General features: G+C 44.6%; 1 protein-coding gene across 1 annotated transcript; it reads left to right on the top strand.

Moving 5' to 3' along the window:
- The first annotated feature begins 17087 nt into the window (after window positions 1-17087).
- SUDS3 (SDS3 homolog, SIN3A corepressor complex component) lies at window positions 17088-53705 on the top strand. Its single transcript, XM_068989565.1, has 12 exons — window positions 17088-17354; window positions 19888-19957; window positions 22557-22612; window positions 24011-24082; window positions 27138-27157; window positions 28608-28764; window positions 35829-35924; window positions 36870-36931; window positions 37079-37100; window positions 38257-38362; window positions 47601-47685; window positions 50709-53705. Exons 1-12 carry the CDS (start codon window positions 17213-17215, stop codon window positions 50805-50807), a joined length of 987 nt encoding a protein of 328 aa, XP_068845666.1. The 5' UTR covers window positions 17088-17212; the 3' UTR covers window positions 50808-53705.
- Window positions 53706-71564: the final 17859 nt, after the last annotated feature.

Raw genomic sequence — 71564 nt, 5'->3', positions numbered from 1 at the left:
GTTAGAAAGACTAGTGTCCCCAAATCAGTAATATCCACTGCAATGCTTCTTGAATGAAAATGTATCCTATGCATCTGACTCATTGGAAAAGACCCTGATGCTGGGAAAGACTATAGACAAAAAGAGAAGAGGGCGCAGAGGATGAGATGGTTGGATGGCATCACTGAATCAATGAACATGGATGTGAGCAAACTCTGGGAGACAGTGGACAGGGAAGCGTGGCATGCTTTCAGTCGACAGGGTCACAAAGAGTTGGAAACGACTTAGCAACAGAACAGCAACAACAATCCTATGTACCATCATAAGACTTTACAGATAAAGACTTTACATAAAATATCAGGAGTTTAGAAGTCAGGGTTATACACATTTCATTTAAACCATGTTCCAAGAGTCTAGTAAATTTGGGAAAAACTGTTAAGGTAGCTTTCCCGGTTTATAAAATATTACGAATGACATACAAAATATGAGATATTAAAAAAGTATCCACTTGCCTACTTCATCTAATTTCATCTCTTGGACTGGAGTAGTCCCATAAATTATTACCTCCATGCCTAAGATATTTTATTTTTATACTTTAATAAGTAAACTACCCTTACTACTAAAGAAAAAAAATTACAAAACAAAGTAAATGTGATCAAATCTTCTGACTTTTCTGTCTCTAAATGTGATATTACATTAAAAAAAAAAAACTGCTTTGCTTTCTCTCCTTTTATCCCTTTCTGTGAAAGAATAAAAATGGGAAGTGGCTTGTTATTTTTTAAGCTCTCCAGGATAAACAAATGTGCTGTTTTAAGTAACCTAATTTTGAACTGTTGTCTTAGAGTAATAATATCATTCATTACCAAAAACTGCATCCATTTAATAAAAGTGGCCTTCAGTATATTTAAAATTTGTGTTTAAAAAACTCTTCTGACAAGATTTTGATGTTTTATTTGCAGCTTAATATTTACCTTACTTATCCAGGAGAAAGGAAAAAATAAAACACTTTGAAAATAATCCCCACTAATAGTTATGTGTAGAATATCAAACTACAAATTAAAATAAATAGAGCATATGAATCCAGTGAATTTTTAGGTTGATTACTCTCAGCTGGACTTTTGAGTTAAGGCCATAAATATTCACATGAAACTCAACAGTGTTTATTATCTATGTTTAGACACAAACTATATTTATAATAAAACATCACATTTAAAACAAAACACCAAGCTTACTCTAAGTAGATCTTCTCAAATGCATGTCCTACATTCCCCATTCGACATCCTAAAGACTTTAAAAATTCTTTACTTAGCTAAAACAGTCAGTAAGATTGCCCCAGAGATGGCTTTCTTTAAAAGGCAGCCTCTTATTCACTTAGGAAAGATAAAAATGAATTCCACTTAAGTTGTAAGAACAAGATCATGCTATCAGCACCTTCATCCCGAGAAAGGAAGTTATTATAGACACAGTTTTATAAATGAGGCTTTAAGAGAGTACTTCCTGGTCAGACAGTTAACGTCAACAGCATTTTATATAGCTTTACATTTCGACATTTTGGAAAGAATTTTCTGAAAACTTTTCCTGATTCTTTTTCTCCTGTCCCCACAACAGAGGAAAACCAGCTCAAGCTAAAAGAACCTTAAGGTAAAAACTACAAAATCCTACCAATGCCTACCGTTATGGTATCATGTAAATATCAGAACTGGTTGTTATTGTTGATAACATCAGCTTAAGTTTTAGTTATTGTACATTTACGCACCCTCTGTCTAATCCCCTCTGTGCGCTGGAGTGAGGTTTCAGGGTACACAACATTAGAAGGAAAAGAAACGTTAGAAGGAAAAGAAAGGAAAAGACAACTCACCAGTTCCTTGATAATGAAGATGATGCCAGTCAGCATTCACAGTTCAATTTTCAAATTTAAAGTTGTTCTCTTTTAAACTTATATATATATATATATATATATATATACACATATACAAACAAGCAAAAAAACCCAACTCCACGAAACCTTGTACAATCCGAATAAGGAACTGCAGATAAAAGCGGCGTGACCTGGGCGCTGCTCATGACTATCTGTATTGCAAGCTCAAGTATTTCCTGTTACGACGCCCATTGGTTCCCACAGGTGCAAGTGCCTATGGGTGTTGCCGATTTACCCTTCCTTTGGTAAGTGAACCGCTAAAGGAGATTTCAGGTTGGCACAATCAATGCTGGGAACTATTGGGGCAGAACTCCCCTGGGCTAATACCAAGAGCCTCCCGAACTAGATTGATTGTGAATTGATGATTACCTAATTCAAAACGGCTGGAGAAAATTTATTTTAGTAGACGTTCATGATTTTTCTAAGACGCACTGTTATTAAAGAATATTTGTGACTTTACTCAACAAATATGTATTAATTGCTTTCTCTGTGGAAAGCTCTATTTAGGCACTAGGAATATAGTAGTGAACAAAACAAAATCCCTGTGGTCATTCATACACTGTCTGGTAGACTTTTGACTATTTCATATATAATGAGAAAACTTCCCTAAAGGCAGAGACAAAAGAAATTTGTATGGAAATTTGGAGAGTCAATTGTAGTGCTTTTTATACAAAGCTAAAATGCACTGTAATTAAGGCCATGCCACCTTAAACCTTAAAGAACTTTTCTAGAACCTAGTACAGAAAAACAAGATTCTTTATGTTTGCAGTGTTTCAAAAAGGCCAGGTTGGCAGCAATGGCGTATGTTCCAGCAGGGAAAAGGAAAAACTTCTCACCATGAGTCACCAGTGACTAAGTTCTTTTAATTCAGGCTTAAAACACATTTCAAACCCAATTACTTGTACATGCAGAAAACTGATAACCCCAAATTAACATCAGGAGCTTGATTTGACCAATTTTCAGGGTTAATATCAGCAGCTAAGAAAAATAAATGAAGTGCTCTTAATGGGATAATGCCCCTGTACTGAATTTTGTTATCATTTTGGTCTTATAAGTCTTTACTGCCTCAGGGCCATGTTAGAAGCTTCCATTAGATTTTATTAGAAGGAATGTTGTTTTCTAAGATTGTAGCCAGACTGGGACACAATTATCTTGGATGTATGATGTCATGGTAGGAATGGCTTTTATTTGTATTCAGTAAAACAAAAATACAATAAATTCAGGGCTGCTCAAAAAAATGTAAAGCCCAGAAAATAAAATATATGGATAAACTCTACTCTTCCCAGCTATGCTTCATTTCCTTAGGATTTTATTTTTTATGTTTCAAATAACAAAACCTTCTTTTTAGACACCAAATGGGAGAAATTCCAAGAGCCAAATTCATCCATTTAGTGAGTCAATAAATCTTTATTGAGCAACTACTACATGTTTCCCTGATGCCTCAGTCACTAAAGAATACTCCTGCAATGCAGGAGACAGGGGTTTGATCCCTGGGTCGGGAAGATACCCTGGAGAAGGAAAGATCAACTCACTCCAGTATTCGTGTCTGGGAGATCCCATGGACAAAGGAACCTGGCAGGCAGTTCTTGGGGTTATAAAGGGCAGACACAACTTAGTGGCTACACTACCACCACTACATGCTAGGTAGGCACTGTTTCATGAGTCGGGAGAAAGCAATGAATAAGAAAATCTCTGCTTTCATGGAGTCTAAATTCTAGTGGAGGGATATAAGACAAACAAAAACATAAATAAAATATCTGGTGTGTCAGAATGGTGTCCTCTCCAGTATAGAGAAGAATGCAATATGAAAGATAAGGATAAAATTAAGAAAATGTACAAAGTAAGCACTTAAGGAATTTAGAGGAGAGAGTAGCAAGAAGATGATCAGAGAAGGACTCAGGAAAGATGGCATTAAAATTAGATCTGCGGGAATTCCCTGGTAGTCCCAGTGGTTAGGACTCAGCACTTTGACTGCTGGGGACCCGAGTTTGATCACTGCTTGGGGAAACTAAGATCCCACAAACTGAACTCTGAAATATGAGGAATAGAAAAGGCATTCCAGGGAAAAGAAACAGCAGGAACAAAGGCATGAAGGTGGAATCAGTAAGTGCTTGGCTATAAGCAGGCTGTTCTGGGGCACAGGAGATATAGGTATATACAGATAGAGATATAGATGGATTATGGGGCTACAGGAACGCTAAACAGGTTGATAAATCTGTACTGAATTTAGTAGGCCACGGGGTATTAAAAGTTTTGAACACAGAAGTGACAAAATCAGAGCTGTATTTTAGGGGGAATAAGAGAGCAATAGTGTATACAGGAAGAACAAAAAAGAAGGGACTGGAAACTTGTCACAGTAGACCTCTCTAAGCACATATTTTGGGCTTTCATTAGCTTTGTCTTGGACCTTTAAGAAATATAAAGTAAAACATGTATTGAGTTGAAAAACCAGATCTAGGTTACAGTGGTCAAGTTTGCCACTGTTGGTATGGCCGTCGCCCAGTCGTGTCTGACTCTTTGTAACCCCATGGACTGCAGCACACCAGGCGTCCCTGTCCCTCACCGTCTCCAGGAGTTTGCCCAAGTTCATGTTCATTGCATCGGTGATGCCATCCAGCCATCTCATCCTCTGACGTCCTCTTCTCCTTCTGCCCTCAATCTTTCCCAGCATCAGGGACTTTTCCAATGAGTCATCTGTTCACATCAGATAACCAAAATACTGGAGCTTCAGCTTCAGCATCAGTCCTTCTAGTGAGTATTTAGGGTTGATCTCCCTTAAGATTGACTGGTTTGTTCTCCTTGTAGTCCAAGGGACTTTCAGGAGTCTTTTCTAGCACCACAGTTCGAAGGCATCAATTTTTTGGTGTTCTGCCTTCTTTGCGGTCCAGCTCTCACAATAATACATGACCGCTGGGAAGACCATTGCCTTGATTATACAGACCTTTGTTGGCAGAGTAATGTCTCTCCTTTTCAGCACACTGTCTAGGTTTGTCATCACTTTCCTGCCATGAAGCAATGGTCTTCTGATTTCATGGCTGCAGCCACCATCTGCAGTGATTTTAGAGCCAAAGAAGAGGAAATCTGTCACTACTTCCACCTTTTCCCCTTCTACTTGCCATGCAGTAATGGGGCTAGATGCCAAGATCTTAGTATTTTTAAGTCTTAAGTTGGCTCTTTCACTCTCCCCCTTCACCTTCATCAAGAGGCTCTTTAGTTCCTCTTCATTTACTGCCATTCAGAGAAGGTGATGGCACCCCACTCCAGTACTCTTGCCTGGAAAATCCCATGGATGGAGGAGCCTGGAAGGCTGCAGTCCATGGGGTCGCTGAGGGTCAGACACCACTGAGCGACTTCACTTTCACTTTTCACTTTCATGCATTGGAGAAGGAAATGGCAACCCACTCCAGTGTTCTAGCCTGGAGAATCCCAGGGATGGGGGAGCCTGGTGGGATGCCGTCTATGGGGTCACACAGAGTCGGACATGACTGAAGTGACTTAGCAGCAGCAGCAGCACTTACTGCCATTAGGGTGGTAACATCTGCATATCTGAGGTTGTTGACTTGATTCCAGTTTGTCACTCATCTAGCCCGGCAATTCTTGTGATGTGCTCAGCATATAGGTTAAACAAACAGGATGACAGCAGACAGCCCTGTCGTACTCCTTTCTTGATTTTGAACCAATCAGTTGTCTCATATAAGATTCTAACTGTTGTTTTATGACCTGCATACAGGTTTCTCAGGAGATAGGTAAGATAGTCTGGTATTCCCATCTCTTTAACAGCTTTCCATAGATTGTCATGATCCACATAGTCAAAGGCTTTAGCACAGTCTATGACACAGAAATAGATGTTTTTCTGAAATTTCCTTGCTTTCTCTGTAATCCAGAAAATGTTGGCAATTTGATCTCTAGTTCCTCTTCCTTTTCTAAACCCAGCTTGGACATGTGGAAGTTCTTTGTTCACATAATGCTGAAGCCTAGCATGCAAGATTTTAAGCATGATCTTACTAGCATGGGAGATGAGTGCAACCGTCCAATGGTTAGTATATTCTTTGGTACTACCCTTCTTAGGGAGTGGGGTGAGAATTGATTTTTTCCAGTCCTGTGACCACTGCTGGGTCTTCCAGATCTGCTGACATAACGAATGCAAAACCTTGCTGGCATCATCCTTTAAGGATTTGAATCAAATTGATTACATTCTTTGAGGCTGAAGATGGAGAAGCTGTATACAGTCAGCAAAAACAAGACCTGGAGCTGACTGTGGCTCAGATCATCAGTTTCTCAAAGCAAAATTCAGGCTTAAACTAAAGAAAACAGGGAAAAATAATAGGCCAGCAGGTATGACTTAAATCAATTCCCGTATGAATTTGCAGTAGAGGTAATGAATAGATTCAAAGGATTAGATCTAGTTAACAGGGATCCTGAAGAACTAGGGACAGAGGTCTGTAATATTGTACAGAAGGAGGCGAACAAAACCATCCCAAAGAAAAAGAAAAGTAAGAGGGCAAAGTGGTTATCTGAGGAGGCTTTACAAATAGTGGAAGAATGAAGAGAAGCAAAAACCAAGGGAGACAGGGAAAGGTACATCCATTTAAATGCAGAGTTCCAAAAAATAGTTAGAAGAGAAAAGAAGACCTTTTTCAAAGAACAATGCTTAACAACAGAACAACAAAAGGGGAAAGACTGGAGAGCTCTTCAGGAAAACTGGAAACATCAAGGGAGCATTCTGCCCAAAGACGGATACAATAAAGGATAAAAATGGCAAAGACCTAGTAGACGATGAAGAAATCAAGAAGAGATGTAAAGAAAACACAGAAGAACTGTATAAAAAAGATCTTAATGAAGTGGATTACTACAATGGTATGGTTAGTCACCCAGAGCCAGACATTCTAGAGTGCAAAGTCAAGTGGGTCTTAAGAAGTACGCTGTTAATAAAGCTAGTGGATGCAATGAAATTCCAGGAAGTCACTCATACTGTCTCAATTTCCCTACGTGTGACCTATTAGTTATTCTTTTTGGAGCCAGGAGCCACGGGATACAGCAAGTGATTAGATACTGAGGATAGAGCAAAAACAGCACTGAAAAATGGTTTTCAAGTGATTAAAATAATAAGCAGCTATCACTTGTTAAACACCTCCTATGCATTTATCACTGTACTTGGTGCTTTATATAAACTGCATCATTTATTCCTTATAAGCCATAAGGGCTCAGCTGGTAAAGAATCCATCTGCAATGTGTGAGACCTGGGTTCGATTCCTGGGTTGGGAAGATCCCCTGGAGAAGGGAAAGGCAACCTACTCCAGTATTCTGGCCTGGAGAATTCCACGGACTGAATGGTCCATGGCGTCGCAAACAGTCAGACACGACTGAGCGACCATCACTTCACTATTCCTTATAAGAATCTTGTGAGGCCCATATTTTTGTTTTACAGATGAGAGAACTGAGAGCTTTAAACACTTAAGTAACTTAACCAGGATAAGCCAGCTGGCATAGTGATAAAGCCAAAATAGGTGCCTGGGTCTGAGTCTCAGGCCCTTTCTCCTTTCAATGTATCATGCTGTTTCCTACATGGCAGATAAATAATGCTAACATTTGTTCTTGGGTTCCAACAAAATCATTCTTTTAACACTCTTTTGATGCACTAAAAGCCCTCAGTGAAAATATGAAACTAAATGTGAACATAAATATAATCTAATAATTTGCCTATCATTAATTCACTCACATTCATTCAACTGACATCTAGTGAGCACCCTTCATACTCTGTGCTTGTTATTAAATCTTGATCTAGAAGAGTTAAAAACTATTTATGTGGTTTGGGGAAATATTTGTGTATTTACACAGAACATCTTCAAGAAGTAAAGGCAAATATTCACAAAAGAATGAAAAACTGGCCATGAACTCCAATTCTGTTTTGTATGCCTACTGCCAAGACCAATTAGGTTATTAGTGTATTTAAGAAAGCATTCTGTCTTGATTAGTGCCATCTATTGTAATGGGTAAATAAAATGTATTTGAATTGTCGTAAGCCTTGATTGCTATGGACAAAAGCCAGTGTCATTAGACAGAAAATGAAACATATAAAAATAAATACTGCACAGAGTCCTAGTTTGATTTGGAAATAAAAGGTTATCCCCCTGTCCGTCAAAAATAGTGTGAGGAAGTAAAACTGAAATCTTCTAATGAGTACTTTGATAAGTGACTAAAATAGTAAGCATAACAAATATGGGGTTGATTTTGCTATCCATCATTTTTACTGAGGCCAGGGGTTAGGTGAAAGGTTCCCAAACACTAGGCTACAATGTATCAGTTCCAATGTTAGGAGCTAAACTGACATGAGCCACCTGTGAGTAGGTTTTGCTAGGTATAAAATGTTTATTACCCCTCTTCTCACTCTAGGGATGATAAATGTGTATCTGTGAGAAAGGGGATAATAGTTAGGAGTTGATCTGCGTATCATGAAACTGACCCCTATGCCATTCTGATGTAAAATAGAAATAATTTACCAAGACTTTAAATATACTCATTTCTAACAAATCTCAGGTCAGACAGAAAAAAAATGCATTAGGTTGATTTATAAAGTATTTAGGTAACTTTAAAAACATGTAGCTGGAATGATAATTTAATTCCTACTATCATAAAATTTCTGAATACTTGTTATTTTAAATTTGTTGTCCATAGCCTGTAAGTGAGGTACATCATATTTTGGTCCGTTAATTCAATGCATCTAATCCATCATTAGACATAAGTAAATTTTTTTTTTTACTACAATGAGTTCGAGTTTGAAAATAGTAACAAATTTTTAACATATCCTTACAAATGACAAAGTAACCAATTAAATGAATGTTAAAGCTAAATAATCATAAACTACACTTTCCATGAAGAAATGCAATTGTACAATATCCCATAACTCAAAACTACTAATTCAAAACTACAGTGGGACTCTCATTGAAGACTGAAAAGAAGTCTTCTTTTAGAACAGTCACAAAACACTGTTTGATGAAAGCTTTCCCTCTGTCCATCTGCTTTCTTTTTAGGGGGAGGGAAAAAACAGACTGAAGGAAAAGATTATAAAGGAAAGATGATTTTAATGTCTATAAAATAAACTCTAAAAAGACCCTAAAGTCAAAGTACCAATAGTTACTTTTCATTCATTTTCCCATATCACTGAAACCAACAAGTATGAACAGTGGCAAGTAAGAGACCTTTTTTCAGGTTGGCTTAAAAATTAAGCCAAATTAGATATCAAGGTAGACTCTGAGATTACAATGATTTGACTGTATATGACTCAAGTGCTAAAGAAAGTATAAAATGGGTTATTGTATTTACTAGGCAGTACTTGCATCCTGCTAAACTAAGAATTATTTAAGAACTCTAAACTAAAAACAGCATGTATTCTCTGGTGGTTCTAACCATTCATATGGAAAGATGAGGCTCCTTCTTAATCTCTGCTTTTGATTATATTTTTTTCAATCAAAAATTAACACATAAAATGAGCACAGGTTTCACTAATTTACATATTAATAGCTTCTCAAAGTGTAGTTTTATTTTGTGAAACAAATGAAAATAAATTCCCACAAAACTGCTACCCTTCTAAACAACCTCCCCTACCTCCACCCCATGTCCCCAGGAATAAAAAGTTATTATGGGCCCTGCCTATCATTAAAAATTCTATTACAAGGGTTCTCTTGTCATCGTCTCTGGGTCAATACCATAGCATAACATGGTTTAAATGACTGGTTTAGTAATCACTCAGGGGAGTACCAGAATATTTTCTTTTCTTAGAAGGAACTAAAATTTCATCTTGAGAGACCACCATTTGTACCAGACAGAAACAAGCTAACAAGGTTGATGGAAGAGCTTATCTGCTCAAACATTTCTATTACTTTGCAGGATTATTGTTACTAAGATTCTCAATCCCTCTACAGACTATTTCATACATTACATGCATTACATAATGAATACATGCCCCTTATAAACCTAGGCTTTCCAGGTGGTTCTGTGGTAAAGAATCTGCCTGCCAATGCAGAAGATATGAGTTTGATCCCTGGGTCAGGAAGATGCTTTAGAAAAGGAAATGGCAACCCACACCAGCATTCCTGCCTGGAGAATACCATGGACAGAGGACCATGGTGGGCTACAGTCCAGGTGGTCGCAAAGAGTCAGAGTCAACTAAGCACTCATGCCCCTTGTAAATAACCCTCTGGAGTTAACTAACCCTCCTTTTACTTATACCTAGGGTTCTGGAAAAATAAATTTAATGTAAAAATGTTACACTTTTTACATCTTAAACATAGTCTCTCATATTATAAATTTGTTTCTGTGTATCTACTATTTGTATTTGTGTATTTGTTCCTCTCATCACCATAACTTCTGTTTCTGAGGACTTCTCAGAAAGAAAAGTCCTTTCTCTTTCTTGTGGAATTTTCATAACCACACCAAACTCCACACTCTCTGAAACCATTGTGCCTGATACAAAACAGTTCTGTATCAGGTAATATCAAATGAAAATCCTCAAATGATACATTACCTCTACTTATTACCACCCTAATATAAGACATCTTCAGTAATTTTTGTCTTGGATTTAAACATGCAGTTATCTGTAAGCCTTCTACATTATGTCTTTGAGAAATAATACAGTATTTCTTTCTTCTTCTTAGCTGCCCATTACTGAACACAGGCAAAGGCTTCTAGTAAGACATTATTTTCAACCTGAAATAAAGACGATATCTAAATAACTGCAAAATGATAGGGTAATTATGTGAGATAAGTGTGAGATAAGTCACTTCAGTCCTGTTGGACTCTTTGGGACTCTATGGATTATAGCTTTTCTGTTCATGGGATTCTCTAGGCAAGAATATTGGAGGGGATCATTCCCCAGTATCTCCCCCAAGTCATCATTTTCTAAGTCTACTTCTATGAAAAAGAAACCTGTCGCAAGATAAGGGGTGAGGAGAAGCAACACACAGAAGAAAAGAGGTTAAAAAATTCAAATGTAAAACCCCTGGGAACAATCATAACAAAGCATGTGCATTCAAGAGAACACTGGAAAGGTATTCAGGACAGTATTAACATATCCCAAGTATTCTGAACAACCAGCCTGGTCATTAATTTTCACATCTGTCAAAGTAGGAGGCTGCCCCCCATTTCCCACCCTCTATGGCTTTCCACTATTTGTTTTAGCATTTTAGTAGACATACACTTGCTTTCCACCAGCGCATGCTAGGCTAAGTCACTTCAGTCGTGTCCAATTCTGTGCGACCCCATAGACGGTAGCCCACCAGGCTACCCCATCCCTGGGATTCTCCAGGCAAGAATACTGGAGTGGGGTGCCATTGCCCTCTCCAATGCATGAAAGTGAAAAGTGAAAGTGAAGTTGCTCAGTGGTGTCCGACCCTCAGCGACCCCATGGACGGCAGCCTTCCAGGCTCCTCCATCCATGGGATTTTCCAGGCAAGAGTACTGGAGTGGGGTGCCATTGCCTTCTCCGTCCACCAGCGCATAGTGTCTGGTTTAAATAGGCTTCTCTCTCTCCTTAGCTTGTCCTGGAATTATGCCTAAAGTTCAGTCCTGGTAGCTTTTAGGACAAGAATTCTAACTGGAAAGTGCTGTTAGTTCAGTGGCTCCAATATCTCTTTTCAAAATTTAGTTTGACTTTCCAACTATCTTTCCAACACATCAAAGATAAACAGTCAAACTTACTATATTCGTTCCTTTAAGTCTGCCTTGTAAACACTGATATACTGGTATGCTGCCGAACCTTTAAGAATTTCTGAGCTCCTCGCTGAGCCGAAGTGAAAAAAGAAGTAGGGTCTATCAAAATTTAAACAGCCTAATGAATCAAAAACCTGCATCTCCAAGAGGAGCCCTTCCCTTTCCACTTGTTTGTGGGAGTTAAAGCAGCCCGCTTCAACTTTTCACGCTCTGAGGAAGCTACTGAAGTCAGGAAGCCCCTCACTTTCAAGGTATCCACGCCCAACTCGGAGAAACAGATGGGAAACGAGGCGGCCAGTGAGCAGAGGTCCCTAGCCCCTCGCCCCTGCCCTTTCCCGGATCCCCGCACTTCACCCAGACCCTCCAGTCCGTGTGTTCTCCCTGAAGATGTTCATTACATAATCCCCGTTCCTCAGAGTCACCCACGGAGTCCTGGGGGCTCCCGCGGTCCCCTGTCTCCCACTCGGTCCTAAGAAAGCTCAGCTGACTGCACCCGGGGAGCGGCGGCCGGCTGTGGCGATTCGCCTAGCGCCGCGACCCGGACCCAGACCCCTTTTTCTCGCCCACGCGGGGCGGGGCCACACCTCCGCCGCAGCCCCTGGGGACCCCCTCAGACTCAGGTCCTCAGCCCCCAAGGGGTCCCCCGTCACAGCCGCTGTCCCAGCTCCTCTCGGTGTCCCCCAACACACCTGCTGTCCCAAGCCTCTCGGAGTCCCCTTTGCCGCTCAGACCCTCTGTCCTGGTCCGTTTCTGGGTCTCCTCCTTTGAAACCCCCTTTCCCAGCCGCTCTCGGGGTCTTCCCTCAGACCCACTGTCCCAGCTCCTTTCAGGGTCTCGCCCCCCTCAGATCCACCGTCCCAACTCCTCTCAGGGTTTCCCCCCCACCTCAGATCCCCTATCCCAGCTCCTCAGGGTTCCCTCCTTACACCCGATGTTCCAGCTCCTCTGGGGGCCCCCTCCCGTCACACCCGCTGTCCCAAGCCCTCTCGGGGTTTCCCTCTCAGGCCCGCGGGGCCGGCCCCTCTGAGGGGTCTCCTCTCCACGGAGCGGACTGTCAAAACCACTCCCGGAACTCCTCTCCCTCGAGTACTCGCCGACCCCACTCCGCCCTGGGTCCCCTAGTCTCGACTCACTCTGTCAACTCCTCGCGCCCCGGTGCTCTCACCTCAGACCTGCTGTCACCACCCCGGGCCCCGCGTCGCCGCCGCCGCCGCTTCCTCTCTCACACTTGCTCCTGAGTCGCTCTTCTGCCGCTTGTTCCCCGGTGAATACCTGGGTCCAGTCACTGAATGCCCGGTCCAGCAGCGCAGAGCGTCCGCCCGCGGTCTCCGCGTCGGGTCCCACTCTCGCGCGCAGGACCCCAATGCCGCCGTCGCCACCGGGCGCCTCACGGACCCTCCCGCGGCAGCCGCTGCTGCTGTCCGAGGTGCGGCTCCTGCCAGGGGTGGCCAATCGCACCCGACTGCGCCGAGCGCGCTCCGCCCCATCGTCCCAGTCTGCCCGCCCCCTGCCCCCGGTCACGCCCCTAGTCAGGCTCCGATAGGCTCTCTACTGACCTTCCCTGATCGTGGGACACAGACCCGTGGCCGGATATAGGTACTTGATTGGAAGCGCCTGGGAAGCCGAGCGGTCGATGGCTCCCGAGGATTGGCGGAGTTGAATGTGGGCGGGATAGGGAGGGGCGGGGTTTCCTCAGACGCGGAAGACCTTGCAACTTCAGATACCCGCTGGCCCGCCTGGGGTGGGGTCTGGCTTGTTTGTGCTGCGTTGGGGTCAAGGTTCATGGCACTCCTTTCTGAGTTTTCTTGGGAGACTCCCAAAGGCTGAGGCCCTTGTTAAGAGTCTTTGGGGTCCCCATTCCCCCGTCATACCTGGCACAGGTTTCTAAGTGATTCTGTCATAAATTGATAATGGCATTTACTCACTAAGGACTTGTAACTGTTTCCTGAATTTAAACTCTAATATCTTTGTCTAGGGAGTTGCCCTTCCTTGCATTGCGTTCTACAGACGTCAGTTTGATGCTACTTGGGAGAAGACAGTCTATATACTACATGCATACTCTGCACAACTAGGCAGTCAACACTGACGGGGCACATTTTGATAGGTACAAAGACAAAGCTTAAGAAAGACTTAGTTTGTGGGTTATGATAATCATTTTGACAAGTAGGAACAGGAACTGTATGCTAGGGGAACCCTTGCTAGCTTTAGCAAGGCTTCAACCTACTCTTTTTCAGGGCAACATGAAATGATTTTAATGATTTGGTGGGAATTAATGGCCAAAGTATAATGAACTTTGACCCCAAAGCAACCCGTGATAACCAGAGAGACCCATCTTGACCCAAGCGTTAAGAGGATACTTGCCAGGGGTGAAAGTGCATCCTATTAACTCAGAGTCATTCTTTATATTTTTGTGAAACTGGCTATGTTGATTAAGTCAATGAAACCTAAAACTGCTACCGTCACCCCTAAACCTTCAAGTTTATGGACTTTGACAATTCAGCCTTTTGTGAAGACATTGTTTCATTTTAGGAACACAGTTTGTTCCTAAACCTTGTCAGATGTATACAGGACTTTGCTCTTACAAAAGTCTCCATCATTAACTCTTTTTAAACTCCTGCTAACAAAAATTTTCTAAACAATATTCAGGTTTTTCCTAACATTTTAAAATCATTGTTGTGTGTTGTGTTAGTCGCTCAGTCATGTCCGACTCTTTGCAACCCCATGGAGGTCCTCTGTAGCCCACCATGGTCCTCAGTCCACGGAATTCTCTAGGCAAGAATACTGGAATGGGTTGCCATTTCCTTCTCCAGGGTATCTTCCCGACCCAGGGATCAAACCTGCATCTCTTGAGTCTCCTGGATTGGCAGGTGGATTCTTTACCACTGTGCCAGCGGGGAAGGATGGCACAGTATGATTTAAAATCATTATTTAAAGTAATGCTCATTCCAATTAAGATCATACTGATCTAAGATCATACTGTAGATAGCACCTGAGCCATGTGACTGAGTGCCTTTTCGGGAAGGGATGCAGAGATTTCAAGGTGGTAAAACTTGGGTTTAAGGGAACTTGATTTTTAGAGGCCTAGGGAAAGACTGTCCAAAATAATATTAGACAACTATACATGTTGGCTAAGACTAAAGTCATGAGGGAATTTTTTTGACTAGGTCCTCTTTCTTTATAAAGTATTTATTAGTTAAGAGCTCATCCTGAAAATGTGAAAGTGTTAGTTGCTCAGTTGTGTCTGACTCCTTGCAACCCCCGTGACTGTAGCAACCCCCCTGCCAGCTCCTCTGTCCAAGGGATTCTCCAGGCAAGAATACTGGAGTGGATAGCCATTCCCTTCTCCAGGGGATCTTTCTGACCCAGGGATTGAACCCAGGTCTCCTGCATTGCAGGCAGATTCTTTACCAAGTAAGCCACCAGAGAAGCCCAAGAGCTCATCCTACTAATTGCAATATGGATAGGAAAAAATGGGGTAAGTACACCATGCAAGTGTTCAGTTCTGTCTAGTTACATAAAAAAGAAATGCCTGATCATTAACAGATGCTATTTTCAATTAAGTAGACAAAAGTAAGCAACATACACATGCCAGTGTCTTGAAAGGAAACGATTAGCAATGATATCAACTCTTTTTTAAAAAATCATTGTTATCAATGAACTCTGATTTCTAAAATGTTGGTGCTTTGTTTGGTGTTACTGCTACTGATGGAAACTCTAGTTGCTCAATATAGTTGATTACAAATAACTTAGACGTGACCCAACAGCATAAAAAAAGAAAATGACTTCATCCTTTGGACAAGAGACAGTTTTGAAGTTTTAGTTTTAAAATAGATGGTGGACCTATAGCTAGCCATGCGAATGCCTCTTATTTAGGAGCTTCAGAAGATCTCTGAATTTCTGGGAAGACATTACAGCATTCCATTCTGAAAATTTTTGAGTTTTGTTGGGAGGAAGAATCTGTCAGAAGTAGAGCCAAGATATTATTTACAACAAAGCATAAAATAAGAAATGTTAAATGGGATGAGAAATAAATTTTTCTTTTTGAAAAGTCCCTATGGGGACCAATTTAGAGATAAATTTGGTCACAAAGGATCTGATATTGGGTTCTATCCTGGCGTTTACATCTGTGTTCAACTTTACTGCTCGTACATTATTATTTCTTATGGAGACTTGTTTAGTTGCTCAGTTGTATCTGACTGATTTGAGACTCCCTGGACTGTAGCCTGCCAGGCTCCTCTGACCATGTGATTTCCTAGGCAAGAATATTGGAGTGGACTGCCATATCCTTCACCAGGAAATCTTCCTGACCCAAGGGTCTAACTCGAGTCTCCTGCACTGGCAGATGGTTTCTTTACTACTGAGCCACCAAGGAAGCCCTATGATTTGGGTGCAACATGAAGAATAGTGTTACTCTGGACAAACCGTTAAATATCTCTGGGCCCTTTTACCCCTTTTCTTACTACACACACCTGGATGAGGGACATCCTCAATTTGTTCATTAAGCAAAGCTTATAATACCATGTCCCCTTCTACTCAGAGTAATCACACAAATGAATTCATACAGATATTAAACTCTCTTTTTTCCAAGTTACCAGCTAGCACCTTCCTTACCTGTGTCTAATTAATTTTCTGCAGGCACGTTCCACTTGCTCAGTTGAGAGTTGGTTAGCAAGTTACTGGATTGGGAAAAACAACCTTTTAAAAAATTTATATTCTGAGAAATACAAGGCAGCTGTACTGGAGAGGACCTAGGGGTGACAATCTAAACAAAGCAGGCTGGCCGTTACTTTTTTTTTTTTTTTTTTTTTAAGGAAACTGACAGCTCTTTTATCTGTAAAATCGAGATAATACCGTACTGAGCAAACCTACACAAGCGGAAAGTCCTCCCACCGACTGGGAAAATACAGTTTTGCTGGCTCCAGCATGGAATATTAGCATCTTCGTTTTCATTTTAGTTCTTCAAAAGCTCTAAGCAGTCAGACGAGGAGCTGGGCTCCTTTTCTTCCGGATGATCACTCAAACTCTAAATGTCTAGGTTTCCCGACCTATAAACAGGATGGTTCATGCCATTCACCTGTTTAAGTTAGAGACCCACCTCCACCTACGTAGGAGAGCCCTGGGAACCCTTTGCCTCCCAAGTCCCTAAAAAAGCATCTCTGGTTTTGGCTCCAGGCGCCGCCTGGTGGCTGTTTCCGTAGGTGCCTCTGAGCGTTAGGGTCCTAGCCGCGGTCCGGCCTGCCCAAGAATTTGCCTAACTCGAGAGCCTGTCTGTGCCCCTCCCCTCTACCCGTCGAGGATTTTAAAGACGGCGATGAAGGAGATGGCGTTAAGAAGAAGAGGGCGACTGGCGGCCTCGCCACTCCCTCTAGGATGGCGGAGTCAGGCGGTCGTCAGGCAGCTCGCGACCCGGAAGTTACCGCAGGCGCGAGGCCCCCGTTGCCGAGAGCGGGCGCGCGGGGCGGAGCTTGGCGAAGACGGGGAAGGGGTCGCCGGCGCTCCGGCTCTCGGAGTCGGCGGCTCCCTCAGGCGCTGCGACGCGGACGTAGAGCCTGGAGGGCGGGTGGCTGTGGTTCCCGGGGGGCACGCTCAGCTTCGGGCGGAGGCGACATGAGTGCTGCGGGGCTTTTGGCGCCTGCTCCGGCCCCGGCTGGAGCGCCGCCGGCCCCGGAGTACTACCCGGAGGAGGACGAAGAACTGGAGAGCGCCGAGGATGACGAGCGCAGCTGCCGGGGCCGCGAGTCGGACGAAGGTCCGTCTTCCCGCCGGCTGGGCAGCCCTGTGCCGGGGTGGGACGGCTGCGGGAAGGGGTGGGGCTGTCTGGGGGCGGGGCGGGGCGGGGGCAACTTCTGGGCCTTGGGGGTCGGCTGGAGGGGCCGCCCGGAGGAGCGCGGCTCCCGGAAGTTCCCCCGACCTGTGTTGGGGAAGGGGGAACCTCTGAGGACTTGGTTGCCGACAGTTAACGCGGAGAAGGGTTTTAAGGAGCTGTTATCAGAGCTTGTAGGTCCCTTTAAGGTTCTGCTCGTCTCCTCCCAGCTGTCTCTGTTTGAACTTCAGCTTTTCACCGGTTGGAGTGAAAGCCGCCTTTCATTGGGTCTATTGAGCACTCCTCGCCTTTTAGTTCCTGAGAGGATCTGAGCAAAAGCCCACATTAGCTTCCTAGTTACCAAAGTGTCCCCACGCGGCCCCTGCCGCCCCGGGAAATGCTTAAGTCAGCCCCGCTCACAGGTTGGTTAAAAGGAGACCTGAGATCGACCAGATCGAATTAGATCTAAATTTGGCTCAATGAACCCAGCTTAATGATATCAGGCAATTTACTTAAGCTTGTGAGTCTCAGTTTCTCTAACAGCAGTGGGGCTCGCAGTAGTACCTGCTTCCTAGCGTAGGTGCCAGGATTAAATGAGCTTCAGGCCTAAAGCAGATCTTCCCTAGTGGCTCAGTTGTAAAGAATCCCCCTGTCAATACAGAAGGAGACACGGGTTCGATCCCTGGGTGGGGATAATCCCCTGAAGAAGGAAATGGCAACCGCTCCATTTTGCTTGCCTGGGAAATCCCATGGACAGAGGAGCCCGGTGGACTACAGTCCATGGGGTCGCAAAAAGAGCCAGCGAGGACTTAGCAACTAAGCACACACACTGGCTTAAAGGATGTGAACTGGTCCTTGATAAAAATACTCAGTGTTTACCATTGGGGAAACACGCTCAGGGAGCAGAAGGTACGGATTTGCTTAATGATGCTCAGGTGTTGGAGAAGGCAATGGCAACCCACTCCAGTACTCTTGCCTGGAGAATCCCATGGACGCAGGAGCCTGGTAGGCTGCAGGCCGTGGGGTCGCTAAGAGTCGGACACGACTGAGTGATTTCACTTTCACTTTTCACTCTCATGCATTGGAGAAGGAAATGGCAACCCATGGCGGAGCCTGGTGGGCTCTGTGGGATTGCACAGAGTCGGACACGACTGAACCGACTTAGCAGCAGCAGCAGCAGCAGCAGCTCAGGTGTTATTTTTTCAGTTCCACAGTCTATATTATCATTACTGAAGTTTGGCAAGTGTGAGGAACACTTTTTGAGGAACTGAGGAAGGAGCTGGCCGCAGGAGGTGAAAGGTGAAGAAGTTTTGAAAGGACAAGAGAGAAGAAAGAAGAGAGATAAAGAGAAACATTTGGGTGGACTGGTCTGGCTCAAAATAGCACGGTGGAGCAAAAGCTAGAGCAGCTGTCTGGAATCAGGATTATGTTTTATTAATCATTTCACTGTGAGTGGCAGACAGGTACTACTCAGGGTAGGCTCCTTCATTGAAGGAGGGAGGAAAGGTGGGATGGAGGATTGGATCTGCAGCAGGCTTTAAAAAGGCAGCTGTGTGTGCAGTTACAAAGTTGAAGGAACTTGCTACAATTCTGGTTGAAGGCAAGGCTTAACCAGAGAATTTGAAGGTGAATCCCTTGTATTGCTTTTAATGCCCACAAGGGGGAGCAGTGAAGCAAAAATTGATTTTCGTTTCCCCCTCAAATAGGACTGTTGAAATTAGGTAGACACTCCAGCCATTTGCTTACTCTAAAAACTGTTTAGTCTTCTGGAACAGTTTCTGTTTAATATTCTTGTCCCCTTCCTTCTCCCTTTGAAAATATTTCTGTAGTTAGAGTTCCTTTAGTTGGTTTGGATTCTCCTTTGTATATGTGCTTGCTCAGTTCTGTCTGATTCTTTACAGCCCCATGGACTGTAGTCCACCAGACTCCTCTGTCCATGGGATTTCCCAGGTAACAATACTGGAGTGGATTCTCCAGGGGATCTTCCTGACCAGGGATCGAACCTCCATCTCTTGAGTCTCCTGCATTGGCAGGCAGATTCTTTACCACTGTGCCCCCTGGAATATATGATGTAAAATCTCATAGGGATTCAAATTGGGCATATACCAAAAGAGGATGCATGTATTAGGTTGTTTGGAGTAGGAGCAAAGCTTGCTGCTTGTAGTTTTCCAGTCTTACACCCACATCTCCTTTTCCTGAACTGCCAGTGTTGTTTCTGCCAGTTACAGCCTTGACTGTGACCAGTTGTGTCTGATGCATCCTGTTCTCTGGCTGCAGTTCAGATAAAGGCAAGCTCTTTTTATAAGTCTGGCTGTATACAAGTTGGAAATGGCGCTTTCTTGTTTCTTTGATGGCTTCATGCAGGTCTGCATTGAGTAGAAATTCATTTTTCAGAAGTCTGTCAAGTGTCACTATATCAAGTGATACCAACTCTGTGAATTATGATTTTAACAAACCCTTATCCCCTAATTTTGCTCAGACACTGAGGATGCTAGTGAAACTGACCTGGCAAAGCATGATGAAGAAGACTATGTAGAAATGAAGGAACAGTGAGTATGATTTTTTACGTTTTTTCTTTGGAATACAGAATTGACAAGGGCATCTTTAATGGTGGCCTGGTGTAACAATGGTTTTCACATAGTGCTTCCGAAGACCATGCATGTGGGTGCAATTTCCCCCCTTTAAATTTGTCACATTTAACTAGTCTTCCTGTGATAAGAATCTTTTGAGGGTTAGGCTAGAAAGAACCTGGAGGAAGCTGTCCCAGAGGAAGAAGACCATGGAGGAGGGAAGGGGGGACGCATTGGTCCCTCCCCCCACCCCCTTTTCTAAGTGAAACCTTTGCTTGGAGAGGGGAAATGGTGTTTTGCAGCCCCTTGGTTCTCAGGTGGGTGTGACTGCACTGAGCACTGACCAAGGCAGGGCTGCGTGTAGATGCCAGGAGAGCTCGGGAGACCAGGCTTGGAGAGCAAGGCCGGGCCCCTGACTCCTGCTCTAGTGCCCTTTCTGCTCACCCTGCGCCCACACCCAAGCCTCAGTGGAGCCACAGCTCAGAGCAACTGAAAGCACTCCCTCTTATCCAACACTCAAGAGAGCATAACACAGATCTGATAAATATTTGTGGAATGTATTTTGAGAATCTAGCCTTGGCTTTTCAAATTCTTTGAGGTGAAGTGAAAGTTGCTCAGTTGTCTTTTTGACTCTTTGTGACCCCGTAGACTAAATAGTCCATGGAATTCTCCAGGCCAGAGTGCTGGAGTGGGTAGTCTTTTCCTTGTCCAGGGGATCTTCCCAACCCACGGATCAAACCCAGGTCTCCTGCATTGCAGGCAGATTCTTTACCAGCTGAGCCACCAGGGAAGCCCAAGAATACTGGAATATATAGGCTATCCCTTCTCCAGGGGATCTTCCTGACCCAGGAATCAAACTGGAATCTCCTAAACTGCAGACAGATTCTTTACCAACTGAGCTATCAGCTGCTGCTGAGTCGCTTCAGTCGTGTCCGACTCTGTGCGACCCCATAGACGGCAGCCCACCAGGCTCCCCCGTCCCTGGGATTCTCCAGGCAAGAACACTGGAGTGGGTTGCCATTTCCTTCTCCAGGGAAGCCCTCAAATTCTTTACCTTTAAACTAGATGATCTACATTCTTTTCCTTAGGGAATGTTTTCGTATGCAAATATTTTGTGATCATCCTCTGCTTTCTGTTACCCTTTCAAGCTTTGGAATATAAAGGGGAAACTCAGCTAAATCTGTCCAGGGTCGAATGGAGAACGGCGTTAATAACTGATGTGATTTTTCTCACAACTTTAGCTGTGAAACTGTGCTGCTGGCTTTTTTTTTTTTCTTTCACTTGCCCTCTCTCCAGGCTTGTTACTGACTTACCTGGACCCATTTGAGATGTATTTTTCCACACCTGTTTTCTTCCCTAATCTGAATTTTCTTATTATTTACTTCTTGAATCTATTAATATTCTCTTTTAAAGGCAGACTAAGGATTCAAAGGCGTCGTCTGTCACACTCTGTGGTGGACAATTTAAAACACTGGGTTCCAAATACTGGCTTTTTGTGTGCAGTTTACCTATCTCTTCCCTCTTCTATTCTTAGCATGTTTAAGTGAATATACCCCCTAATATTTGATGATGGTGAAAGTAATTTTAATTAAATTTAAAGCACTGAAAGTACATCAGAGTTCTCCCTAAAAGAATCTGGGCTTCCCTGTCATTCTCAGATTCTTATTCTTCCTCAGCCTATAGACAGATGGATTGTATTTACATTGCTTATTTGAGCAGTCATAAGGCTGTCCTTCCTGTTACCTGTTGGACGGTGTTCTTTTGGGTTGCAAGTCTATTTTGTTCTCGTGAAATTGAGTGTGTTTTTCAGGTAGAAGCAAAAATATGGCTGAAATGTAATTTATGTGTGGCATTCACAGTTTGAGCAGATTTACCAGGATGCACAGTTGCCTATGATCCATTCAGTGCGAGGGGGGAGAAGTAACATGCCAAGTTCTTTTGCTTCCAGTGTGCTGTGTTCTTACCCTTCTGGGGCTGCAAATCTGCGTTTTTACTTTTGTCACTGCATTGCTGTTATTTCTCGGATCATAAAAGAGTAGTGTTTTTAAAAACGACATGAGTGTTTATTAACTTAGTGCTTACACAGCTGTGCTATCTATACAGAAAAATGTGGTTGGAAGCATAATCTTACTCCTTTTAGTTTATAATCTAATTTCAGAGTTGATATAAGAGCCGTGTTTAATGCTTTTTATGTTTTTGTGTGTATGTTACCCTTCTGAATCTTGAAGAAAATGGCATTACACTTTCAATTTTTCTTTATATTCTTGCTTAACACATTATTATTATTTTTATTAAAATTTGTGTGTCTTCATATGTGGATTTTAGACTGATTCTCTAAAAATGAGAGAACACAGGAGTACCTGCCTTTCAAGAACACAGAAGCCTTATCTCTTTCTGTTCCCTTTAGCTGTGGGCATATTTTAAAACACCAGCAGGCTTTCATTTTCTCTCTCACTAAAGGACATTAATGACATTCCCATAAAAACCCAGGCAGTTTCTGTGTGCAGATTATTGTGGACTTGGGTATTGGTTGTTTTTGTCTCTGAGTGTGGCTTTTTTTTTCTTTTCTTTTAAACAGGATGTATCAGGATAAACTGGCTTCTCTCAAGAGACAGTTGCAACAACTGCAGGAAGGTTGGTGTGGGATTTCATCCTTTTCTAAACATCCTTCCTAATATTACACACCTTTGAAATCTGTGTATTTCACTTCTCAGCGGGTGTGATTTAAAATTTGGTTTGGTTGATCTTAGCTGTCATTAAAGTGGCCATTTTCAGACTTTTTTGAAATCTCACTGAAGGCCTGCAGAGCAAGTACTGAAAACCACCATGCCAAAAGCTGGCTGATTTTAGGAGAGATGCTTTTACCAAGAATGAATATAATTGTACTGTCCTTTCTAAACTAGATGCTAATGAGCTGTGGGTCATCCCCTGTTTGCTCTCTTTGTGTCGTAAATGACAGGTGGGATGCGCCTTCTTGAAGGCTGTTTGCTGCTAGAGGCAGTTTAGCACGGGGGAAGAGCACAGGCTCTCAAGTCCTGTCATGAGTTTGAATCCCACCTTCACTTCTTTCTAGAAACTTGACCTTGGGCACATCACTGTCTCCTCCTTAATTTATCTTCTGTTCTGTGAAATGAAGAAAATGGAGGCAAGTGAGATTGTGTGTGAGGAGCAACCAGCTCATCCGGGTGCCCTGTGACAGCTCAGGGCCAGTGGTTGCAAACCTTGATTTCCCCTGCAGAGTGAAACACACTCCTGTGACTTGCGATCGCATGTCTCTGTTTTAGTTTTCCTTCCTGTGGGAAAGGAGGTGTTGCCAGAGAAAGAAATACAGCCCCCTCTAGCAGGTCTGTAAGGTGTGCTTGGCAGGGTTGAGTGAGGAATTGTGAAAAAGGTGCCATTAACGTATCCCACTGAAGCAGTCATCAGAAGGCAACTTCCCACACGAATTGGGACCCTCCTCATTAGCTGTTTCTGGGAAGAGCCACTTGATCAGGCTCTGTGCTGGAGTGTCTGTCACTAGCCATGTGTGGCTGCCTACATTTGACTAGATAAAATTAATAATTCAGCTCTTTGCTGGTACTAGCCCCATGTTCAACTGCCGTATGTGACTAGTGGCCCCATGTTCAACTGCCCCATGTGACTAGTGGTTCCATATAGCCTGTTTCCGCCGTTGCACAGTAAGTTCTACTGGATGGCCTTGACCTAGACCTTACTGTGGGGGAAGGAGCTTCTTCAGTAGAGGGAGGCCCATGGACCAAAGCTGCAGCATCGAATGATGAGGGTCCCTGGTGGGTGGCTGCTCCTTTCTTCGACTCCTCACTTGCTCGAGAGTCTTAAAACCACGGTTGGGGTGATTTCTGCTGTGCGCCTTGCCCAGGAACCGAGATGGTTCTGTTCGTGGGTGCCTATTCACAGTGTGTTTTCCTCTAATGTTATTTAAAACATTCACTGTCGATGCTAAAAAATAATTTTAGGAACCAAAGTGTAGAGCAGTCTTATCTTCACAGTAACTATTTTATGAATCTCTCTCAGGTACATTACAAGAATATCAGAAGAGGATGAAGAAGTTAGATCAGCAGTACAAAGAGAGGATACGAAATGCAGGTGAGGCTCTCTAAACTGGAAGTAAACCCAGTTAATCCAGATTTTCAGCAATTTGGACATACTGTGGCCAGAAGAGCCATTCTCCAAAATGTGTCTCAGACATCCCATTGTGGGGCGAGTTTTGGGAGACTCCAAAGCTGCACTTCCGTAGAACTGTTCTTCTTTGCCAGCGCGTGGCCTGTAGTCAAGGTTGTTTTCGGAGGTACCTTGCGGTCAGGCTCCCTCCGTGATGCCCCCAGAGTGGTCGTGTGTGGTTTTTCATACATCTGTGTAGTTGGCTTAGCAGATGACAGAGGAGCTGATGTGGAAAAGGGTTGTTGGCCCCTTCACTCCATTTTTAAGTTTGCTGCTTCTGGTCTTTTCTTCCAAGAAGACAGGGTGCCCTCATGTCATTCCCCTCAAGTATGGTATCAGAAGCATTTAGAGGGAAAGGCTGTGTTTTGGTCTGTTGTGCATAGGAACTGTGTTCCTTCAACACATGTGTTGAGCCTGTGCTCCATCCCTGCTCTTTGAGGACATACAGCCATGAAATGCCTTGTCCTTGACTTTAGGAAACTCACCATTTCTTTGGTAGAAGATCTTAAAAAACATATCCAGGTTAAGGAACATTGTGACTCAGAGTCACACGAAAAGTAAGATGGGATCAATGTTGAAATAGCGTGTAAACACAGATCCCTGCGCTTCTGGGAAATCTTCTATAAGTGGTGACTCTTGAAGCTCCTTGGCCGGCATTTTCTGGGCCAGTATGGTGCGTGTTCCTGCAGAGGTGAAACTCACGCCTGGTTCCAAAAGGAGGTCTGGACCCCGCTCCTCGAGTTGCCGTTCTCTTGCTGTCTGAGCCATTGACTTTCCAGCTTCCTATGGATGGAGGCCTTCTTTCCTTCAGTGAGCAGGTGTCCATGTGCACCAAGGCACAGCAAAGGAGCTGCGGGGTGTGGGGGATGCAGGAAAAGTGGGGGATGAGCCTCCGTGGTGACCCAGCTCCGCTCCCACTCCACTGCCACCCCCTCATTCTAAATTCCTGAGGTGTCTCCTCAGGGCATTTTTCCTGGAGCTTTCTTCCTGGAGTCCCTTTTTAGCAGGGAAAGGAGGTAGCACGTCAGAGGCCGAGGTTCCAGGTTGAGGGCTTCCTCCCAGCCCTTAAGGGTCTAAACCTCTAAGCGACTGTTTACCCTTGGAGCCTCCGTTTCCCCATCTAGAGAGAGGAATACTAACGTCTCATGGAATTGGTTTGAGATGCAAGGAGGGAAAGAAAATTGATGTGAGCCTCTTCTCTTAAGTGAGGACTCTAGGTTGAGTGTTGATTTCTCTCTTTTTTTTTTAGGTTACTCATTTAAAATTTTTAATTTATTTATATTTTTATCTCTCTTTTCTTTGGCTGCACTGGGTCTTGTTGCCTTGCTCGGGCTTTTTGCAGTTGCTGTGATTCAGAGCTACTCTTCAGTGTGGTGCTCGGGCTTCTCACTGTGGGGGCTTCTCTTGTAGTTTAGCTCAGGCTCTAAGGTGCATGGGCTTCAGTAGTTGCAGCACCCAGGCTCGCTAGTTGTGGCGCATGGGCTGAGTTGCTCCATGGCATGTGGAATCTTCCTGGACCAGGGACTGAACCCGTGTCCCCTGCCTTGGCAGACATGTTGTTATTCACTGCCACCAAGGAAGTTTTACTTAACTCTACTCTCAATCTTCTGGGTTTTCATCAGCACCCCCTACCCCCACACCCATCCCCAGGTGAAAATGTAGAAGAGCTCCTGAATCAGTCGCATCTTGAGCTTTAAAAAGCACATTTCCTGCAGTGCTAATCCACCTGTTTTTGTTGCGTCTGGTGTCTGGCTGCTTTGAAACATCCACCACCAGCTCTGAGTGCTAATTGTCACTTGACTTGTTGGTGCAGGTGTGATGTCTCAGAATGGCGCAGACCTCACACGTCTGGCCCGTTCACACGGTGCGAATGCAGCAATCATAGGAGTGAGTATGTGGGGCTGGGTGCACTGGGGCTCATGTGCGCCATGCTTCCTGGTGCTGCCGGGATGGCAGCTTCTAAGGGTTAGAAAATTGCGATTGGCTTGTCTGTTTCCTCAGTTAATTTTCTCATTCAGCAATTGTTGGTTGACGTTGGAGTCTTCATCCCAAGTTACTGAAGCTGTCAGTTTTGTGTGACTGTGCATATGTGCTCCTCTGTGGGTGGATGAATCGGTGGGACTGGTTGGGGTTGCACAGGAGACCCTGTCAGATGGGATCAGCTTCCCCTGGAGGTGTTACTCCCCCAACAGTCTTTGTGGACCTTCGCAGCAGCTCTGCTGTCACCCAGAAAAGATGAGAAGCCACGGACTTACTTTGTTCTAGCTGCTGGGTTCGCAGAGGCCTTGTAGTCTAGGGGTGGGGGAGCTGCTGGGTTAACAGCCACGACTCTCCTGGCACACAGTGGGTGCTAAATAGTTAGTTGGTGATCCTGTGAGTGGACGCTCTGAGAGGGCCTTGGCGGGTGGCGGGGCCTCGGGAAAGGCCCTGCTGAGGAGGCTGCAGCAGATCTAGAACTTGGAGTTGTGGTTAGAGCCTGGAGGGTGTTGTGGGTGGAGGCCTGGGTGTGACCAGAGGCTGGGTGGCCTGTGACCAGAGCCCCAGGAGGCCTGGGGGCCTCTGCCCTCTGTCTGCTCAGGGAATGTCCTTCCTCACCACAGAGAGCCCTGTGCACGAGGCTTTAAAAACATCCACATTGCCTCTGCTTCTGGACTAACTGAGTTGTTTCTTCTGTCCCTTAGGACTGTTGAGGGTGTGTGCTCAGTGAAAGAAGGGCTAACTTTACTTTCGCTTTGCCAGGGTAGCTTGGTTGCTGCTGCCCCCTTTTGCCCTTGGGCAGAGCTGCCAGAGCGGATTCTGTTCAGGGCCAGATTTTAACTAGTCCTGCCTCTTCACGTAGCCACACTTTACTGATGGAAACATGTGCTCTGTGTAACGGTGCTCTCAGAAAGCAATTACTGCTTCTAAATGAATCCTAACGTCACTCTCTAGAAAGGTGGTACAGCTTTGCGAATCTAATTGCATGTTTTCTCTCTTTCAGAGCTCTTCCTCCAGCTGGAAGTAAGTACCACGGGTCTTCTGGGCTTGCAGGATCTTTGTCAGGGTGGGACCTTGCTCTCCCAACCCAGTGGCCTTTCCTTCATCGCCGCATAGACATAGGGAATCCCCGCTGGAAGCCTCGACTAGGGTTCTGTTTGACTAAAGGACATTTGGTCTCAGCTCAGAAATTCTGTTTGTTGGTCGGGCAGCCTGTGCTTATCCCAGGGGCTTGACAGATGGATACTCACCCCTCACTGCTTTCTTGTTGACTCTCATCTCACATTACAGCCATTTGGGGGTACATGGTAAAAAACTCACTTGCCAGTGCAAAGACATATAAGAGATGCACATTTGATCCCTGGGTCAGGAAGATCCCCTGGAGGAGGGCATGGCAACCCACTTTAGTATTCTTGCCTGGAGAATCCCATGGACAGAGAAGCCTGCTGGGCTGTGGTCCATGGGGTCATAAAGAGTCGGACCTGGCTGAAGCAAATTAGCACACATGCACGCACTGAATTATAATGGCCTAATAGTTGGTTATATTGGTCCTCAAAGCAGCCAGGTCTCTGAATCAGCTCAGTTTCATCCTTTTGAAACTCTGGATGGGAGGGAAAGACTGATTAAGATCTTTGAGCAGATGCCTGAGTGCTGGTTCCATGTGAGGTGCAGAGCTACAGGCAGTGACGAGGGCCAAATCGTGGGTGGTGTGCTGGCTCCTAAGGGGCCAGTGTGTGTGTGGCGAAGCGAGAGGGTGGGGGAGTGGTCATGGTTTCTCACAGCTACGTTATTGGAGACTGAAGTCAGCACAAACACGCATAGTCATGGCCCAGAGGGTCACACGACCCACAGCCATACCCACCAGGAGTCCCCTTGTTCTTCACTTCAGGATATGATGAGATTTGGGAAATGGATGCTTATGCATTTTTTTTTTACTTAGTATAATTTCACTGTTTGAGTGTCTCTCGGGGTTCAGGCACCTAATAAGTGATCTTGTCCTCTTGTTGGTCTTTATCTTACTGCTGGATCTAACCTTACTGTACGCATCAAAAAATAGGGCAACCCAGGCTGTCTTGGTATCTTATAACTCATCTTGAATATAGGTATTTCATCTGGAATATACTATTTTCCTTCGAAGTTGTGCCTTCAAAAGGGTTTATTTACTGTTTTTGAGAAACTTAGGTTTTGTTTCCACATACAAGCCACAAAGTATAAGATGTGGAAGAGAGGAAAATACCTGATTACAAGTGAGGGATTCACATAAAAACCAGAAGTTATGTGGTTCAGTTTCATGCATGCATCGGGAAGCTTGCTCCTAGACACCCTGTTACTGCTCGTTGGTGTGTGACTGCTGCTGTCTCTCTTATTTCTAGAAAAGGTATTTTCTTGGTGCTTACGCACAGAACAAGGCTTTGTGTTCAGACCCTGGCTCCCAGGGTTATATAGCCGCAATCTATGTTTCTCTTTTGCTTAGACGGAACAAGTGGAAAGAAATTACATCAAAGAAAAGAAGGCGGCAGTGAAAGAATTTGAAGACAAGAAGGTTGAGTTGAAAGAGAACTTAATTGCTGAGCTAGAGGAAAAGAAGAAAATGATTGAAAATGAAAAGCTAACGATGGAACTGACTGGAGGTACGAAAGCACCACAGAACAGGATCCAGGGAAATTTGAGGGGGTCTTTGAGGGAGGAAGGCACTCCAGTGCTGACTCCTGTCAGTTCCTCATCATCAGAGCAGAGTGAGCTGAAAGAGGGGTGGGGGGACAGTCTTTGACATGGCAGGTCATAGTTATAGCTCTGTTTTGTATTGGCTGTGTGACTTTAGTCAAGCCACTTAACCTCTCTGAGCCTATTTTCCCCTCTGTAAAATGAGGCTGATCATACCTTATTCCACAAAACTGATTAGAAATATGAGTGCCTAGTACAGGGCCCTGTACATAACAGGTGTTGGGTAAATTAAATGGTAGACCTTTAACAGTGACTGCAGCATCGGGCTTCTGCTTTATTTAACAAAATTCCTGGGTCAGCTGTCATTCCAGTCTTGCTTATCTTCACGAATTACTTGCCCAAGTTCCGCTCTGCTGGTGGAAATCCCTCTTTTTTTTTTTTTTGGTTGGGGGGAGGTCTACCTTTGTTATGGAAAAAGCATTGTCTTAACTTTGACCTGACTGTCAGAACAGCGGCTTTGGCTGTATCATCTGTGCTGTTGCTTCACCCCAGGTGTTACTGTGAACATTTCAGCAGGGGTAGCTAAACTGAGTTGTTCTCCCGTGAAGCTAGTAAAGTTACATTAGACTTGGAGCCAGTCGCTCCCTGGCCTTCTAGGATTCAGTCGTCTGCATATGGGAACTCGGCAGGTTTGAGGGAGAAGCAATATGGGCTGCTTTTTCTGTTGCCATATGTAGACCAATGACTCTGAGAAGGATACAGGATGGGAATTGGCTTGAACTAGCTGTTTTGGAACTTGGCAAAATTTCCATCAGCAACTACTGAAGGCACGTCAGTGGTGAGTTTTTCACTTGGATTTGTAAATGGCATGCCTTCTGCGCAGCCCCAGATTTCCTCTTATAATCATGTTCAGAAGGTCCTGGGGCTCTGGCATGTCTCATTTTTGTTGAATGCTCCAGAAAGACCTTGTTTTATGGAAGTCCTCGGGGCTGACTTTGAAGCTAGGAGTAACAGTTTAGAGCTTTATTTCCCCTTTGGTATTTCTGGTGCTGTTAGCCAACCTGGCCCTCCCCCTGACGTGGACTTCTAGCGCCGGTCCCCACAACACACCAGTGATATGTGGCTGTGTCTAAAGTAGGGGTCTGGCTCTTGAAAAATCTCTCTTCTGATACCTTCCTTTTTGAAAGACTTGGCAAAAGGAATGAATTCCTTGAAGACCACTGACTGCAACTCAGAAATATGTCCTGGTGAGAATGGATGCTATATAAAACAGCATCTTCAGAACAGCACCGTCTTGTTCTTGTTGAGGCGCTTTTTTGATTAAACTGAGAGCACAGTGGTGCCTTGTCCGGTCCCAGTCTGCATGGCTGTATTCTGACCTGCACACCCTCTTCTCCAATGTGGCTCCGGCGGCATTGATGCCTCATCGATCCCCACTAGAGCCACCAGATGCTCGGAGCCTTCATTAGGCGAGTGGGAAACATTGTCAGTTTACAGCCTCTCCCTTTCCATCTGTGGGGAAGGCTGTCAGCCCCTCACCTGTGATTTGGCATCCTAAATATTGACAGGCAATAGTCATTGTTGAGCCAGGCTGTTTTACAGCCGGAATTTTAACAGGGACAGGAGACATCCTCAGTGACTTAAGAGGCCGAGCCTGCCAGGGTAGAAAAGACAAATAAATGCAGGGAAATCATTTGTGACGCAGTAAAATAGACGACAGGAGTGCCTACAGCCTGCCATGGGCATTAAAGGTACTGACGTCCTTCCTCAAGCTGTTTGGTACCCTTGGCGTGGAAAGCGCTGCCAAGGTAATGATGGACTGTCTGAAGGGAAGGCACTGGAGCTAGAAGGGTAACGAGCGTTTCCACAGATGGTGCTGCCATGGTGTCGGCTTAAAGGCCCGCTGCCTTCCTCTTGCTGAGTGACTGATTTTACCTCTGTGGATTGATGCCCAGTATCAGTGCTGCCTAGCTCTGCCCAGTAAAGATGCTTCTTAAAATTTCCTTTTCTGGTTCAACATGAAGATCTCTTGAAAAACAAAATGGAGTGTGGGTCCGATGAGAAACTCAAACCAAATAACCCGTTGGGAAACAGGCGTTCCTGGTGAAGTGCTCTATCTGAGCAGGACTTCAGCCTTTACAGCCCTCTGTGGGAAATGGTGGGACATTCTCTAGGCTGTGTGAACCACTGGTGGAGACCTCGGGACAGCTGGGTTGTTCAGGCAGGAAGGCGTACTATCGTAAAGAAACTGGTATGTGAGCCGCGATTCCCTCACCTTGAGTGTGGATGTGAGTCACCTGTGGTCTTGGTAAAATGCAGATTCTGGTTCGAGGGTTCTGCGGTGGAGCCAGTGATCTGCATTTCTGACCACCTCTTCAGGGCCTATGATGCTGCTGGTCAGGCCACACTTGGAGGAGTGAGATTATAGATAGAGTCACTCAAGTGTGAGTTTTCTCTGCAGTTGAGACCAAAGTTATAAGTAACCGTGATAATTAATGAGACCTTCATGAGCTTGAAAACGTGTGGGGGCTTTATCTTTCTTCGTTTCTGTGTCCCCTTCCTACCTTAGGCCAGCCATCTTTTCTCCTGCCTGCTGACAGCCCACTAACCACCACTTCATCTTCTTTTTTAAGTGCGTGGCGCACCAGGGGCGTCTTCCAACCAACCTGCAGGCCCCTGTGGAAGATATTCATGACCTCAGTAAAGCCTGTGAGGTTCCTTAGAAGATACTGGATTCATGGCGAGAGCCATGAATGATGATAACATCAAATAGGAGCTCTGAGTACTTAACTCGAGCTAGGTGTTACATGAAAATATGAGAGCTGCCACTGAAGGCTGACAGGAGTGGATGAACCCCAGCTCTGCCTTGAACTTGCATCTGTGGTGGGGTTTTGTTGTTTGGGAGGGAGCTGATAGAACCCGCTGTGGAGGTCTGATGTGAAGATGGTGCGATGTGCCCCTGGGAGGCTGGCACACAGAGCAGGCACTGAGGGCCGGTGAAACTGGAACCTCATTCAGGCCCTGCGACTCCTTCAGCTTGCCTTAGGAGGGCAGGTGTGTGGGAATGGAGCCCTTTGCTCCAAGCGTCCCAGTGAGATGATTCTCCGACTCCAGGCATGTTCTGTTAACCACCACGTGATGCTGACTCCAGAAGCCCTCCAAACTCCTGTGGCACTGGGTGCGTCACAGAATGAGCTGCCCGGAAGGCCTGTGTCCTCAAGGAGCCCGTGTTCTCATAGTTACAGGATTGACGTGGTTCCGTGCCTTCCTCAGTGTGAGGTGGTTCTGACAGAGGAGTGTCCTAAATGAAGATAAAGATGTGTCAGGCTGGTTTCTAGTGGCAAGGAAACTTTACAAAACACGTGTGGTTGTAGTGATGCAGGAGGGGGTTCATACCACACAGACCAGATGCCGGTGAGCAGGGACCCTTGGAAGTCAGAAGAGGCTCCAAACAAATGGCATGGGGGAGAGGATGGAAGAGGGAACCTGGATTTGGGGTGGGGCAGGCTCGTCCCCCATCGTTCTTTTTTGATGCTGCCATTGTGGAATCCAAGCATTGTGGGGGCCTGATGGGTTCACCCTTGAAGTGCGACCTCTGTATTGTGGGCTGCTGGCCTAACGGGAATCAGTCCCCTTGTTCCTACCCAGTTTGGCTACGAAAGACCTGACCTTGATTTTCATCCCCCCGCCCGTCTCTTACAGGCACCCATTTATAGTCACCGTGCAGCCTTGGTTTGTGACGTTGCCAGTAGAAAGGGGTGCCTGGGGTTTGCCCCGGGCCTGCAGTCTGGCCCCTGGGTTGGGGGTAACTGCCCACCTGCCACAGTGTTGACCCTGCTGTGGCTTTTCTGTCGGAGACGATGCTGTTTCCTGCTCGAGTGTCTTCTCCAGGGTGGCCACACTCTTGAAGTCTGAGTTTCAGTCCCAGAAGTTTGTCTTTTGTCAGAGCATTTGGGACCCCTGGTTAAACCCAGGAGACTGATGTAAACCCAGCCTGTTGATTCTGGTGAGAACTATAATTTCCAGATCAGCTCAGACCCAGGTGGCCAGCACCTCTCATCTTTCTATGAAAGGTCGTCTGTGGAAGCCAACCATGCAAACCTTGCTGGGACTGGGGCAAAGTGAGTTAAGTAAACAGTCTTAACTGTGTTGCCCTTCCCCTTGAATTACATCCTCCACCTGGACCCTGGGTCAGGACAACTTCCTGCTCACTCACTCTCGTAGACAGTGGTGGGGACATGCTAATTAATTTCAGAGATTTCCTCAGAGCACCTTCCTTATGCTGAAGTAGTCTTTTGGGTAAATTCATTAGGCTAATGCCATGACTAGGCCAGTGAAATGGATTGATTTTTACCATTGCAGAGGAGAATTCGATTATGTTTTCTTATCTGTGAGTGATTGGGTGCAGTTATTTTTTCCTGAGTTGTTTGGCTTTGAATGGACCAGCTTATTCCCAGATCTTCTCAGCTCTCCTGCTCCGTGCTTGTTTCCGTCATGTATCTCCTACCCCTGGAGGGCAGGGCACACTTGGCTGGAGTCTTGGTGCCTTATCTCTGGTGTGCTTTCATCTTCCAGATTAGGTCTAAATGTTGTAAAGCCTCATGGTTGACAGCAGTTGGCTTCAAGTTTGTAACTTCTATTGCAGCTGTTTGTGCCATGACTTCTCAGAAAGATCTTTGTATGGTTTTTATCCTGGCTGAGAGCTCAATGATAAAAACTGGCATTGACTGAACTCAGGTTATGCCAGGCACCATGTTGAGGGTTATACCTGTCATCATGTAATCTTCACAGCACCCTGTGAGGGAAGTGTTACCGGTATGTACATTTTATAGATGAGGAAACTTGAGATGCAAGAGTATTTATTTACTCAGCCTGCCTGACACGTCACACACTGCCACGGGGATTCCCACCCACCCAACCAGTAAGAAACTGGGAGGGTGGCGTCTCAGCACAGGGTAAGAGAGGTCTTTTAGGGAGACGGCCTCTCACTCTCCCCCGTTATATCCTCTCGGGCCTTGTGCGTTGCCGTGGTGGACAGGCCATGTTGAATTCTGTCAGGCTGTCCTGTCAGCTGTTCATGTAGGTGACAGTCACAAATGAACTGGCCCTCAGCCTCAGACTTGACTTCATCTAGTTGTTCTGTGGGAAATCCTGTGCAGCCAGCCCCTGCTGTGTGCGGAAGTGTGCTTGGCCTTGGGGTGGAGTTCGTGTGTCTGCTGGGGGAGCGACCAGGAGCTTGGTGGAGGGGCTCGTACAGATGCTCTGGTTGCTGGGAAGAAGGCAGGACTTCTCAGAAGCCGTAACAGCAGGGGGAGTGTTGAGCCGGCTCTCGGAGGTTGCTGTGTGTAGGAGTTTCCTGGCAGAAAAGAGGTGGCTGGGCAAGGGACGGCCCGCAGCGGCTGAAGGCATAAACAGGGCGGTGCCTGTGGGTGACGGAAGAGTTGAAAAGCTCGCGCAGAGACTCTGTGCAGGGAGGAGAAGGGACGGAGACCAGAAGGGAGAAGTGAGTGAAGTCACTCAGTCATGTCCGACTCTTTGTGACCCTGTGGACTGTAGCCTACCAGGCTCCTCAGTCCGTGGAGTGTTTCAGGCAAGAGTACTGGAGTGGGTTGCCATTTCCTTCTCCAGGGGATCTTTCCGACCCAGGGATTGAGCCCTGGTCTCTTGCATTGCAGACAGACGCTTTACCATCTGAGCCACCAGGGAAGCCGGCATGGCCTTTATTCTGTAGCTAAAGCAAGGCATTGATATGTTTCCTGAGAAGAGTGATGTGATGAATGATCTGATTTGTGTCTGAGGAAGAGCCCTTTGACAGAGGTGAGGGTATGATGGGAGGATGGAGTTGAGAGGTAGTGAAAAGGCAGCATGTGTGAGTGCTAAGTTGCTTTAGTTGTGTCCGACTCTTTGCAACCCCACGGACAGTAGCCCGCCAGGCTCCTCTGTCCATGGGATTCTCCAAGCAAGAATAGTGGAGTGGGTTGCCACGCCCTCTTCCAGGGGATCTTCCCAACCTAGGGATCGAACCCGCATCACTTAAGTCTCCTGCATTGGCAGGTGGATTCTTTACCACTAGTGCCCTTTGAGAAGTCCAGTGAAAGGGCAGAACTGCCATTATCTGAGGGATCTGATGTGTAGGTGAAGAAAGTCACAGATGACAGTTGGCTCTGACTAGGGAGGGTGGGTGGTGGAGGAGATGGTCTTGGCGGTAAATCACAGGGAAGAAGTGGTTCACTCGGAACCTGGAGAAGAATGTGTGGCGGTGTAGGGTGCTGTGCGGCAGGGTGGGTGGAGCTGGAGCGAGAACTGACAAGACCTCAGAGCTCACTTGCATCTAAGGAGCAGGCCAGCAAAATGGAGGCCAAGGATGGAAACCAGGAGAGAAGAAGGGACCTTGGGGAGAGGTTGTGTATGAGGGCAGGTGGCCACAGTGACAGCCAGTCGAGAGAAGTCAAGGAGGAGGAAACTAGACCTTTACCAGGAGCCTTTAGGGTATATCAGTCTGGATAGTCGAGTAGTTAGAAAAGGTGGTAAAATAAAATAATAAGAGTTCAGGTTTGTAAATCTCATGTAAAAATGTTGAGACTGAGGCTAGAGGCCTCTCAAGAGCCTATTACACCACTGGGCTTTGGTTCACTCACTGTCTGTGGGAAGGGCAGGAATTAATGGAAACAACCCAGAAATTCCTTCCAATCCTAAGGGCCTACTGCTCTGTGGCCTCTTGATTGGAGAGAGGCGGAAGAGGGAAAACACCTAGTTTCCAGGGAGTCAGAGCAGAGCCGCAGCAGCTGCAGTGGGAAGCTGCAGGGGGCTGCCGTTTCCGAGGGGTGTGTGTGCTTGGGTCAGCCTTCAGAGTCTCCTGAGCACAGGCCCTTCAGAAGTCATCCGGCGTCTGACTCAGGTCACACGTGGACTGGACATCCCCCATAAAGCAACCCTGATGGGGTGGCTCTGGGGCTGATAGTCCTACTGTGGATTCTTGCTGACTTCAGGTGGCAGTTGGATAGCTTTACCCGTTCCATTCTTGCCACAGACTCCATGGAAGTGAAGCCCATCATGACCAGAAAGTTGCGGAGGCGACCGAATGATCCTGTTCCCATCCCAGACAAGAGGAGGAAACCTGCTCCTGATATCCACTCACATCAAGCCTTCATCACGCCTTTTCCTTTAGACCACTGAATCCTTTGCTTTTCCTTTTGATAGACTGAACATGGCCATTGTCCTACAGGAATTGTCATATTAGGTTGGAAAGCACATATATTCGTCCGTGAGATAGAGGGTGGCCATTTATGATTGGAGTCCTCAGTCGTTTCTCCTTTGAGTGGGAGGGAGTTGCAGAGAGCAGTCATTTGGAAAGGGACTCTGGGCTCCTTTTACACTCACTTGGAGATTCGGGACAGCTGAAAATTTCATGTGCCCTTGATTTTTCCACATAGCAAATGAGAATATTAACTGCCTCTTGTACTTCAGTCAGCTATATCCCCCAAACAGTGGATTGCAAACTGCTGTTCAATTGAAACAAAAAAGTTTAGTTAGACGTCAAGAAACCCCTCTCATCATAAGAATGGAAAGGGGATACGTGGTGGGCGGGAGGGCAGGGGGCTGTATTTATCCTCTTGAGGAGATAATAGCCATTTATACAGAATGGCTTTCTTATTTATCTGCCAGGAGGACAGGGCATGACTTCAGGTCCCTTCATCTTCCCAACCGAGAATTGAAGCTGCTAGGCAAGATTATGTATGTGTGTGGAAGTCTCAGATCTTCGGGACAAAGCACTTCACAAGTGGCAGGTGACGTTTTTTCCTGCGTCCTGGGCTCTCACTGTTACTGTAGTTACCTGTGGAGTTTCACCTTCTTAACCATCGACATTTGTAAGATGGGGGAATGTGGATTCTTTTACATACCTGACTCCACCACGTTGAGTAGGAGGATCAGAAAGTTCTGAGAGGCAAACTGTAGGAACATGGTGGAACTTCCTCTCACTTGGTAGATTCTCAAACTCTGGCACCATCTTGTTGAATTCTGTTTGCTTAGAAACTGTCCTTTTTAGACACATTCCTTTAACTCTCAACACCGCAGCTCAACTATTTGTTAACAGATGAGCAGATCATGGAGGATCTGAGAACGTTAAATAAGGTACAGTGTGATTTTTTTAATGTTTGTTTGAAAGCTCGGGCTTTATTTTGTTCACATGTTGCTTGTGAAATCACTGTGATACCTTTGATACCTTAAGTTGCATCTGAAATTATTTTCTCTAAGATTTTTTTGTTGTTCTTCCTACAGCTGAAGTCACCCAAGAGACCAGGTAAGTGCACAACGTTACAGGCGTTTGGGCCGCCTTTTATTGTATCGGTGGAAAAGCATGTGAATGCCTGACAAGGAGTTGTCATGGTTTTCAAAAATAAAACATTCATCATTTACCTAAGAGCAGTCATCATGAAAACCAAACGGGACCTTTAAGTTCATCCTCCCCTGATTTTTATTTTTAACCCTGCTATGTTAAAAGTACCTTTGTTTTTTCCTTAGGATTTATTGTAAAAAAGACATGATTTTTTCCTTTCCTTTGTATGCATTAGGCATAAGATGTCAGCACAGATCCATTTCTGAAAATGAAATCAGAGGATATTTCAGTGTTAGTCGCTTGGCAGAGTTCAGCACGACGCGTGCTTATCCAGTGGCTTTTCACAGGCTGGTTCTCCTAAGGGCCTTTCAGGCTACTCCCAGTCCCAACTTACAGAAGAGACAGGCCCAGTGTTTAGGGTGCTTCATTCAGAGCAGCACTCAACGGTCTTTGCTAGGCTGCAAAATAGAACTCTGAACTGGCAAGGCATTTTTGTTGTTGTTGTTTTTAAACATGGCAATTACTTGCACATCCGTCCATGAGGTGAGTCTTGTGAAAGGAAACAAGATTCTTGCCACTCTAAATAATTCCCTCCTGAAAGCCACTATGGTCCGAAGAGAAGTTCTGAGTGTCTGAAGGCCTGGTGGGGCGGGTTGTGAATTTAGATGATTTGGTCCCATTTTAGTTACCAGCGCTATTAGCTTTACTTGATACATAACCCAATAACCTGCTCTGTCTCTTAATAAATATTTCTAGACATTTAATTTTTATAAATTCAAAGAGATTTTTCCAGTTCTTGCCCACTGGAGCTTCTTATTGTCAGTGGTGTTTTAGTCCTACCCCCAGTCACCTTGGGCACATCCTTAGCCTGCCTGAGCCTCAGGTTTCAGTTTCTCTTCTGTGGGGAGGTAAATCTTTGCCTTGCCTGCTCACAGAATTGTTTTGAGGATGTGATATACAAGAATTTTGTTGAATTTCCATTTATTACAACAGTAAGAACTTGAGGATCACGAGGACCCTTACCCCCTTTTAAATAGCATTTCACTTAAAGCATGTTAGTGAATGGACTCGCATGCTTGTGACATGCTTAGTCATGGGAATATCTCTTTGGTTCCTCCAGCATCCCCATCCTCTCCTGAACACTTGCCCACCACCCCTGCAGAGTCTCCAGCCCAGAGATTTGAAGCTCGGATAGAAGATGGCAAACTGTACTACGATAAAAGATGGTAAGTTCTGTGTGAACATAGGTTACTCATTAGTATCTCGAAAGAACCGTTTGGAAAGAGGGCCAGGGCTGTCTCTAGTTATTATTTCAGAGCATGGCTGCTGCTTAACTAAAGGTGGAGGGAGGTTAAGAAGTGTGTCAGGAGTTTTGGATTGATGCTGCTTGTTAGATCTCTGAAGGCAGTGTTCCCCAAAACATGTTCTTCTGATCATGCTGCTGCCACCATGCTAGAACCTGCAGGCTTATATCTTTTGTGGTGCCCCTGTAGCCTGGGGTCAGGGTTTATGTCCCCCTCTGTCTCCCCTTAACTGTGCCCTCTGCATGCTGAAATTAATAGGGGTTCTGTGGAAGAAAAGATTCTGTGGTCAGGTGAGTGGGCCGTGGCTGTGTTAACTAGTAACTAAGATCAGTGAGTTTCGTCATTGTAGCACTCTGGGTCTTCTGATACGCTAATGTACATTGAATTTATGAGATGTTACTCAGTACTGTTTATCTGACCAAGGTACCCTTTTACACAGGCTGTCCTGGTGACTCAGTGGTACAGAATCTGCCTGCCAGTGCAGGAGATGTGGGTTCAGTCCCTGGGTTGGGAAGATCCCCTGGAGGAGGAAGTGGTGTCCCACTCTAGTATTCTTGCCTGGGTAATCCTATGGACAGAGGAGCTTGGGGGTGGGGGGGGGGTCGCAGAGAGAAGGACATGAGTGAGTGACTGAGCATGTGTGCACCCTTTTACACACCACATCCTGCAGCACAAGTGTTCCAGGGAAAGTGCCTGGGAGAGGTGTAGCCTGAACCATTACTAGTTTAGATTGAAGATGGTTTGAAACCTTCAGGCCACCATTGAGGTCATTGGAAGAAAATAGCAAAACAATATGAAAAACCTTATTCATGCATTTGCTCTTTTTGTAAAGGTTTCCTACTGTTTGCTCTGTGACTGGGCATCTGCTAGGTGTCAGGTCACCTGGACCCTGCCACCTTTTCTTTAAATTCTCAATTCTTCCTTTTATTCATTGCCCACGTGTAGGCATACTGTTGGTCAGGGTAAGTCATGGTGGACATGTTTTCATGCTGCCTTTCTACTTGTTTGTATGGAGAATGTTTCTCTGGGTTATTGTAGGGTCTCTGTAATTGCCATTTATAATGGTTATATAATGTTTTGAGTTTCAGCCTTTAAACCAAAATTCAAAAATTAGTTATGATTATTTTGAATGTTTTGAGGTTTCTTTAAAAAAAAAAAAAAGCCCCAGTGTTAAATGTCTGAAGTTGGTAAAAATGCTCAGAGACCTAGTGGTGCCTGAAGTAAATCAGTTCCACCCGTGAGGTTACAGTGAGTTAATAACCCAGTAGAGGATGAAGGCTGGATCTGTCTGTTAGCCTGATCTTGGTGACTTCTGCTCCTGTCATTTGATTCTTCGGTGTCCTTCTAAAAGGCCAGTTGTGTTGTTTTCTAGGGTTGCTTGTCAGAACACATCACCACTAGATGGCAGGCCCCGACAACTCAACACATCAAGGGGCAAAATAAGATGAAAAATGTTTCTAATAATGAAAACCAAATAACCTTTAAAGATCAAGCCCACACATAAGAACCATCTTCAAAAGTGATGAGATTTATCACTAACATCTTTACGAATCTGTGAGTCCTAAAGTCCTGTGATATTTCAGATGATGTTCATTTTGTCATTGCGTCGCTTTCTGTCTTCCTTCTCCTAAGGCTTCGTCCTCAGATTTACGGGATATGAAAAGGCAGTAAAATAAAATTCTTTGTTTTTCTAAAGAAAGGATCCACGGTGACGGGGGTTTCACGGTGTAGACCGTGGTCAGGTGGGATGTGTCCAGCCACCTAAGCATTTGGAAGGCGTTTCGCTGTCTTTCTCCCAGTGGCAGCAGAGATCTTTCAAGTGTCTGACTTTCAGGCTGCTTACTCTGTGGTTAAGTATGATGACTGTTGTTTTCTGCGTTCTTTGTGTTCCTCTTCTGTGGCCTTGCTGGTCAGAGTTCACGTCACACCTGCTGAGAGAGGGCCCCTCCCTGTCCGCTGGGTCTGGCAAGTGTTTGCCGGAATCCTGGCTGATCCAGTCCCAGTGCAGGACTGGCCTCTCACGTCTGACCGGGCTCCTGATGTTTGGCTCCGTGTCCTTGTCAGTTTGGAGGCTCTCATTCTTCCTTCTTTCTCAGTAGTCCTGGCCTATGGCCGAGAGGTCAGCTGAACTGCTTTCTGCTCTTGCCGGTGGCGTGAAGTATTTTTGTGAAACGGTATTTCTGGCAAAACACATTTCATTGAGTTTTAAATGACTTCAGCACAAGGAGTGTGATTTGGGCTGCCCATCTTGGCCTGAACGCTTATTTATCAGGCTATGTTTCACTTGGGAAGATGAGCATCTGCCCTTGCCTCTGGGTACACTGCTTTTAAGATATTTTATGTCCTGCTGGAGGTTTTCCTCACGTTTTGATTTGTACTAATGACCCTCCTTAGAAAGCACTGTGAAAGTAGCTGAGATTTTAAGGTGACTCACTGATGGTGCCAGTGGACTGTATTTTCTCCCCTCACTTTAAATCTGGGGCTGCTAAAGTGAATCCAGTGAAATCACCCACATGCACGGGTGGATTTAACCTTCCGGCCTGGCTGTTATTAATAACTCAAAGCAGTGACTCTTTCTTTATTTTTAATTGGAGGATAATTGCTTTACCGTGTTGTGCTGATTTCTGCTGTACAGCACCTTGTATCAGCTATAAGTGTACGTATATCCCCTCCCTCTTGAGCCTCCCACCCCCACCTCCCCAGCAGTGCCTCTTTACAGCTGGAACTGGGACTCCTTGCAGTCCTGTAGTTGTAACATGGCATTCTTTTTTTGGGGGAAATTAAAGCATTAATATCAGGATTCCCAGGAGGATACAAAATTAAATTTAATTCTACCCCTTCTTTGCCCCACTTTTTGACCCACCTTCTAAAGAAATTGCTTTCTTCAATAATAGTAATGGTGGTTCTAGTTCATTGGGTTTAATAGTAGAGGCAAAACTTTAAGGACTTAATTGTAGGAATTCTCCCAGGTCAGAATTTCCATTAGTAATAGAGTCAATTTGACGTTTGGGGCTTGTTCTCTGGGGCTATGTAAAATATTTTTTCAGCAGAGATGAGTTGTAGCTTATCAAACCAGTTCAGTTCAGTCACTCAGTCATGTCTGACTGTGTGTGACCCCATGAATCGCAGCACGCCAGGCCTCCCTGTCTATCACCAACTCCCGGAATTCACTCAGACTCAGGTCCATCAGGTCAGTGATGCCATCCAGCCATCTCATCCTCTGTCGTCCCCTTCTCCTCCTGCCCCCAATTCCTCCCAGCATCAGAGTCCTTTCAAAAGAGTCAACTCTTCGCATGAGGTGGCCAAAGTACTGGAGTTTCAGCTTTAGCATCATTCCTTCCAAAGAAATCCCAGGGCTGATCTCCTTCAGAATGGACTGGTTGGATCTCCTTGCAGTCCAAGGGACTCTCAAGAATCTTCTCCAACACCACAGTTCAAAAGCATCAATTCTTCGGCGCTCAGCCTTCTTCACAGTCCAACTCTCACATCCATACATGACCGCAGGAGAAACCATAGCCTTGACTAGACGGACCTTAGTTGGCAAAGTAATGTCTCTGCTTTTGAATATGCTATCTAGGTTGGTCATAACTTTTCTTCCAAGGAGTAAGCGTCTTTTAATTTCATGACTGTAGTCACCATCTGCAGTGATTTTGGAGCCCCCCAAAATAAAGTCTGACACTGTTTCCGCATCTATTTCCCATGAAGTGATGGGACCGGATGCCATGATCTTTGTTTTCTGAATGTTGAGCTTTAAGCCAACTTTTTCACTCTCCACTTTCACTTTCATCAAGAGGCTTTTTAAAAGTTCCTCTTCACTTTCTGCCATAAGGGTGGTGTCATCTGCATATCTGAGGTTAATTGGTTTTTTTAAAAAAGAATACATTTTTACTAATTTAACTCAATTTTTGTTGCTTTTTTTTTTAACATTCTTTGAACATACTTTGAATTTTCCGCTATTTTAATTAGTATTTAGAATTAGCAAGTAAATTTGTATGGTAAGGTTGCCATATACTTTCTGGTTTTATCTTGAAAACTTACCCCTCCTATCACCCACTATGTATGAACACTTTAATTTCTGAGGACTTGTTTTTTCCCAGAGAATTTGGGTAATTAGTAGATTTGATATTCAGGGATAATGGTTCCCCAGGACCACTTTGTGATGCGAGAGAACCCGCTGGAGGTCCCAGAGCCTCTGCTTCAGAAGGACTTGGGAGTCAAGTTTGGGAAACAGTGGTGGCCAGCTCTCCTGGGGAGCACACAGTAGGCACAGGAGCATGTGAGCAGTGGTGGGCGTTCAGTGACCCCAGAGCAGGCAGGGTTGAGAGGTGGCCAGTCGTGTAAGCCCTAGACCATTTCCCAGGCTTACCGGACCAGATTGCATTTACTCCCAGTATCTACTTTAAAGCCAGGCTGGTATGTTGGTATTTGGATGCTGAGTGTATTGGAAAGAAGATACAGTGCATCCCAGGACAGCTGTTCTGATTGTCTCCCAGAATTGCCTTTAACAGATATTAAGACATGATTTGTGACATTAAGTTTTCTTCTCACCATTTTTTGGTTACTTTGGTATTTTCCAGTATCGCGGCTTATAAGTAAGTGAAAGTGAAGTCGCTCAGTCGTGTCCGACTCTTTTCAACCCCATGGGCTATAGCCTACCAGGCTCCTCCCTCTGTGGGATTCTCCAGGCAAGGGTACTGGAGTGTGTTGCCATTTCCTTCTCCAGGGGATCTTCCCAACCCAGGGATCGAACCCGGGTCTCCCGCATTCCAGGCAGATGCTTTAACCTCTGAGCCACCAGGGAAGCCCGTAAGTAAGTACAGTATACTTTTTAATACAAGTAATAAGGCTTCCCTGGTGGTTCAGACAGTGAAGAGTCTACCTGCAATGCAAGAGACTCAGGTTTGATACCTGGGTCGGGAAGATCCCCTGGAGAAGGAAATGGCAATCCACTCTAGTATTCTTGCCTGGAGAATTCCATGGACAGAGGAGCCTGGTGGGCTACAGTCCATGTGGTTGCAAAGAGTCGAATATGACTAGGTGACTAATGCTTTCACACTATTGTACCTATTTATTCAAGAAAAGAGGAAAACCATTCGGTGAAAAGAAATATCATTCTTTTCTGAGGTTTTTATTTTATATTTTGGTGACATTTTAATATATATTTAGTAGACATTTTAATATATAAGCTTACCTGGTTTTTTTCTGTGTATATGATACACACGTAACACACATTATGTTGTATTATGTACCCAGGGACATAATGGATGTAGTTTTTTCCTTGACTTAGCAGTATATTGAGCACATTTCACACTAGTTATATACTCCTATACCACACCTACTTATGACCTTTCTTTATTAAAGTATTTAGAAAGTAGTATCAGGGTGACTTGAGGCTAGTTGCATGTTGTTTTGTGTTTTTTATCTCTTTAATAACTCATAATCCCCATAGAGTAGCTGTGAATAGTCTCCTTTTCTGTTTTTATTCTAACCATTACTCACAACATTACCAATTACACAGGATGGTTGGCTTAGATGTGGAAGGGAAACTCAAGTTTGAGTTTTGCCGTGAACCAGTTCACCCTTTCCTCATGTACTGTAATATTAACATATTTAGTGTTATGGAGGTCCCCTGACCCAGTTTACCAACTAATCCCTGGCCAAAAGCAACTTTAAAGCTGAGTCTTAACCAGTGTTGCTGTTCTAATTGAATCTGTGATTCTGTTTCTTTTCTAGTGTTCTCAGGAAATAAATTGACTTGGAAACTTAAGTTTTCAGCTCTAAGTAGCATGTTAAAGAGTGCTTAGAACCTTGATTGAAAAAAGCCCATTTGGGCGTGAAGTGAAAGTGAAAGTCGCTCAGTTGTGTCCAACTCTTTACAACCCCATGGTCTGTAAGGTCCATGGAATTCTCCAGGCCAAAATACTGAAGCGGGTAGCCATTTCCTTCTCCAGGGGATCGTCCCAACCCAGGGATCGAAGCCAGGTCTCCCACACTGCAGGTAGATTCTTTACCAGCTGAGCCACAGGGAAGCCGTTGTAGGTGTTAAGTGCATCCTTAACTGTGATTTCTTAGCCCTGGGTTATTTCATTGTACCAGCAAAACAGAATCTGTCTTCTTCCCCAACAGAAATCGTGGTAAGATGGCGATGCTTTGCTGGGAGATGCATTTTGGTGGAAGCTACATGAGTTGGTGGGTCTGTTAAGTCAGTTCTGCACAGCCAGAATGAATCAAAGGTTGCGTTCTTGACTGTACTGGACTGGCCCAGGCCAGCGTTGCCAGCAGCACCTCTGCTGATGTTTCCAGCTCCGGTCACACAGCAACTACTCCTTCCCTTGTGGCAGCTGTTAGTGACTCATTTGTGCTTTGGCCCTGGTTTCCTCACTTTCATCCTTGGCCTTGTCCCTGAACTTGTAAAAGAAAGTGAAGATGGTCCTGCACTACAGGCCAAGAGAATAGATGCAGAGACTGAAAGGGGGAGAGTCTTGTCTTATCTCCTGGTCAGTTCTCCCAACTGACCAGGGCAAAGTTAGGTACCTTTTGGTCCAAGTCTAATGCTCAGAACTTCACCTAGTTAGACTTGGCAGGTATGAGTATTTAATAGTCACTGCCACTATATTCAAAGCTCCTGACATCAGAGACCCTATGGCCTTGTTGGCTGTCTGCCCCACCTCTCTAGGGTGGCCAGTGATACAGTGAGTGGCTAATGAGTATTTGCTGAATGAGCAATCAGAATAAGGGCTGAATTTGACCTATTGTCTTGTTGAGAAAGGCAGGCCAAATTTGCTTATTTTGTATTTGTTATCTGAACAAATAGAAAATAATGGAACAGTGTGTTCAAGCCCATCTATTCATTTTGTCCACCCTCCTGCCTCAGTGTTTTGGGGGTAGATATAGAGAGTAGGGACATAGGTTTTACTTGAAAAATTATAATTTACTTTTTGAACTGGGTCAGTTCAGTTCAGTTACTCAGTCATGTCTGACTCTTTGCAACCCCATGAACCACAGCACTCCAGGCCTCCCTGTCCATCACCAACTCCCGGAGCCTACCCAAACTCATGTCCATCGAGTTGGTGATGCCATCCAACCATCTCATCCTCTGTCGTCCCCTTCTCCTCCTACCCTCAGTCTTTCACAGTATCAGGGTCTTATTCAAATAAGTCAGCTCTTCGCATCAGGTGGCCAAAGTATTGGAGTTTCAGCTTCAACATCAGTCCTTCTGATGGACACCCAGGACTGATCTCCTTTATGATGGACTGGTTGGATCTCCTTGCAGTCCAAGGGACTCTTGAGTCTTCTCCAACACCACAGTTCAAAAGCATCAATTCTTCAGCACTCAGCTTTCTTCACAGTCCAACTCTCACATCCATACATGACCACTGGAAAAACCATAGCCTTGACTAGATGGACCTTTGTTGGCAAAGTAATGTCTCTGCTTTTCAATATGCTATCTAGGTTGGTCATAACTTTCCTTCCAAGGAGTAAGCGTCTTTTAATTTCATGGCTGCACTCACCATCTGCAGTGATTTTGGAGCCCAAAAAAATAAAGTCTGACACTGTTTCCACTTTTTCCCCATCTATTTGCCATGAAGTGATGGAACCAGATGCCATGATCTTCGTTTTCTGAATGTTGAGCTTTAAGCCAACTTTTTCACTCTCCACTTTCACTTTCATCAAGAGGCTTTTTTTAGTTCCTCTTTACTTTCTGCCATAAGGGTGGTGTCGTCTGCATATCTGAGGTTATTGATATTTCTCCCAGAAATCTTGCTTCCATCTTGTGCTTCTTCCAGCCCAGCATTTCTCATAATGTACTCTGCATAGAAGTTAAATAAGCAGGGTGACAGTATACAGCCTTGACATACTCCTTTTCCTATTTGGAACCAGTCTGTTGTTCCATGTCCAGTTCTAACTGTTGCTTCCTGACCTGCATATCAGTTTCTTAAGAGGCAGGTCATGTGGTCAGGTATTCTCAACTCTTTCAGAATTTTCCACAGTGTATTGTGATCCACACAGTCAAAGGTTTTGGCATAGTCAATAAAGCAGAAATAGATGTTTTTCTGGAACTCTTTTTTGATGATCCAGTGGTTGTTGGCAATTTGATCTCTGGTTCCTCTGCCTTTTCTAAAACCAGCTTGAACATCTGGAAGTTCACGGTTCATGTACTGCTTAAGCCTGGCTTGGAGAATTTTGAGCATTACTTTACTAGTGTGTAAGATGAGTGCAATTGTATGGTAGTTTGAATATTCTTTGGCATTGCCTTTCTTTGGGATTGGAATGAAAACTGACCCTTTCCAGTCCTGTGGCCACTGCTGAGTTTTCCAAATTTGCTGACATATTCAGTGCAGCACTTTCACAGCATCATCTTTCAGGATTTGAAATAGCTCAGCTGGAATTCCATCAGCTCCACTAGTGAACTGGGTCACATAGTCTTAAATAAAAAACTAAATACAGAGTTGGTTTTCCATCCCTTTCCTTGGCCCCCTTTTCCACTCTGCAGTGAGACCAAGAATGTAGATTTTAGACTTAGAAGATTAGGAGGTTGTCTAATCCAAGGATGGAAGCATTGAAATTAAACCTGAAATCCAGGCTGTTCCTCAAATATAAATTAAGACTCCTTTAATTATATTTTTTATTGTGATGGTATTTTTTTTCTTCCCTCCTTTTCTTCATTTCTTTATTACTTTCTTAAATTTGTGCCAGTACTTACATACTTAAAATTTTAAGAGGGTAAAGTGAAAGTGAAGTGAAAGTTGCTCAGTCGTGTATGACTCTTTGCAACCCCATGGACTATACAGTCCATGGAATTCTCCAACTCAGAATACTGGAGTGAGTAGCCTTTCCCTTTTCCAGGGGATCTTCCCAACCCAGAGATTGAACCCAGGTCTCCCACATTGCAGGTGGATTCTTTACCAGCTGAGCCACAAGAGAAGCCCTTATATTAAATATTCTTACCAAAAAAGAAGAAAAAAAGCTACAAAACTATAGTTATGATTAAAAGGGTGGGAGGAGACAGATGTTTATGATGGGTGGTGATGATTTCATGGGTATGTACTTGTCCTCAAACTCACTGATTTGCGTACATTAAATATGTACCACATTTCAGATGTCAATTGTATCTCAAAAAAGTGGTTTAAAAAATAAGTGTATGTCTTGTTTCTGGCAGGTACCATAAGAGCCAAGCCATCTATCTGGAGTCGAAGGACAACCAGAAACTGAGCTGTGTGATCAGCTCTGTCGGAGCCAACGAAGTAAGGACTGAGCTAACTCCCTCACCCTTTAGGAGTGCAAAATGGGACAAACCTACAGTGCAAGTACCACCAAGAAAGTACAGTGGAATCATTATATTGTCTGTGGGTTAGATTTGAAAGATAGCACTTTCAGGCAGAAATTGCACATATTGTTCTTGAAAATCTCTTACTTTGCATGACTACAGTATATGCGGGTTTGTATATTCCTTGTGATTGTGAACTCCCTACAGAGTAGTTGAGTTGGGCACCACTGAGATAGACTGCAGGAAGGAACACAAGGCAGGTCAGCTTGCTGTCTGCACATTCAAATCATGCCACTTTTTAAGGATACAATCCACTGAGGATGGGACTTGCCTGTGGAGCCAGCTCGTCTTTGTTGTTCTCTCTCTTGAGCGCCCATGGGTACTCAGATTTGTTTCTCACTCTGAGGATCTAACAAGGCACCTGGCACACAGTAAGTGCTCAGTAAATGGGTGGTGGTCTCTTTTGACCCACACGCCACTCCTCGCCTGCTGTCTCTCTAATCCTGCATGTCCTGTTGTGCTTCTGAGCAAGGAGATGCTAGGCTCATATCTTCAGGGACTGGTGTCCTCCAGTTACTCTTGTAGGATGGGGGCTGATTGAAAGTCAGCTCACAGGGTCATGAGGCTGAGGACGATGGGACTGGCCTGTGAGTTCTCCTGCTGGCCCTTCATTAGCAGGCTGTCAGCAGTGTGTAACTGGGTATTGTTAGTAGTCAAAAAATAGTTTAAAACTTTAATAGCTGTTTTGGCTTGATCTTTTATCAATCCACAAATGTCTGTAAAGAAATTGATTTTTATGTGTCTACCCTCCAACTTAGTCATGCCAGTGCACAGTAAATCTAATGAAGCTGGATTATAGAATAACTTAAGCCTATTCTATTCTCCCAGCTTCCTGAATTGAAAATGCCCTCCAATGTGACTAGTTTGCAGAATGATTGTTTACTTAGTAGTTATGGAGAGATTACCAAATAAATGAATGTCATTTTTCTGTAGGCTTGGGATCTGTGTGTCATCTCAAGCCAAGTCAGAACAGGGCATCTCAGAAGCCTGCTGTTCCCTGGCAGTAGGCTTTGCAATTTCACAGCAGAGCACATGTGCCTGGCCCTATGGGCCACTGTACAAGGTACATGTGGCTTCCTGGTACCTGAACCTAACTTCAGAACCTGTGCTGTGACCTCAGGACTTTCAGGAAAATAGAAATGCAAATTAGGTTTTTGTTTTTTTTTTTTCTTTTGAAGATTGTCACCCTTTGACAGAGTATCTGCGAGATCTGACAAGGGAACAGTGAGACTGAGACATGTCTCCTGGAGGGAAGAAGCCTCAGTGCATTGGAGCCTTGCAACTCTGGCAACGGGGAAACTTTTCTCAATTCTTGGAAATATTTCAGCTCATTTTTTTAGGTCAAATCCTAAGCAACACTGAAGCTACTTGGCCACTGCATAACTTGACCGTGGGCAGACTTGGTGCGTGGGTCTTGGGTCTGAGCATGTTGGTGACTGCCTACTTGTTTAGCCCTCCTTGGAGTCAGTTTTCAGTTTAAAATGGTTCTACAAGGTCCTTTAGAAGTTTGGCTTCATGTGAGGTCTTTATGTTTAAACCAGGGTACTTGACTAAAGTCTTTGTGTTGTTAAATAATCACAGTAAGGAAATTGAGATGAAACTGAAAATAGTCTGTGTGTGTCCTCCGACCCCCCGGTGGGTCAGATGGTAAAGAATCTATCTGCAATGCAGGAGACCTGGGTTTGATCCCTGGGTCAGAAAGATCCCCTGGAGAAAGGAATGGCTACCCACTCCAGTATTCTTGCCTGGAAAATTCCGTGGACTGAGGAGCCTGGCCGGCTACAGTCTGTAGGGTTGCAAGGAATCAGATGTGACGGAGCGACTTTTTTGAATAAGCTTTTTTAAAGCCTGAAAAATCAATGGGGGAAAGAGGAGAGCTGTGAACTTGCACTTGCATATATAGTGAGATGCAGATCTTTAAAAGGCTTACATTACACTTTTATCTCCATCTGATTGCATGTTAGGTACATGGTTGAGAGAACAGGTGAGACCAAGAGTCAGGCGGTGTGGTTTAGTGAGGAAGAGCAAGGGGCCTTGATGTCGTGTGCCAAGGTTTCCATCAGACAAGTGGACTCAGCCTTGCTCTTCCGTAACGTGGGGATGATGCCAGTACTTACTTCTGAGGGTTTTTCTGAGAATGAAGGAGCTCAGCTTGGTCATCACAATGCCTGGCCCCCGGGAATTCCTCCCTCAGGTGGGGTGGATGATGGAGGGGTAGCCCTCCTTCCCCTCCCTGGCTGCAGGATTCTGTGTATTGAGTGCCCCTGGCAGCTCTGGCAGGCCCCCTGCTGGAAGAGTTCTTTCTCAGTTCTGTGGAAGAATATACCTGCCCTGTCCAGTGCCAGACGTCTGATCGCATCTGTGGGAGAATGGTATGGTCAGGAGGGAAGGACTGTCTTAAGCTAATTTGCCTTTTCAGCATCCTAATTGGACTTTCACTCACTCACAGGCATTTTTTGTTGTTGTTAATTTTTCTATCCTTTCTTGTTATGACCATTAGCCTTAATTGCCAGGAAACGAGCTCTGGAAGGCTGTACCATGAAAGTCCCTTGGGTCAAGGAAAATATTTTCCTATTTGATTGGAAGTTTGTTTATCAATATGTGTGTCTTAATGTTGCTAATGCTGTAATCAAACCAAACCAGAAAGAGTCCTTAAGATGGAGGCAGAAATGAAAAAGAAACTCAGGATCACTGTGCTTTCCATTTTTGTACTCAAAGTTGTAAAAGAGGTGACTGGAAGAAATGAGTTCACAGGCGGATGCCTACTGTCTGCAGTGGAGGCCAGAGGTCAAGGAGGTGCCTATGAAGGCCTCTTGGGTTGACAGGAAGAGGTTGCCAGCTGTCTGCTGGCACCTAGTTCATGCAGACATCCCTGTGCTCTGAAACATGTGTCCCTCAGTACTGGTTTCTCATCCTGTTCCTTTTCCTTCTTCCCCACAGATCTGGGTGAGGAAGACAAGCGACAGCACCAAGATGAGGATTTACTTGGGCCAGCTTCAGCGTGGGCTCTTCGTGATCCGCCGGAGGTCAGCGGCTTGATGTTCTCCAGTATTCTTCTTCCCTCGACCCCTTTTCTGGAATGGTTTTTGGTTTTGTCTTGTTTTCTTAATAGAAAATTTTTAACTTGGGAATGGCTCCTTGGCCTTGGCAGACGGAGAACACTGTGGTGGATTCTGCAAGGCACTCTCGTAGCCAGCCCCGTCCCGCCTTGCATCATTCTTTCCCTGCGCCAACTTCTTCTAGTCGTCCGTCACCCTGAGACTGTTGTACTCTCTGGAGCATTGGGAGTTGGCTTTACCGACTTTTTTTTTTTTTTGCTTATGCTTTGTCTTTTGTTTTTTCTCTTTTAAAGCCTCCTCTAAGTTTGAAGAGACAGCTGTCTCTATTATCTGTAGGTCTTTCTTCCATGGCGAGGAGCAGGAAGGGGTACCCTCTGCAATGCGTTTTCACCTTTTGAATCCAATCAGTGGATCACGTAGGTCCCTTCCTTGTCAAGCACAGTTCACTGCTTCCTCAGAAGCTTGGGGCAGAGGTCCTAGCAGAAGAGTCATTCTCCGGACTCTAAGCCTTCTTGGAGAAATGAATGTCTTGTGTTACGTCTGGTGTGTTCCATCCATTCCACTGGCTGAAAGACAGAAAAATTTGCGTGAGAGACAACGTGCACTGCAATAAACAGGGCTGGGGCAGGGAGAGTGTTTCATATTCATAAAGTGCTGAAGTTACTGATTTCAAATGTTGTTTAGACAAGTGGTTGATTCACACAGATTTATTCTAGCTCAGTCTGGAACACAAAGTGATCATTTTAGAAATGTTAGTGTGTAGTTCGCTGCTGTCTCCTGCTCTCAAGTAGATGAGGTGGTCCCTGCTGCCAGCTGATGGTCTGGGTTGTCTGTGGGGAGGTGAGATGGATGGTGGAGCCATCAGTGATCTGTGCACTCTAACTCAGGTCACACTCTTGTTGCTGATGCCAGTGTTTCACCTTGGCCATTCCAAACCCATGAAACCTTGTCAGCTCCCAGGAGCTCTGGCCCAGGTTGGAGACAAAGAAGGCCATGACTGCCATTAAACCCACACTCTCCCTAAATGAATCCTGATGAAACAGCCTGACCTGCTCACGTTCCTTCACTCTCCAAATTAGACAGATGACTTACTGGCTGATTGTTTGCTTTAATATTCTTGTTGCCATCTTAAGATGTTAAAATATTTGGGTCAAGTGTTAGCATTTCTGAGCAATCAGTAGATGTTATGTGTCCTAGGAAACCTTTGTAAGCAATTCCCTTGGTCTCAAGTGATTGTCTTCGTATTATCTCTTGATACACATGTCCCAAAGTAGGTTGTGGAGCTGTGAGGACAAGTAGATTACCTTCTCGAGTCCTGGCTTCAACAGAGACCAACCTTAGTGACCCAGAGTAAAGGCTTGTACAGGTACATTTGAGTTTTAATTTATAATCCGGTTTTTCTCTCATTTTCTTCTGGTGTTGGAGTCTCATTTAGAAAATAGGATAAATGACGTCATTTATCAGAAGTTGCCTGGGCGTTCTGAGTTTCTCTGCCTTCCAGCCTCCCACGGTGATGATTTTTACAGTAGTGAACCAGATCTGCACTAAACGGGGCCTTCACCTTTTATTTTTTCTTGGCAGCCTTTGCTGTAAGGGCAGCCCTCTCTTGGCTGAATTTTCCCTGTGGGGTGTGTCACCTCCCATAATATCAGGGAGTTCTTTGTTATCCCCTTGCACAGTGTGCTGGAAATTTATTTAGATGTATTTTGTGTGTGTTGCCATCAAAGATGGTTTAAAAAAATTTTTTTTTTTAATGATTGTCTTTCTACCACTACTCTATAGTTTCTCTGGGGGGGTGGTGGTGGTAAGAATTGTGTTGATAACAACTTTTAGCATTGAAGCAGCAGCAACTCACCTTGTTTTCTGGCCTTGCCTGGTGGTTCCTTCGTGCTTTCATGAAAAGATCAGTGATTTGAAGACCAGGCACTTCAGCCTTTTCCCTTCTGTAAATTGGAGGATGTTTGAGGCCATGCTTCAGCATGGACTCGGCCACACCACTACCTTCTCCTCAGTATCCTGACAACCCTTCACAGTCATGATGTGGTGAGAATGAGGGAGACCGTGTGGTCCACTTGAGACATGGCACAGTAAATTATATTCCTGATCCTGGTAGATCTGCTTTTTATTGAGTCACTCCAGAGGTGAAGAGTCAGCAGTTCTGCCCCTGTGGTTGGTGACCAGGGAGGAAAGAGCCTCCTTGTTAGGAGATAGAGGTGCTTTTATGATGGGCAAAGTCAGCCAAGACAAGGAAAAGACAGATTCTGAGCTTCCTAGAATAAGAGGGGCCTGGCTTTAACCCAGGTGGTTATTCTTCTTCCAAAAGGCCTTTGTCTCGTCGGGGCACCAGATAAATTCCCAGATTCAAACTATTTCCTGAAAGTGGTACTTGGATAAAGTGTGGTCCAGACAATTCCAATCAATAACCTATACATTTGTTAATCTGATCAAGAATCTGTATGTGTGTTATTCTGTTCAAGAAGCTGTGTGTGTGTGATCCTGATCAAGAACCTGTACACGTGTTTTGTCGTGGCGTCAGCCTCACGCGGTGCCCGCGGTGTTTGCTGCAGGTGTGCCCTAATATTTATTTTACCTCCACCTAGGAGCTGTGTCTCCCTCACCTCCCTCTCTAAGCCAGTGTCCTCTTGAACAGTTTCCAGATTTCTGTAGCCATACCAAAGCCAGGATATTTTCCTTGATTTGGATACCAGTATTTATAGAAGTCTAACTAACTACCTAACTTTAAGTTTTTTTTTTAAAGAAATTCTAACTGGGGCCAGTAGAAGATCCCAGAAGCTGATCTGCAAATCAAGCTACTTATATTGGTGTGTGAGACCCTGTGTTTAGGATTGGGTGACTTTTCTAAGAGAAATACAGGGGGGTGGGATGGAATGGGTTTGGTTGCAATTTTTTTTTTTTTTTTTAACCTAACTTGACTGGGTTGGGGGTGGGTGGGTGGGTCCTATTTTTTACAATATTTTTGTTTTTTATTTTCTATTAACATTTCCTTTTACCCTTGAATTTTTACTAAAATTCCTCCTCATAAAAAACTCTTGTTTCTAATCTGGGAATTTAAAATCTCGGTACTTAATGTTACACCATTTTTTCCAAAGAGTTTAAAACACTTTAATACCAGAACATGGCAAAAAATAATAATAACATACAGCCATTTCAAGCAGTTGGTGGGCTTTTTTTTTTTTATACAATAACATCATTAACTGGTACATTAAATGTTCTGAGAGGTGAATGTAACAAGTAGAGGGTTTTATTTTTTTTCTTTAAATGACAATAAACTTTCAAAGAGAAAACCAGCACGTAATCTGTGTGACATCCATTGATTGCCTAAATGATTAAAATTTATTTTAGGTTTTCCCTTCAGTGGTCATGGGGGAAGGAAGTTGGAGAAGAGGGAGGGACCTCCTAGACAGTAGCTTGCTGTGAAGAGTGAAATATGCGTGATGTCCAAGATGAACTCCCAGGTCTGTAAAGAGCCAGTCTACAGTTGTTGACCCTTAAGTGTAGCCAGCTAAGCTGTCTTCTGCTCAGAAAGGATAGAAGAACCTGACTAAAAATGGAGTAAATACAGTTGACCTAAGGTAGGAAAGGCCTTAAGGTAAACTGGTCTGATGAGGAGGATGCTATTCATTGAGAACTCGAGAGCAGTACTTGCCAGTCTCACCAAAAAACATGGTGTTTCTACAGCTCCCCAGGGTGGGGTGAAGCGATGAGGTCGCTTTCTGCCCCCAGGGGCCAATGACATCTTGTGCTCACAGCCCAGTTGTGCTTGTAACACCCATTGGGAAGGGCTGCTCCACACTTTGGATAATGGAGAAGGGCAGTCACAATCTGAATAATTCTTTATTGTTATTGTAACTACTCGTTGGAAATGAGTTGTTTATTGTTATTTCTACAACTCATTGGAAATGACCCCGATGCTGGGAAAGATTGAAGGTTAAAGGAGAAGAGGGCAGCAGAGGAAGAGATGATTAGATAGCATCACCGACTCAGTGGACATGAATTGGAGCAAACTCCGAGTGATAGCAGAGCACAGAGAAATCTGACGTGCTGCAGTCCATCGGGACGCAGAGTCAGACATGACTTAGTAACTGAACCGCCACAACAGTCATATAGAAAAGTGCACAAATCTTAATTGTACAAGTTGTTTTCTCAGTGTGAGCACATATGTGTAACCAGCATCAAGACCAAGAGACAGCGTCCATGAGCTCCATAGACCTTCAGTTATCATTCCTTGCCCTGGTAACTGCTTTCCTGACAAGTTTCCTCTGTTCTAATCACCTTAGCCTTCAAGCTTTTCAGGTCTATGGGCCCTTCCATAGTTGCAGAAGAGCCAAGTCTCTGGTGTAGGCTAGGGGCTGTGGACCGGGCATGTGAGAGCTGGCGGCAGAGGGTGTGGTTCAGACTCAGGTCAACCAGCTCACTCCTATTTGTTACCAAGGCAAATATGGCTTGCCCTTGATGTTAGTATCTGCCTTTTAGTTGAGTACTCTATATATCAGGCACTAGACTAAACCCTCCGTAGGAGGTGTTTTCTCACTTAATCGTGGCAGTAATCTGTTGAACTGATACAAAATCAGTCCAAGGCTTACTTCTTTGAAACCCAGAGATCAGCACCATGCCTGGTAAGTGCTCTGTGAATGGTAGCTGTCGAGCAGTGTTAGTGTAAAATGATGGGTAAAGTGAGGTAGACTGGTCAGTAAGCATGGCTCCAGCTCCCGGCGCTGTGCCCTTCACCTGCATCCTCTCGCTGTAGCCTTGTAACAGTCTTGGAGGGAGCACATCATTGTTATCACCAGTTTACGGAGGAGGAAGCAGGTTCTAGTAGTCACAGAAAATGGTTCAGTAACTTCTCCAAGGTCACATACTGAGGGGCTGAGTCCAGATCTTTTGGATTCTAAGCCAGCTTTCCTACCTGCTACCTTTTGCTGTCCTTTCCTGACCTCTTCTGTTAAAATCAGATTCAGTATTCTCACCTTTCTCCTTCAGTGCTTCCCTGGCTGTTTGCTTTTATCTGTTCTCACCTCTTGGACACACATCCAGAGCAAGTTTTAGAGGTGAAAACACTTGGTCAGACCCTTCCCCTTGCCAGGTGACTCTGGCATTCTCCCTTGGTAGGAGAGCAGCTCCCGAGAGCTAAACTGGCCAGGAGGTTGCCTACCTTTGAAAAGGCATGAGTGTGCCAGTTCTGCAAGAGAAGGAACCGTTGAGAACACAAAGAGTCTTCCATTTGGATGGAGCTGACTTGATCTCATGAGCAGTGAGAGCAAGGCTCCAGAGGGAAACACGGATCTGTTTTTCCAACCCACTTTTCTTCCTGCCTTTCCTGTGTATAAAGTGAGGAGGAGGGTTAGGAGCCATTGACCTGCTTCTAGAATGTGGGCCCAGAGCTAAATATCTGACATGGTGCTGTACTCTGCACATCGCATCCTGTGGAGTCACCGGCTGGAAGAGAGCCACAGGGTTCCACATCACTTGCTGCAAGCTCAGCACCCACCAGCAACCTGGGCAGGAGCAGGAACAGAACCAATTTCTGGTCTCTCACTAGTGTTAGAGACTCCCCAAGCCCCATCTTTGGGTAAGTACTTTCCCAGCAAGGCGCATTGGGACTTCCTTGGCAGTCCAGTGGCTAAGACGTTGCCTCATTGCAGGGGGTATGGGTTTGATCCCTGGTCAGGGAACTTAGATTCTGTGAGCTGCATGGCATGGCCAAAAAAAAAAGCGCTAGATGGAATGAACTAGAAATACGGCACCATCAGCTCACCCTGTTGGACCTAATAGCATGGCCAGAAATACATTAGCTATAGCAACTTTTTTAGTGCTAACTGGAATTGATATTTTTGTGAATAGGTGTGATTATTAAGACAAAGAGATACATATGTTTAGGAGGCTCCCCAGGGGAGTGAGGTAGATAAGACACAGCATAGGTACCTAGGTGCTTAATCCCTTTAACCCATTTTCTCTAATCTGTGTCTGCTCAATTCCCTGAAAGACAAGAGATCTATAAAATGGCAGAATTTGCTTGACACGTTGGGGAAGTCCGATAATCAAAATGGTAAAGTTTCTCTCCCCCGTTTCCCAGGAGCTGGAGACTCAGCAGTCTGGGTTCTGGTTTTCTGTAGGCTGATGCTCAGATCTGTTGGCATCAGTGCGCCCTTTGCCAGTGGTGTAGATGGGCCAGGGTAAAAGCAGTGGATAATTCCAGAGCCAGCCAGGAGAGAACAAGCAGGTGCTTGGGGGTTGGGAGGAAATGCAGCATGCAGCCCTGCGAATCCAGGCAAGGCCCTGCCGACAGTTAAGAATCACTTATTTCACCATCAAGTGTTTACAGAGATGCAGTGTGGCAGAGCAAAGCTTAGAAATCAGCCTTTGAATCCAGCTTTGCTGCTTAACTAGCCGTGTGACCTTGGGCAACGTAATCCCTCTGAACCTCAGTTCCCTCATCTGTTAAATAATAATATCCACCTTAGAGGCTGATTTTGAGGATTCTAATAATACTAACACATCTACTGCTTACTGTGTGCTAGGCATTTTACATACATTAACTAATTGAATCCTTATAATCCTAGGAGGTAGGTAGTCTTATAATCCTTATTATATAGTTGAGGAAATGGAGAATCAGCTTAGGTAACTTGCCCAAGGTCACATTGCTTGTATATAGTGCGTGAGCCACGATGCCAAGGCCAGGTGGCCTCTTCTGAGTCCCTGCCCTTGTCCATGGTGCTGTACCATGGTGGTGTCCATAACACAGGGCTGAACAGGGAGTGCCCAGTCTACAGAGTCTGTCCCTTCCATTGTCATCCCACGGCCATCTGTAGGCTGTCCTTAAGTGTCAGACGCCTGAGAGCCAAATCCTAAGAGACCAGAGTGACTCCTGGGAAACTGGTTGAGTGTCAATAGACGTTGAAGATAAAGATGTTGGCTTAGGAGATCATGCTAAAAATCAGCTACAAATGGGTTGTGAATACCCACTCTGTTGGGTTGAGAAGGATTCCGTTTGGGTGGAGTGGGAAAGAGTAGTCTAATCATTTACTTTCACCTACTGTGGGCAAAGGGAGCCTGTTATTTGCCATCTGAGTTGGTCAGACCCTTTCCTTCATCTTGAAGGTGAAAGCATCTGAGGCCCAGGGATGATAACAATTTGCCTGAGAGTCACATGGCTAGCTCTGGGCAGTACATGGCTAGAACACAGTTGGGCCAGTCATTTGAATACATACTCGTGTCAGACTCTGTGCTGGGAAGCCCAGTGGAGGGTCCACTTTATGACCTGGATAATTTGTTGCCTCAGTGGATTCATTTTTGCCTTTGTGTCTGCAGTGGAGGTGATGGGGGTCCTGGGTTTGTCATCCTGGTTTGGCCACTCATTGACCTTGGGACATTTGCATAACATCTGTGTGCTTCAGTGTTAGGCACTCACCCCAGCGTGCCTGGGACTTTTCTGGGTTTTGCACTGAAAATCTTAATCCCAGGGACCCCCTCAGATCCTGGCAAACCAGGACAGCTGGTCATTTTAAGTTTCCTCCTCTGTGAAATGGTGGTGAGAACTGCCCCTTTTCCATGGTGGTGTTTTGAGGATTAGCTGATTTATTTGGGGTAAAGCACTTAGAAGTAGTAAGTGCTTGTTTAGGATGTAGTAAGATCTCAGTACCTGTTGGTTGTTTCTTGTTCTTATTATTATGGGAGCTGACGTGTCTCTGCCACAGAATGGTTTCCTGAAGAGCCTCACTCTCATCTCAGATAAGATTGGGAACCTACTCACAGTCATCTGATCACCTGTACCCAGTTGCTTGGGATGTTTGTCTTGAAATAGTCCATAATCAGAGACTGTGATAGTCATTGCATTCAATTCACGTATTTATGCCAGATCTATTTTACGTTATGTAGTAGACGAGGCTCTCTTTGAGGATTTAGAGATAAAAGCATGGTCCGTGGTCGTCAGTGATTCTGGTTCAGTGTAATAGGTGTGGAGGAAGTGGGACTGGAATGTGGGTGACTGAGAAAATAATAGCAGCTGACATTGATTGAGCAGAAGGCTTAGCCTTTGTGTACATTGTCATTTATTATTTATTGTGACCCTATGAGGTTGTGACTACAGATCTACATTTCACAAATTGGAAAGCTAAGGTTTCTAGAGGTGAAGAAACTTGCCTCAAGTTCAACCAAACTCAATTCCAAAGCAGGTCTTGCTGACCCAGTCTGTATTCTTATTAACCATGGAACACTTTATAATTTCTCCTGAAAGAAAATAAAATTTGAGCTTGGCCTGAAAGCTCGGCCAGTCTCTAGCAGTGTCTGTGGCGGGGAATGGGAAATCACATGGAGGAAATAGCTGGAGTGAAAGCACGGAGGTGAGAGAGTGGGGGGCATGTTGAAAAAGTCAAAGAAGTGTGTGTTCAGCCATCAACCTGCGTGACTGTGCTTTGAACTTCAAAGCCAGTTTGCTCCCCAGCCCTGTATCTTTGTGTCCTTCCATACCTTCTGGGGCCCACCTTCTGTTTTTCCCCGCCTCTCTCCTTTTCTCGCTCTCCTTGGCCCACCATGTCCCCCGCCCTCCTCCCCTTTTATATTGCCAGTGCAGCGGCTCGTGGCAGTCCTGCAGTGACGCTTTCCAATTTCACACTTACATGCTCCTGAAAGTATTCGTAAACTAACTCGTATGTAAAACCAATAAAGGGCAACAGCACACATCCCTGTTAGACAGTAATTCTGTTTGACTCCCTTTTCTTCTGCTTTGATCCCCCTTCTTCCCACAAGCATGGTGCACTGCCCTTACCAGAAGTAGGAGCTTTCAGAACTCCAAGTGTGGGAGAACCCTGTAAGCATACGAGGACTAGGAAGGAATAAGGGCTCATGTTAACTGAGCACTTACTCTGTGCCCAGGCAAGTGCTAAGAACTTTTCCATACATCGTCTTATCTAATGCACTCAACAAGCATGAGAGATAGGTCTTAATGATTCCCCAAGTTTCTAGAAGGGGGCTTCCCTGGTGGCTTAGTGGTAAAGAATCTGCCTACAGTGCAGGAGACACAGGTTTGATCCCCTGGAGAAGGAAATGGCAATCCACTCCAGTATTCTTTTTTTAAAAAATTTATTTATTTTTGGTTGTGCTGGGTCTTCGTTGCTGCTCAGGCTTTCTCTAGTTGCGGTGAGCAGGGCCAATCTCTAGTGAGGGTGCAGAGGCTTCTCACTGCGGCGGCTTCTCTTGTTGTGGAGCACAGATTCTAGGCATGCACAAGCTCCATAGTTGCAGCATGTGGGCTCAGTAGTTGTGGCCCCTGGGCTTAGCTGCTCTGCAGCATGTGGAATCTTCCTGGATCAGGGATCAAACCCTTGTCTCCTGCATTAGCAGGTGGATTCTTTACCACTGAGTCACCAAAGAAGCCCCCATTCCAGGGTTCTTGACTGGGAAATCTCATGGACAGAGGAGTCTGGCAGGCCACAGTCCATGGGGATGCAAGAGTTGGACACAACTTAGCAACTGAACAACAGTTTTCCAGATGAGGAAATGGAGGCTCAGAGGAGTAAAAACGTGTTCACCTCTGTACCCCCTTCATGTGTCTCCTTTCCCCATTGGTTTCTCCTGTCCCTAACAGACTGACCGGGTCCAGAGGATTCTGAGATATCACTGGAGTCAACCCCTTCCATTTTCACACCTGGCAAGCCACCTCCGAATTTCACTGTGAGGATTAAATGAGGTCATGGAAAGCAAGCAGCCAGAACAATGGCCCTCAAGGTTGAAACAAGCCTTTAGGTTGCTCTTCGCACTTATCCCGAATTGCTCACTGCCCCTGTTGGAGACCATTGTTATCTTAGTTGCCATCTTTCCTACCTGCTTGTGTCCCATTGTGACTTGAGGCTAAACCACTGCTCCCTTGCCCACAGTAAGCCAACAGAAACCACTAGCCACAGGGCTTGAAATTCAAGACCAAGCAGGTGTCCAGGCCTCTCCTCTTCACCATATTAATGCCTCTCTGGAGAATCCCAGGGACGGGGGAGTCTGGCGGGCTGCCGTCTCTGGGGTCGCACAGAGTCGGACACAACTGAAGTGACTTAGCAGCAGCAGCAGAGAATAGTTGGAACGACTACCCCTCTGGTTGTGCTGAGAAACCTAATGGGCTGGAAGGAAGGGCCTGGATCAAGAAGCTTTGTTTTTCCTCCAAATTCCCAGGGACTGGTATACAGTAGGCACACATTAAATGCTTATTGAGCAAATGGATAGGTGACTGTTGCCTGAGGAGAAGGCAATGGCACCCCACTTCAGTACTCCTGCCTGGAAAATCCCATGGATGGAGGAGCCTGGTGGGCTGCAGTTCATGGGGTGGCTGAGAGTTGGACACGACTCAGTGACTTCACTTTCACTTTTCATTTTGATGCTTTGGAGAAGGAAATGGCAACCCACTCCAATGTTCTTGCCTGGAGAATCCTGGGGACGGTGGAGCCTGGTGGGCTGCCGTCTATGGGGTCGCACAGAGTCGGACATGACTGAAGCGACTTAGCAGCAGCAGCAGACTATTGCCTGATTTCTGATAGCAGCTTGTTAATATCTAAGATCAAAGTAATGCACATGCAGTTTAGAAAGTCAAAGGATTTTATGAAGTGGCCACAAAATACAGTAGTCCTCTGTTTTCTCCTTCATTTCCCCTCCCAGAATCAACCACCTCACCTCCTTAAGCTGATTATTGTGGTATTTAACTTCTGTATCTCCTTGTTACTAATGCTGGACATATCCATCCTAGGCATTCTCTATTAAATTCCTCCTGTAGAAGCCATTCTGTACTCCCCCAAAATAGATCTTTAGTAATTTTGATTAGGTCAGTATTCAGTGTTTACATCTTTATGGCTGGAGAAACACTGGAGCTGTAAATAATTGCAGCTGCGTCATGTTGTAAACTGTGGTTGCCTTTTCTTTCCTGGACAATGTTTCCCCCAGGAGTTAATAATTACCTTGTGTTTTCCCCTCATTTTGTTTTCTTGGTTTTCTATGTACTCTTGTAAATTTGACCTCAAAGACTTCAATGAGTGTCTCAATTCCCCATAAGACATTGAGATGCACCAGGTATTCCATCCATTCCATCACCCTGAGAAGCTTCCTGCCTGAGGGCCTCTGACCTCCACTCTGAACTGGTTGCCCTGCAGCCTGGTTCCCCTCCTCACCACCATCCTGGAGATCCCCTGTATCTCTCTGTGTTTGGCTCTCCCATTTCTTGTTTCTCTTGTCTTGTTTCTCTGCTTCCTCCCCAATTTGGGTAAAATGCATCTTGCAGTAACTTACCAAGCGTGATTCAAAACACTTCTATTCTTGTACTTCTGTTGATGCTTTGGCTGGTATAACTACGTTTTTCATGCCCAGAATTTAGTCCCTTACATATCCAGAACTGAAAAGGCCTCTTAAGTACTTAGCTCTTAACGGTATTTCTAACAGCCCCTCCCTTCCTGGACATCCATTTCTAGAAATTCTTTGTGTTGCTAATTCATTATTTTCAAGTTCTTCATTGTCAGGTTTTAAAATTCAGTTTTTTTTTTTCTTTTTCAGTTTACTTCCCACCTTCTAAAATTTGGTTGTTTCTTCTCCAGTATTTCTCCATTTTGGAGGGTTTAATTCTAGCTTGGAGATCATTTTTCTTTAAGATTTTGCAGGCACTGTTTATTGCTCTCTAGCTCCCAATGTTGTCTTTGAGAAGTCTGAAGCCACTCTGACTACCGATTTTTTGATCTGACCTTTTTCTCCAGCTAATTCATCACTATATACTTGGTTTATGACATTGTGTACAAGTTTGAGGTGTACAGCATAATTTGATACGTGTGTGTTATGATTATCAGTAAGGCTAGTTAAACATACCCATCAACTTATTAGTCATCAGTTTGTATGTGTGTGGTATGAACTTTTAAGATCTACTGTCTTCGTGACTTGCAAGCACACGGTACAGTATTGTTAACTGTAGTTGCCATGCTGACCATTACATCCTCAGACTCTATTTTATAACTGGAAGTTTGTACCACTGAACACCTTCACCCATTTCCTCCAGCTCCTATGCCCCGCCTTTGGCAACCACTAGCCTACTGTTTCTATGAGTTCTTTCTTTTTTTTTTATTTTAGCTTCCACATATAAGTTATATGCAGCATTTTTATTTTGTTTATTTCACTTAGCATAATGCCCTCAGGGTTCACTGATATTGTTGCAAATGATAGGATTTTCTTTTGTGTGTGTGTGCTTGTGGTATTCTTATTTCGGCGAGATCTTAGTTTCCTGACCAGGGATTGAACCTGGTCCCATAGCAGTGAAAGCACTGAGCCCTAACTGCTGGACTGCCAAAGAATGCCCTGTACCACATTTTCTTTATCCATTCCTCTATCGGTGAACACAGGTTTTTCTCATGTCTTGGCTATTGTGAATAATTCTTTGGTGACAAGTTGGTGCAGATATTTCTTTGAGATGATGATTTCATCTTCTTTGGATATATACCCAAGAGTGGGATGGCTGGATCATCTGGTAGTTCTATTTTTAACTTCTTGAGGAAGCTCCATACTTTTTCCTTAATAGCTGTCCAAATTTACATTCCCACCAACACTGCCTCAGAGTTTCCTTTTCTCTGTATCCTGGCCAGCACTTGTTAACTCTTGACTTTTTGATGATAACTATTTTACAGGTGTGAAGTAACATCTCATCGTGGCTTTGATTTTCATTTCTCTGACTGCCTTTTCGTGTACCTGTGGGTCATCTGTGTGTCTTCTTCAGTGATCTGAGTTTTTAACATCTCTGGAAGCTCATAGGATCCTTGGTGTTTTGAAAGCCCATGACAGTGGGCTGTGGCGTGGGCCATACTGCTGAGTGGTTAGTGGGCTTTTTCAATTCTGGAAACTTAGATCCTCAAATTCTAAGAGTTGAAATATTTAAATATATTTAGTATATATTAATACATTAAAATATTGTATATAATATTAAATATTATAATATAAATAAATATTTTAATTTTCAGAATTTCAGGATTATATATATATATTATACACACACACGTAAATAAATATACACACACATACATATTTTGTGGATGTGGTAGTCAGCCTCCAAGATGGTCCCAATGATCCTCACCTCCTGATAGTCATACCCTTGTACACTTCTCATTATTGGACCAGGGTCTATCTCTGTGACCAACAGCACACAGTGAAGTGATAGTAACTCCCTGCTGAGATTGGGGTATAAAAGGTGCTATGACTTCCATTTGGCCATGTTCTTTCTTTCTCCTGGATTACTTGCTTTGAGGGAAGCCAGCTACTACGTGCAGAAGCCTTATGACGAGGCCTCCTGCCAACAACCAGTTAGCAACTGAGGCTTCTGCCAGTAGCCATGTGAGTCACTCTGGAGAAACTCCTCTAAGCCCCAGTCCAGCCTCCAATGAGACAGCAACCCTTGCTGGCACCTTGGTTGAAGCCTCTTGGAGGGCTCTGAGCCAGAACTATACCATTAAACTGCTCCCAGATCCTGTCCTTCAGAAACAAGGTAAGAGAATAAATGTTTGTTATAAGTTTTCTGTGTGGTTGGGGTGATTAAAAAAAAATAGTTTATATATATATTTATTGATTGCACCAGGTCTTCATTATTGCATGGGTTTTTCTCTAGTTTTATAGAGTGGGGGCTACTCTCTTGTGGTGCATGGGCTTCTTATGGCAGTAGCTTATCTTGCTCAACAGTTGTGGTGCACAGGTTTTGTTGCTCTGTGGCAGTGGGGGCTTTCTGAACCAGTGATCGAACCCATGTCTCCTGGACATGGCTCTACCACTGAGCCACCAGGGAAGCCCTGGGGTGACTTTTCGCTTATGCAGCGATAGATAAATTATATAATGGATGCTTTCCTCCCCTCCATTTTTTCTGTTCTTGCACTCAAGGATTCCTATTGACAGTAGACTTCCTATGTGGGTGGGTGGGTTAGTCGCTTAGTCGTGTCCGACTCTTTGTGACCGCATGGACTGTAGCCTACCAGGCTCCTCCGTCCAAGGGATTTTCCAGGCAAGAGTACTGGAGTGGGTTGCCATTTCCTTCTCCAAGACTTTCTATAGCAGTCTTTAAATTTTCATTTATTTCCTATTTTTCTTTGTCTTTTTCCTTTCTGTTTTGGGTGATTTTCTTAACTTTATTTTCTCAACTTTCTATGGAGTTTAACTTTTGCTCTTTCATTAAAACAATTTCTTTTTTTATTCTGTAAGTTTTCATTCTCTCTCTCTTTTTAAATGTGGGACCCAGTTCTGGAGTCCTTTAGTCCAGAGACCTTTAGTTTTACCTTCTCTAGAGGAGAAATCTCCAGTCTGTTTCCAGGTTGGGATCTTGGCAGTTTTGCTACAGGAAATAGGGAGACAGATCTGGGGAACTTACAGCTTCTTTAGCTGAATTTCAGTCATTCCCACTGCCTTCACTTTTGTTTCTAGAGGCATCTTCCTTCCTGATTAGGTGCTGGTATTCCATGTTCCTCTGCTTTATCCACTGTTGTGTTTTGTTTTTTCATCTACATTCAGCTTCTACAGTTGTGTGTTTTGTTTTTTTTTTTCCCTCTGCCTATTCTCTCCACTCTGATGGATGTAAAACCTAAAACAACAACAAAAACAAAAACACTTTATGAATATTTAACCAACCCTTCATGCCCTACCTGTCCCCATCTCTCTCTGGGACTTCTGTGACTCATTGAACCTCTTCCTCATCAATACCAATAAGAGGACATTGGCTTTCTCACTGTCGCTGTGGTTCTGAGGTCACAGCAAATGAATAACTGCAGTGGGAGCACTCACAAGTCATTTCTGAATAATCAGTCCATCCATACTAAGCACACCTGCTGGTTCACGCCTGAAGACACGTCAGTGGCCTTGACCTACAGACTTTGACTTTGGAGCCGTGTCAAAATTTAAGAGGAGGAATTTACATACACACACCTTGGAGGTCCAAGTATGTGTATATAAAACAATGCCAGTGGGTTTATATGCATATATATGTACATACACACATCTCAAAAATGAGCTTTCTTGCCAAACAAAACCCACCTTTGGACTGTGGGTGAAATGAGAAGCGTGAAAAATGTTTAGCCTAAAGTGTATTTAAATATTCATGACATCTTCAAAGCAAAGCTGTTGGGAAGACTAAGCCACCCAGAACACAGCTGGGATAGTGCAATGAGGTGTCTTGAAAAATCAGAGTCCTGTGCAGGGCTGAGAAGAATATTCAGAGGTGACCTAGCCTGGTCCCCTACTGCCTGCTGTAATAAAAACTATTTTGGATATGTCATGTTCATTATTAGGAAGATAAGATTAATATTTATAACGTATAATACTATTTTGCCAGTTTGAAGAAAATTATATTTTGGATTATACAACTTATTTGGGATGGCAAATTCCATTTGTTGACTCCCTGTCTTTCCCCATGTGGTATGGTCTTAAAGATGGCAGTTATGTGGCACACTCACCAGTATTCTCCTTTATACCCTTGACAGACATTACTAATCAATCATGGCCCTCATTCTCTCTCAGTCTTCATGTGACGTTTCATGATCCTTTTCCATGCAGTGGCCACCAGCAGCGGTTTAGGGGTGGGGTGGAGTGGGGCGGCAGGCACACCCACCAGATGAAACATAAAGCCTTTTCTGGTTGAGTCTTTTTATCACTAATCTCAGCTGAACATGCTCCTGTTCGTGTTACTTTATCCAGAACTGATCTAGGCATGGTCCATACTGAGCACAGTAGGATAGAATCTTGGCTTTTTGTGGCCTAAAATCACTTTAGCAATTTTGTTTTTGGTATCTCATCTCCCATGATTACTCTGGATTTTGATTTAAATTCCAAGGATTTAAGTGTTTATGCAGTCAACTTCTTGAACTGAATAGTATGCTTTATCCTATTACACATCTTTTTTTCTTTTTGGCTGTGCTGCACAGCATGTGGGATCCTAGTTCCCAAGGAATCATGCAGGCAGGGGATCAAACCTGTGCCCCTTGCATTAGAAGTATGGAGTCCCAACCACTGAACCACTAGGGAAGTCCACATCATCGTATTCTTATTCTGAACCAGGGGTCAGCAAACCACGGCCCACAGATCAAATTCAGCCTGTGACCTGCTTTGGTGAATTGTCTTATTGGAACACAGCCACACCCATAAATTTGCACATTGTCCATGATTGCTTTCACACTAAAAGGGCAGAGCTGAGTAGTTACGAAAAAGACTGTCTGGCCCACAAAGGTCAAAAATACTTGGCAAAAACACTCATTGGTACTCTGCTGCTGCTGCTGCTGCTGCTAAGTCACTTCAGTCGTGTCCGACTCTGTGCGACCCCAGAGACGGCAGCCCACCAGGCTCCCCCGTCCCTGGGATTCTCCAGGCAAGAACACCAGAGTGGGTTGCCATTTCCTTCTCCAGTGCATGAAAGTGAAGAGTGAAAGTGAAGTCGCTCAGTCGTGTCTGACTCCCAGAGACCCTGTGGACTGCAGCCTACCAGGCTCCTGCGTCCATGGGATTTTTCCAGGCAAGAGTACTGGAGTGGGGTGCCATAGCCTTCTCCAGGTGCTCTCTGCAGTTGTAGGCTAAAATTAGCAGTGGACATGGAGCTGACTCCTTCCGGGTGGTGGCTGGGCCCTGGAGGTGCTGGCTCCTGTCAATTACTCTTAAGATGTTTTGTACCTCAATTTTTCCATCTTTGAAATGGGGAAGAAAATACCTGTTTTTATATCTTCCAGTCTTTTGTGTAAACGAGATTTCAAGTAAGAGAACCAGCCTTGAATAGATTGCAAAGTGGAAGCCTGTAAGATCCAACCCACAGGTGTTCTCTTTGGCTTACACAATGAATGGCAAATTGAATTAACTAGACTTTTTTTTTAATTGAGAGATTTTTGAACATCTGAATAACTAGCTAACTTAGTAAGACTGAGTTTGTTGTCTTACATGGACACAATGTCTGGCGTTGAGCAGAGGCATCTCTCTTTAGATAGCACACACTTTCCTGGTAACCAGTTCCACCATGCCAGTTATCTCCCCAACTTGGAAGCCGTGTCAGTTACTATTTAAATGCCCCATTTCAGTTATTTACTTTGCCCTGGTGGCTCAATGGTAAAGAATCTGCCTAACAATGCAGGAGACATGGGTTGGATCTCTGGGTTGGGAAGATCCCTTGGAGAAGGAAATGGCAACCCACTGCAGTATTCTTGCCTGGGAAAACCCATGGACAGAGGAGCCTGATGGGCTGTAGTCCATAGAGTTGAAAGAGTCAGATATGACTTAGCAACTAAATAACAACAACTGACCTTGTAGACAGTTGAATCTGCAACTTCCACATCTAAGCAGGAGAGATTTTCAGCTGGGTCTAAGGAAGAATATAATGTATAAGATGAAGTGCACTTTACAACCATTTGAACTGAATTGATAGAAAAACTTCCTAATTCTTTTCATTATAATGGCACTTATCTTTCAATGGGGACAGGACATTTAAAGTAACAATACATGAAAGAGGGACTTCCTGGTGGTCCAGTGGTTAAGACACTTTCCTTCCAATGCAGGGGGCATGGGTTCAGTCCTTGGTTGAGGAATTCAGATCCCACATGCCATGCCAGTGCAGCCAAAAAATAAAAAAAAAAAACAAAAAACAGATAGTGCAACAGAAATTGAGATAAAAGCATAAATCAATGAATCAGAAAGCAGAAAAATAAAATATTAAGAAACACATGAAAGAAAAGTTGTTTTTGGTACACACACACATAATTGTATATTGTGATGTTCATTTACACATCGAGGGCAAAATGTTACCTCTGAAAAGTTATAGGGGAACTCATAATAATAATTACGTTCAAATCCCGGCTAGGCTCATGGAGTTGCCAACTGGTACCTTGGACAGCAGCACCCCCCACCCCCTGCCCCCCACCCCCCCACAAACCTGCCCGCCACCAATTCTTTGGTGTGTTCTTTGGTGTGAACTCTGATTTTTTAAATGGTTGTAACTCCTATAAAAGTGAAAGTGAAAGTGAAGTCTCTCAGTATCCAACTCTTATCAGACTCCTCCGTCCATGGGATTTTCCAGGCAAGAGTGCTGGATTGGATTGCCATTTCCTTCTCCAGGGGATCTTCCTGACCCAGGAATCGAACCCGGGTCTCCTGATCTTCCTGACCCAGGAATTGAACCTGGGTCTCCCGCATTGCAGGCAGATGCTTTACCGTGTGAGCCACCAGGGAAGCCCAACGCCTATAAAGGAGAATGGCAAATAAGAGAAAGGGTAGCTACCTGAATATCTAGTCTTCACAACATTTTAATTATTTCCTTTTTGTACTTTTAGGGTGTTTATCTAACTGCTATTTTAAGGCCTAATTGGTGGCAGGCATTTATTTCTTCTTCCTGAAAGCTACAAAGCATTTGCTTTTTGCTTTCTTCACTGCTCTTTCAACAGTGTCTGATACACAGTGAACAGTCAGTAATGCTCATAGAGTGAAAACTTGCCCCTCCTCCAGTGACACTTATATTTGCTCACCTCGGTGGCAAAAAGCAAGGTGCTAATGGGGAAGGGTTAGAACATTTGATCTTTTCTGGAAAGTATGTTTTGTTTGGGCTTTCTGTAATAGGCTACATCCCCTTGACAACTTTGTTCACAAGGGGAGTGAGTAAAATAAGAGAATCAGATCTAGCACCCTCCCTGAGCCCCAGTATACACATACTCATGCATACACAATGCATTTCAAAGTGAACTCTCCACAAAACACACAGCACATTGCCATCAGCACTGAAGTCATTCCGAGTCTAGATCCTTGTTCATACTCCATATTTCACAGCCCATTCTTGGCAGCAAACCGCACAGCACTTAGCTCTTTTGCAGCCAAGAAGAAATTTCCTTCCTCATTACACTATTCCATATTAATATCATTTCTCCTTAAGGCTGTTAGCACTCCTCTCTGTACTCCTCACCTGGCAGGTCATCATGCACATCTCTTGTTCTGTTATTTAAATCTTGTGTTTAACCTTTCCTGTGTTTGTTTCTTTATCTCTGCCTGGTTATATGCAAACTGGGTATAAGGAAAGGTAGAGATTAGCACAGTTCCCTGTACCAAGACAAAGACAAGCCACATGTGTGATTTAAAGTTTTCTAGTAGCCACATAAAGAGGAACAGATGAAATTAACATATTTCATTTAACCTATTACATCTCTCTCTCTGTCTCTTGTTTTTTTGCCTCACTGTGTGGGATCTTGGTTCGCCGACCAGGGATCAAACCTGTGCCTCTTGCAGTGAGAGCACAGAATCCTAACCACCGGACTGCCAGGGAAGTCCCAAACCCAATGTATCTAACATATCACTTCACTATATAAAAATTATGTTTTGACTGATTAAAAATCTCTGTATTCCTGCCACACCAGCCTTTTTCCCCTGATTTTGGTGTCAGCATTAAGGACTGACTTGTGTGGTTGCACAGGTTGAACACTGCATTACTCTAGGGGGCAACACTCACCCAGGCTTCCATAACCGGCAGTGTACCTGGCGCCCCTTAAGTTGTGCAGTGCCCAACCTGCACAACACCTCATGTGAGGGCTGTCAGCCTCTTACTTCTTGATTATTGCTATGCTCATCCCTTTGGAGAAAGAATAAAGGATTGTTAGAGCAGGCATATTCACTTGGGCTCAGCTACAGTATTCTGTCTTCTAAGGGTCACTAAACATTTCAAGCACCTGACACTGTTTCCCTGCAAGCCAGCATCATGAGTAATGGGCAGAGGACCACACCTCCAGGGCCCTGCAATCACTCTGAAGGAGTCAGCTTTACTCCCACTGCTAATTTTAGTTTGCAATCTGCGGAGGGTAGCGATGAGTCTATTTTTTGCCAAGCACCCTTAATAGATGTGGCCTGGAAGTGGCTCATCCAGGCTGGGTCTGGAAGCTGGGAAAAGAGCACCATCTATGGCTCAGGGCTGCCTCCCTGGGGCTAGGCTTCCTTGCTCCCTCTTGTCCAGACCCTTCTTGCTCTACTGGGCTTCCTCACCTCAGTCACCCATAAGGTGGCTCACTGGCTGCAAGACTTAGTGAACTCTGGATTCCTAAGGTCAGTCTCTCAGTCATAGTTGATTGAGTTGATTTGTTCCTCTGTGGTGGCAACAAGCCATGCAAGTAGAATGGAACTGGCCTGATGGATAGCATCTAGGGAAAAAAAAAGTTTCAATGCAGTTTCCAGGGAGGTACTGATGGAATTAATTGAGTACAGAATTGGAAATCAACTCAGAAGTCAAGCACTCCAAGGACTTATATGGTGGTCCAGTGGTTAAGACTCTGCTCCCAATGCAAGGGTCTGGGTTCCATCCCTGGTCAGGGAACTAGATGCCACACGTTGCAACTAAAAGATCTTGTATGCCACAGCTAAAGATCCTGTGTGTCACAAAAATAAATATTAAAGAAAAGAAAGGAAATTAAGCACTGCAGCCATTTCTTGTTACACAACATGTATAGGAGAATGGAGAGGTTGAGGACTCATTCAGGGTTACACAGTGGCCTAATGGTAGAGGGCTAGATTCTTTGTGGAAGAGACCTTGTTTTATTTACCTCTCCAGTGCATTGTGTCTGGTACACAGCATTCAGTAGATGTTTGTGGAATGAATTGATGCATTTTTATAATATCCGGATTACCTACAGGCCAAAAATATATACATATCCACTCTGTATATGGAATGCGTGTGTATTGATTTTGCAAACCCAGCATTCATTACCCTTCCTGCTTGTGGTGCATC

The sequence above is a fragment of the Capricornis sumatraensis genome, chromosome 17 (assembly GCF_032405125.1).
Source record: "Capricornis sumatraensis isolate serow.1 chromosome 17, serow.2, whole genome shotgun sequence".
Lineage (NCBI taxonomy): Eukaryota > Metazoa > Chordata > Mammalia > Artiodactyla > Bovidae > Capricornis > Capricornis sumatraensis.
The sequence above is the reverse complement of the archived record's forward strand: the minus strand, read 5'-3'. Positions and strand labels throughout refer to the sequence as shown.

Coding starts and splice junctions, on each gene's coding strand:
- SUDS3 (XM_068989565.1), top strand. CDS start 17,213: ATGAGTGCTGCGGGGCTTTTGGCGCCTGCTCCGGCCCCGGCTGGAGCG. Junction 27,158..28,607: donor AGCTCTTCCTCCAGCTGGAA/GTAAGTACCACG, acceptor TCTTTTGCTTAG/ACGGAACAAGTGGAAAGAAA. Junction 36,932..37,078: donor ATCTGAGAACGTTAAATAAG/GTACAGTGTGAT, acceptor TTCTTCCTACAG/CTGAAGTCACCCAAGAGACC.